Source organism: Lutra lutra, chromosome 10 (assembly GCF_902655055.1).
Source record: "Lutra lutra chromosome 10, mLutLut1.2, whole genome shotgun sequence".
Lineage (NCBI taxonomy): Eukaryota > Metazoa > Chordata > Mammalia > Carnivora > Mustelidae > Lutra > Lutra lutra.
Window position 1 is genome coordinate 3,111,676 of NC_062287.1, and position 72,089 is coordinate 3,183,764.

The window sequence follows — 72,089 nt, forward strand, 5'->3', positions numbered from 1 at the left end:
ATCTCTGTGAAAAATGTTGGTGTTACTTTGATAGTGTTTGCATTGAATGTGTAGATTGCTTTGGATGGTATAGACATTTTAATCAATATTTGTTCTTCCAATCCATGAGCATGGAATATATTTCCATTTTCTTGTGTCTTCTTGAATTTCTTTCATAAGTGTTAAGCAGTTTTCAGAGCACAGATCTTTTACCTCTTTGGTTAGATTTATTCCTAGGTATCTTATTGTTTTTGGTGCAGTTGTAAATGAGAACAATTCTTTGATTTCTCTTTCTGCTGCTTCATTATTGGTGTATAGAAATGCAAAAGATTTCTGTACATTGATTTTATATCCTGATACTTTACTGAATTCATGTATCTGTTCTAGTGATTTTCTTTTTTTTGGTGGAGTCTTTCAGGTTTCCTAACTAGAGTATCATGTCTTTTTCAAAGAGTGAAAGTTTGAATTCTTCTTGCTAATTTTGATGTCTTTTATTTCTTTTTATTGTCTGATTGCTGAGGCTAGGACTTCTAGTACTATGTTGAACAATAGTGGTGAGAGAAGACATCCCTGTGGTGTTCCTGACCTTAGGGAACTCTCAATTTTTCACCACTGAGAATGATTATTAGTTGTGGGTCTTTCATTTATGGCCTTTATGATGTTGAGGTATGTTCCTTCTATCCCTACTTTCATGAGAGTTTTTATTCAAAAAAGATGCTGTATTATGTCAAATACTTTTTCTACATCTACTGAAATGATCATATCGTTTTTACCCCCCCCCTTTTTTTTTATTAATGTGGTATATCATGCTGATTTATTTGTGAATACTGAACCACCCTTGAAGCCCAGGAATAAACCCCACTTGATTATGGTGAATAATCCTTTTAACGTCCTGTTGGTTTCCATTTGCTAGTATCTTGTTGAGATTTTTTGCATCCGCATTCACCAGGGATGTTGGTCTGTAATTCTTTTTAGTGGAGTCTTTTGTTTTGGAATCAAGGTAATGCTGGCTTTATAGAATGAATTTGGAAGTTTTCCTTCCATGTCTATTTTTAGGAACTGCTTCAGAAGAATAGGTATTAATTCTTTAAATGTTTGGTAGAATTCCCCTGGGAAGCCATCTGGACTCTTGTATATTGGGAGATTTTTTATTATTGTTTAACTTCTTTACTGGTTATAGATCTGTTCAAATTTTCTATTTCTTCCTGTTTCAGTTTTGGTAGTTTATGTTTCTGTGTATTTATCCATTTCTTCCAGATTGCCTAATTTGTTGGGATATAATTGCTCATAATATCCTTGTATAATTATTTGTATTTCTATGATGTTGGTTTTGATCTCTCCTCTTTCATTTGTGATTTTTTTTTTTTTTTAATTTGGATCCGTTCTCTTTTCTTTTTGTTAAGTGTGGCTGGGGGGTTATCAGTTTTGTTAATTCGTTCAAAGAGCCAGCTCCTAGTTTCATTCATATACCGTCTTGCAAATGTACTCCAGAAAGGGGAGCGTTCTCTCCCAGTGGGACCCAGGGTAACCCCACACCATGGCATCTGGCACACACCCCACTCACCACTCTCTCCCTCTTTCCCTGACTGTGCTCCAAAAAAAGGCCTCCCTCTCCCATGGCTTTTCTCTCCTCACTTGAAGTCTCCAAACCTCTTATCACCCACATTCTCTCTCTCCAGTTGTGCAGATTGTTTTCTTAATCCTCAGATTGATTTCGTAGTTGTTCAGAATGATTTAATGTTGATCTGGCTGTGTTCAAGGGACAAAGTTAAGCCCATATTAACACTTCCCCTAAAGTTTCTTTCTTTTATTTTTCATGCTAATGATTATACTTAGATCATTATTGCCTATAAGAAATATATAATATACAGACTTAATTCTTTCCCAAACTTGATGAGATAGTGTGGTATGTTGAACTATTGTTTCTATCACTTTCCTTCCTTCTGGAAGCCAAAATAGAAGTCTATAACCAAACTCAGGCTTCTGGATCATGTCACTTTCTTTGATGGGGAGTATATACAAGTGTCAGTGTGTCAGCTATGAACAGAGGCTTTCATAGAGTTTGCATATTTCAACTTTCCCCTGGAGCTTCTCTCTCCCAAATGAGAACAGTATGCTCCAGACAGTGGTGCCTCCTTGTGCCTACCTTCCAGAAAGAGATGGCATGTGCCATGGAACAAAGTCCCACCAACCTCAGATAAGCCCAGAAAAGTCTAGAGTACTTGTTTGAGCTGAGAGAGCAGTGTTGTTTGTTACTACAGCAAAAATCTATCTTATACAAATATGTATTTGAACAAGAAAAAAGAAAAACTCAGAGTTGAAATAAACTAGTAAATCACCATTTGTGCAATGAAACCTTGGGTATTAGGAACAGTAGATATCTCAACTACAGAAGCATAATTCCTTGGAGAAGTCATTCCTAAATATACAGAAAAAAAAAAAAAGATGGATTTTCCTTCAGGAGGCTTCTTTCTTAAAACCCAACAACTTCCAACAACAAAACCCCAAAACTTCATTTATTTTCCCACAAATATATTTATGTCATTAATATATACAGTATAAATGCTCTGCTTCTTCCATGACTTATTTTATGTCTGTAAACTATTTATCAATCCCTTTATATCAGTTTCTTTCCTGGTTAGAGATTAATTTCAATATAACTGGTATGATAATAGCAGTGGTTTGTGAATAGTCAAGAGTAGGAATATGCTAAGTTTGGTACTACTATGGTTTTTACAGCAAGACACATTGTCTTTTCTAAATCAAGCTTAAAATGCCTTCCTAACATAACAATAGCCTTGTTATGAAATAGAAGACCTGGAGCTAAGAGTCATTATTGTTTACAAAATCATATTGTTTACAAAAATATCCAAGCAAAAACATTTTAAAAAATGGAGAAAATATTGGGGCATCTGAGGTGGCTCAGTCAGTTGAGCATCCAGCTCCAGGTTTCAGCTCATGTGGTGATCTTAGGGTCCTGGGATCAAGTTCTGCATTGGCAGCTCTGTGCTCACCATGGAGTCTGCTTAGGATTCTCTCTCCCTCCCACTCATGTTCTCTCTCTTTCTCTCTCTAAAATAAATGGAAAAAAATATATATATATATATTTTTTTTTTAACTTTGAGAAAATACAGTATTAATAAGCTCCAAGTTACCAGGCCAAATAAGACCCTAAAGTATCCTAGGATCCTAAGATAAATGTTGTCAAACAATCTCTCAGTTGTTCATTTATTTGTTTAGTAATTTTATCAATCAGCTGAGACTGCCATAACAAAACACCATAGGCTGGGTGGCTTAAACAGCAGAAATTTATTTTCTCACAATTCTAGAGGCTATAAATCCAAAGTCAGGTGACAACATGGTCCTGTTGTAGTGAGAACCCTCTTCTGGGTTGTAGAATGAATATGTCTCCCTTTGTCCTCACATGGCAGAGAAAAAGAGAGAGAGAGAGGAAGGTCTCTGGCATCTCTTTCCATGGGGACATTTATCCGATTGTGAAGGCCCCACCCTCATGACTTCATCTACCCTATCTCCCTAAGGCCCCATCACCAAGTACCATCACACTGGTACATGTTAGGGCCTCAGCATGGATCTGAGGGAGAAACAATTCAGCGCCAGCAGCAAATTGCTGTCAGTATGTATTATCAGTACGTTATGTATTGCCGTCAGCACATAGCAAACATGAATGATCATCTACGCCCCAAATACTATGGTCACACTGGATGTAGACTGATGAACAAAAGAGAGAGAAAAGAGATAAAATACCGATCATATGAAAGGAAAGTTATGAAACTCTGAAGACAGGAAAGTTCCACCCTGTGTCTAATAGGAGTTTCTGTGAGATAAAGTAGAAATAATAAAGGAAAAAAATAAATCTTGAAAAGACGGTGCTGTGGGACTTCTGCTTCCAACAATAATAGATGAACGACATTCGACTAGTGAATCTCATTAAGGAAAACATAGCAAAAGAAAATACTTTTAAAAGTCATCTTGGAGGCAGAGTACTAATAAAATAGTAAATAATGAGGTCAAAGGAGAAGTTCTGAACTTCTCAGAATGAACTCTGCATTTTGACATGCTTTTCATTGGGGATGCTTGACGCAGACTGAGCAGACTTTTGACAGGCTCTCAGGTCTTAGAAACGACTTTTGGACTCTAGAAACTGGCAAGGGCAGGAATGTGACACTCTTAACATATGAAGGATTGCCTGCTGGAAGTAGAGATAAATCAGATGGAAATTGGCACTTGCCCACTTTTAGGCAAACAAATACATTTTTAACTGCCCCAGAAATTCTCACTGTCTCATTTAGGTTGAAAAGCATTGCTCTGTATGTGAAGAAAGAAAGGAAGGAAGGAAGGAAGGAGGAAAGGAAGGAAGGAAGGAAGGAAAGAAGTTAGAAAAGAAGGAAGTAAATGCAAAAATGAATGCATGTGTAGTTTTCTTCTTTAAGTTGAGCATCATCCTTCTACAGGCTTGGTGAAATTTATTTGTTACAAACACACACAAATTTACTTTAAGAAAATTTATCCACCTCACCCAATTATACTTTGAGCACTTCTGTGTATATTCAACTTTAACAGAAAACTTCCTTGGAAAATCAATTAAGTATTTTCTTCTGTGGTCATTCATGTCACAATTCTTCATTAGATGGTGCTTATGGCTTTATTTGTTGGCCACCATCATGTGGTAGGGACTTCCTGTATGTTGTTTTATTGGATCTTGCTATGAAATGAATAGCATTCCCATCTTGTAAATTAAAGTACCAAGGTCGAGAAACTGCATATGTCCTCAAAATTATAAGTGATAAACAAGACTGGAAATCATGTCTAATTTCAAGTTCACTATCCCTGGTCGTCACATTGTAAGAGAGGCAGAGACTAATACTTCTCCTGGCTGATGTGCAACGTGTTAAAATCTACCTGAATAAGATGGTAGATGAAACAAATGAGGTGGAGCGTGCCAGAAATATCTCACATTCTCCATGAAGTGCTCGAGATTATAGATTATCAGGATGGGTAAGCATCTTAATGTCAGCTAATTAGACCACTTTTAATTCCCTTTGAGATCACCTTCAGAGTCTGGGAACTCAGCTTCTCATGAGCTACCCCTTCCTTTTACAACTCTCTTTATTAGAAAAACTTTTCTTATTTCGAAGCCAAATACATTTTTTTTCTTGTGCCTAATGCCCAGTGGTTCCAATTCTTCCTGTTTATGGGCATATGAAAAAAAAAATTGAGAGAACATCAAATATTCAAAGAAACCCACTTAAAAAAATCTCTTGAGTTTGCTCTCTTCTGGTTTCCTCCAGTCGCTTTTAATATTACCTGGTTTTTGAGTCACTTTGTTATTCTGGTGTTTGCCCCTGACTGCTTCTGTTTGTTTAGATCTCCTTTAAGATATTATCATACTTAGGTGTTGCCTGAAAAGCAAAGTAGATCAGGAACTCTTCATTTATCTTTTCACAAACCTCAAGTTCCTTTCATTCCACCAGAGATTTCCAAGAACTAGAAGGAAAGAAATTACCATTTTTGATTGCCTGTTGAAGATAGATAAACCTTGTTTACCATCAAGTTCTTGTTAAGAGCTTTAGGCAGAGGTGATATTTCAGCATTTATGACGGAGCATGGAAATAACAAATCCTCAGTTGTGCAAAGGAATTGTGATCGGAATTAAATGAGATGATCCAAGATAGCCCATGGTAGAGTCCCATACAGAATTCCTGATGGCTGACGTGTGCGTACAGGCCAGCCATGTGAACTAGAGAAACATGTTCCTGTCTTTAAGCCTCAGGCTCCTTTCTCATAAAAGTGGGAGAGCGGATTTGGTGAAATAACATTATGAAGGTAACAGTGCTTCATTCTCCCTTTCCTCAATTCCCAACAAGACAAGGAAATGCCAGCTTATTCAAACAGCAAACATCATCACCGTCACCACCATTACAACCAGCATCATTGGCAGCAGCATCGTCATCGTCGTCGTTACCGCAGACATTTGTTGTCATATAGTGGCCATATGGTATTAATATATGTGGCCCATGTGGTACTTTTATGTATTAATTCCCTTTTACATATGAGGAAAGTGAGGCATAGAGTGGTTAATAACTCGCCATGTCCTTGCCGACACAATGGATGGTGACGTACAGCTGTAGAGTATAGTTTCTAAGATCATTATGAATCAAAGAGAACTCTAAATCTTAGACTTACCATTCATACATTTGGCCATACATGTTTGCATTTAATCCAAGAGTTATGGAGCCTTTTACTGTGGGCCAAGCACTTCAATAAATAAAGATGACCAAGACATCATCTGTTTGTCCACAGAGCTTGCATTCCAAAGGTGTCAGTGATACTAATTTAGTTGAGCCAGTAGCACAAAGGAAAACTGTGGTGTGCTCTGATGAGGACTGTAGACTAATGGAAAGTTCAAAGAAGGAGTTAATAGTCAGGAAAGGTCAGGAAGTAAAATCTAAGAAACAAAAACATGAGGAGCACCTGGGTGGCTCAGTCAGCTAAGCCTTAGACTCTCAATTTTGTCTCGGGTGGTGGTCTCAGGGTCATGATCTCAGGGTTGTGAGATCCAGCCCCCCATCTAGCTCGTGCTAATCAGGGTGTCTGTTTGGAATTCTCTCCCTCTCCCTTTGCCCGTCCCCTGCTCCCACACACATGCACATTCTCTCTCAAATAAATAAATAAAATCTTTAAAAAAATACATGAAGTGCAAATATGCAGAATCTAGCAAAAGGACTCTCTGATTTTAGGTAGGTTTTAAATTAGTCCTGTGTTGGGGGGCATTTGGGTGGCTCAGTTAGTTAAGTGACTGCCTTCTGCTCAGGTCATGATCCCGGAGTCCCGGGATCGAGTCCCACATCAGGCTTTCTGATCACCAGGGGGTCTGTTTCTCACACTGACCTCTCTCCTCTCATGCTCTCTCTCTCATTCTCTCTCTCTCTCTCTCAAATAAATAAAATCTTTCAAAAAAGTAAAAATAAATAAATTAGTCTTGTGTGAGGGAAAAACAACCAACAAAACCCATGGAGTGAGAAGAAGGGCCCTCACATGTAGTGAGTCTGGAAAGGTAGGTGGGGGTCAAGCATAGATGAAATGCTTGTGAGTTCTGAACTTTACTCGGGAAGTGCTGGAAGGCTGCAGGGTTTTTGTCCTGGGATGACTGTGAGGTTTTACCTCTTTCAGGCAGTGCTGTGGACACTGATGAAGAGGGGAGTGAAGTAGGGGAAAGCTGGCACCAGGGAGAAGGATTAGTAGCCTATGGAATTTCTGCAGAAGAAACCAGCAAGAGGGGGTGAGACACTGCAAAGGGAAGAAAGAGAAGAGGGTGAGGCGTGAGCTCCATTAGCATGAGTGAGCCCATCAGACCTGGCAGCCAGGTGGGTGTGGCGTGGGCAGCGGGGAAAAATCCCACGGTGAGTCCCATTTTGTGAAACCGCATCTACCTCAACCACATACCTAATCTCATTCTCCATAAATATGAGCAACCCTGGCTTTATTTTTACCTACTTTTTCCCCCCCTTAATGATTAAACCCCATTTTCCTGACCAAAGTTTCAGCAGTTCCACAATTTTCAGAAAAAACAAACTGGAGGAAGGGAGTACTTAAGGTTTAGAACTAAATCGCATTCCCACACATTCAGAATGCAGGTGAATTTAAAACCCCTGGTAACCGCAGAGCTGCTGTTCAATTTCGGACTCAAAGCCCTGTCTGGCCAGCTTGGGAGGCCCTGGACTGCAGCTCGCTCTTAGCTGGAGCAAAGGCTCTGCTGACCGAGGGCTTCCTCCAGGGCACACCTTTCATCCTCATGCTCTTATGTAGGTAACGGGGCTGCCATGCTCTGAGATCCAGAGCTCATGTCCCTGAGGAACCCCTTGGCTTTGGTTTCGGCTTCCTTCTCCACGTGTTTGTTTTTGTGACCTGCGCAGTGTTTCAGCGCTCTCTGAAGATGACCACACGTCTGTCAGCCCCTTAGCCTGGGGGACTAAAGCACTTGACACCCGTTCTCATCCAGGGCAGGGACTAGTTACCTATTTTTCATGAGTCCCTAAAACTATTTGTGTTCTGAATATCTTCCGATTGCCATTTTCATGGATCATTCACTCCCATGGGAACATCTTGATCTGTTTTCACTGACTCGGGCTGATCATATATTTGAGAAGTAATTTGGGGTTGGAATACTCTAGTGACATAGTCCGTCTGTAGCCAAGCCTAAGCTACATTCTTAGTCCTTCCCTAAGAGCTGAGCACTTGGTCCTTGTCTTGTTCTGTTTTATCTTATTGTGATCACACGTTCACACCCTGTCAGTTCACTCTGCGATGTGATGACTCTCATCTATAAGTCCTTTTCCCTGGGATAGGATATTAGGTACATAAACTATCCTGAATTTTTCTCAAAGGCATAAAGTGTTATTCTGAATATGTTACAGATAAAAAATTACTATAATAAGAAACAATAATAGCATGCTTTGTTTCTCAGCACTTTGAGGAGACTAACTTTATAAACAGCTACAGTAAAGAATGAATGTTTGTTTGCAAAATAGCTCATTTTAAATTTCTTCAATTTTGAATTCCACTATCATATACATTCTGGAAAAAAAAAGTTCTCTCTGCCGTCTCTTCCAAAATGCATCTATTGATTAGTCCAAAAAATTCACTAGTGTTGGCAAGACTGTGGAGACATTGGAACGCTCAGACATTGCTGGTGGGGATTAAAATGGTGCAGCTGTGTGGAAAACAATTTGGCAGTTTCTCCAAAAGTTAAAGATAGAATTACCATATGATCCAGCAATTCTACTTCTATAAAACACATGTTTATACAAAAACTTGTATATAAGTATTCATAGCAGCGTTATTTATAATAGCCGAAGAGTAGAAGCAATGCAAACATCCATCAACTGGGGAATGAATGCATAAAGTGTGCCATATCTGTGGAATGGAAGGAATATTATTTAGCTAAAAAGGAATGGAATATTGATTCATGCTACAACATGGATAAACCTTGGAAACATCATGCTATGTGAGAAAAGCCAAACAAACAAACAAAAAAGGTCACATATTGTACAATTCCATTTATATGAAATGTGCAAAATAGGCAAATCCACAGAAACAAAAAGCAGATTATTATTTATCTAGAGGGGAAAGAAGGAGGGATCGGAGTGAAGGCTAATGGACATGAAGTATTATTTGGGGCCCATGAAAGTATTCCAGAATTAGTGGTGATGACTGCAAAACTTTGCAAGTGTACTAAAAACCACTGAATTTTATACTTTAAAAAGGTGAATTATATTCCAAAAAAAAAAAGTTGTAAACAAGGATAGGGGCAGGGTACAATGAGATAAATGAAATATTTGGAAATATCATAAAGAAATTCACTAGGTTAGAGAGTCTGAAAGATTAGCTACAAATTGAACCCTAAAGCCTTAAATCACAAGGTGCTAGACTTGTGTGATATCCTTTCTTCTTTATGATCATATTATTTCCTACCATTAGTTGTGGCTTCCTAGAGAGGTCTGAGTATTTCAGGACTCCCACATCTGATACATAATTTAAAACTGACCAGACCACTGTGGTTCCATTTATTCCTGCTATATTTTTCTTCCTGGATTTGAATTACTCTTTCAACCCATTGAAGGAAAATGATCTAAATTCTTTAATTTTAGAGTGAAAAAAGAAAGTACAAAATATGATCAATCCTCTTCAAAAGGGAGAGAACCTGAGATCTGCATATGTGAAGTGAGCTTCTGTCCACCAGTATGAGGTTAGTTAGTGGCATAACTGGGAGAGTGTTGTAAGAAGTTTCTAATTCAGTCACAATGAATTATTGTTTGGTCTGTCAGAGTAGAGGGAATATGTCCCATCTTCTAGAATGTTAACAGTTCCTAATCATACTATGAAGTGCCCTTTCCCTAGGTGCTAATGAAAGATAACAGGCCAAGCACCCCAGGGTGGGGTCAGGTAACGTTCTTTGGCCTCTGTCTACCCCTCACCTCCTTGGGTGTTGTTCTCCCCTCAGCCATCCCAACCCCTTCCTTACCCCTTGTATCCCTTTGCCTTTCAATATTTTTCTTCATAGAAATTATCATTATCTGAAGATTTTTTTATTTTGTTTTTTCTATACTGTCCTTCTCTCTCTTAATAGAACATAAGTTCCATTAAGGGAGGGACTTCGCCCCCTCACCTCTCCAGCAGTTGGCACAGTGCCCACCATGTTCCAGACCCAAATAGGCGTGTATTAAATAGCCATGAATTAAACAGAACTGGTCACTTTTATAAATAGATAAAGGTTTTGAGATTTTTTGAAATTTATTTCCTGGCAAAGGATGATGATTTTGTGGGGCGGCTGGGTGGCTGAGTGGGTTAAGTCTCTGCCTTCAGCTCAGGTCGCAATTCCAGGGTCCTGGGATTGAGGTCTGCGGTCAGGCCCCTTGTTCAGTGGGGTGTCTGCTTCTCCCTCTGCCTCTGCTGCTCCCCCCTGCTTGTGCTCTCTCTCAAATAAATAGATAAAATCTTTAAAAAAATCATTCCCACCAAATTGGTTACTGGGGGCCACTGTGCAGTGTCTGTCTGCGTAAATGCATGCACATAAATCAGAAATCCGCCTGTGTGCTTCCCCCTGGCTGACCAGATGATGTTTTCAGAGTCCTGTGACATGCTTTTAGTTTGGTATCATGTATTTCGAGTCTTTCTGTAAATGTGATAGACAGTGAAGCTATTAGATACACAAATAGTGCTTGATAATTTCAAACAGGAGTAAACAAAAATTCACCTTATTAAAGCATTCTATTATTCACAGGGTTTCCACAGTACGGAGATGTCAAATGCTGATTAGCGCCACTGTTTTCCTAGTGTTTGGTTGTCACAGCCATGGTAATTTCACTGCTCATGTGCGAGCAGCAGGCTGTACAATCTTTCTGTCAACTGTTTGTGCAATTAGTGATAAATTGGATTATTTTTTGGTTGGAATTAATTTGTTCCTGAGTCTGTTCCAACTGGACATGTTTTATAGAAACATGTGGCATCAATTATGTATTAAAAAGAGATTACTTTGCCCTGCAAACTTAGCCCTGAAATTTCCCTTCAAAAATTGAGGTGCCGATCAAAACCTCAGTATTGAACATAAATTGTGACTGGAATTGACCGAGCAGTACCAGGAATTTCTCTTCAACAAGCATCCTGACAGTCCACTGATGTTGACAGTTCTTAAAAATAAGGTTTTCCAGATCATCTTTTCTAAATGCAAAATTTCCTAAAATAGGCTGCATCTTGGTATACATTAGTAGCTTATAGAACATTTAACCTAAACGAAAGCTTCATGCTGTACAAATCATCAGATGACTGTGGGGAGGGCTGTCACTGAGCTTAGAATTAGAAACAGCAATACTACAATATTAGTTTGCTAGAGCTTCCAAAATAAAGTACTCAAACTGAGTGGCTTAAAAACCAGAAATACTATCTCATGGTTCTGAGGGCTAGAAGTCCAAAATCAAGGTTATTGCAGGACTGGCTAGTTTTGAGGGCTTTGATGGAAGAATGTGTTCTGGCCTCTCTGTCTGGCTTGTCGATAGCCATCTTTTCTTTATGCCTGTCTACATTGTTTCTATGTGCTCTTTCTCCAAAGTTCTCCTTTTTTAAGGAAATCAGTCCTCATGGATTAGGTGCCTACCCAGTCCAGTATGACCTGCTCTTAACTAATTCTATCTGTAATAATTCTATTTCCAAATAAAGTCATATACTCAGGTACTGTGGGTTAAGGATTCAATTTATGAATGAGGGGGATATAATTTAACTCATAACAACTACAAATAATTATTTCTTATATTTAATATTATATTTAATCCTTTATGAGGTAGCTAATATTATTCCCGTTCTGCAGATGAGGCTAAAAGAGTAAAATTGCCAGACTTTGTTACCTGCTGAGGTCAGAATTACTTCCAACTCCAAACTCATGCTGGCTTTCCCTTATACCACTGGATGCTTTGACTGAACTTCACCTGCATCACCTTTGTGACCAGGGACCATTCTTGAACAGCTAAAATACAATCTAAAAACAAAGTGATGACTCCATGATGTACTGAATTACTGACTTTCAGAATTGTCAGTTACCTGTTCCTGTGTCACTAATACAGAATCTTGTGGCTTAAAACCACACCCATCTTACTATATCTGGTGACAGGAAAGGTTCTCCTGGTCAGTGGATGGTGAGATCCACTGGGTTCACTTACTGTATTTAGCTGACAGTTGGTTGGGGCTGGAGGGTCCACGAAGCCTTCCTGTGCATATCTAGGGTCTGAGTGGGAACAACTGCAAGGATGAGCTCAGACCTTTGTCTTTTGGTTTCCACAGTTCTTTAGCAGGGTGGTTGGACTTCTTCCACGATGGCTCAAGCTCCCAGAGTGGGTCTTCCAAGAGACTGAAGCCAAAGTATAGGACTTCTGCCCGGTCTCAGAAGTCATATGGTTTGGTTTGGGCCACATTTAATTTGTCAAAAGTGGCCAGCTCGGGATTAAGGGAGAGAGGTGTAAATAGTTTACTTGGGAGCCATGTTTGAAGCCCTGCTACTAAAAAGCTAGAAGCATCTTAAAAACCACCTCGTTCTGTTTTCAGTCTTATTAGATACCAGTACATGTAAGTTTTGAACATCTTGTATAATATCACAAATATCACTACATTACAGTAAAATAATAATTATGTGTTAATGAATTCAGTGATATTTCACTTGATCTTAGATTCTGGTGTATATAATGACAGAAATAAGAAATAAGGGTGTGTCCTGCATTCACTTATATTTATTTTAATAAATTAGACTGATCTTAACTACTTAATTGAGCCTTAAGGAACCCAGCTGTTAGAGTGGCAGCCTTGTTCTGAGCGCATAGAAGGAAAAGCAATGAATTATTTCTTCTTAAATCTTATATTTCAAATATATGAAGCCCTGACAGATGACATGACTTATCCAAGATCATCTCTGGTCTAGAGAATAGACCTCCTCCTAATGCCTGGATTGATTCCTAATCAAACCATGCTCCTCTCTCTTCTACTTTATTAGTAAATTTTGCAGCAACACAACACAATATAGTGGTTAAGTATAGACTCGGGAGCCTAAGTATTTAGGTTCATAATTGTGGTTGTGATTATGGGAAAGTTACCTTGTCTTTTTTTTTTTTTTCATAATTGAGAGTAGTCGTGTTTATTTTTACTTTGATCACAAACCAAAACAGGAAGAGGTGTAAAAAATAACACTTCAGTTATCACAGGGGTTGGCTACTCTGCCCATGAAGAGAATAGTGTTGAGAGCAACTTCCCTTATAAGAACGAGGAAGGGCCTGTTGGCCTTGAAGGTCACCCTGTTGGGGTTCAGCGAACGGCCAGCAATCCCAATGACAGTACTTGCTGCTGCTTCACTGCCTTCCTCGTTGACCTCAAGAAAGGCCTTATGGAATGCATCTGAGATGTAGAGGTCACTCCGGCCTCCTGCGATAATACCTGGGAGCCTGGACTTCTCAGGGTTGAACAGGTCCTCGAGGCCCATGTCCTGCAGCAGCTCCTTCACACTGAAGCTGTCCTCAACGTGGAAGCGGGGCACGTGGGCCACCAGCAGGATCTCTGTCATCTCGTCTAGCCACTCCTGCAGCATCTCCGGGGTGAACTCCTTCTCCACCCTGACCAGGGTCTTCTGCACTTTGGGCAGGATGAGCACCATGGTGATGTCATTGCCCTGGGCCTCAGTTTCTTCAATATTATATATAGTAACGTTTTAATGGGGATGTGAAAAATTAAAGTACATGGAAAGAACTTAAAGCAATGCCTAAGATATAGTAAGTGCTATATAAATATTTACTGTCATTGTTATACTCACAAAAATATATAAATAACTATTAAGATACTTTAATAGAAAACATCTCTCTTTCTCCTTTATTTGATTTTAGAAAAAGCTCACCATTTGAAATTACTTAATGATGTTAATTATACGGCTTCAGTGTGATAAGTAATATATATGTAATATATATAATATTAATATATAAATATATACTATATATGTAATGATACATAATTATAACATATGTTACATTATATATATTACATAATATATAATAATACATAATATAATACATAATACATATATGTACATGCATTATATGTGTATGTACACATATATGTACATATTATGTACATGTATAATACGTACATAATACATAATAATAAGTATGTATAATTATTATTATATATTATGTATTAATATGTATTATATATGTATATGTGTATTAATATATAATTAATATATTAATAATACATAATATGTAATAATATTGTGTGTTACTATATATTCTATATTCTATATTATTAATATATGTTATTATGTATTATTATTTGTTCAAAATACCTTAGATAAAATATTATGTTATATATATATAATATATAAAATAATATATTAAATATTATGTAATATATATGTGTATATATATTATGTAATATATATATATATATATAATTCATTCAAAATACCTTAGATAAAATCTCTAACCTATACGTGGACTTTTTAAAAAGATTTATTTATTTATTTGAGAGGGAAAAAGACAGGGAGCGCAAGTTGGGGGAGGGTCAGAAGGAGAGAATCTTCAAGCAGACTTCCTTTTTTGCATGGAGACTGATGCACGGCTTGATCCCAGGACCCTGAGATCATGACCTGAGTCAAAATCAAGAGCGGGACGCTTAACTGACTCAGCCACCCAGGTGCCCCATATGTGGACTTTTAATTCTAAAACAAGTTTTTTAAAAATTCTATGCAAACTTTTCCTAAATTCTTACTTTACAGATAAAGAAAGTGAGGCCCAAAAAGGGTAGGTAATTTATCCAAGTCTACACTGTGTACAAGTGAGAAATAGAATCCATTTCTCTTAATAAATCAGTGACATGTTATCCCTAAATATATTTCAAAATCAAGATTAAGCCATAACTTCCTCAATTTGCATTAAGTGGAAACTTGCACACCAAAATCTATTCCTTGAATTTTATGGTTATACTGAAATGCATAATATCTCGAGTAGCTGGCAAAACTTGTGTTCCAGTAGGACAGTCAGCAAGTGAAAAGGTACTGTAAGTATGGAATATATTGAGAAATGCCTGCCAAAGCAAGTGATGGTTCAGTATATGATGATTGTGCCTGTGTCCTCTGCCAAACTAGCGTCTAACATATGTGCTGACCGAGAGTGCTGACTGGTACAGTGTTGCTAGAAAGATGTAGTATAAGAGTTTTTTCTCTTTCACAAACCCATGCTGTGGAAACGAGAATTATTGAACTTTAAAAGCCAATTGTTGAGTGAAATCATTGCTGAGAAACCAGGGCTGTTGGAAGAGCAGCAGTTCATTAAGACAAACATGTTGCAGACTGAGAAGGCATGTGTGCAGTGGGGGAGGATTCACACAGCCAGAGAGGGAAATCTGTGCTCTAGAAGCACTTTATGCCTCTCAAGGAAATGGGAATCCCAGTGTTCAACAAGGAAGACATAATCATTAACCATCTCCCACTGTGTATGTCGCCCAAGTGGGCCAGCTCCTCCCTCGAGCTGTTTGTAGGAAGGCTCTATCTGCAAGGATTCTGCATCTTTACATCTGCGTCCGCTCTAGCAAATACACAGGTCTATATCTGAAGAAATAATTTGTGTTTAACGCCTTTCATGATCTTTGCATTGGCCCTGCCTGGTTTCTATCTTAACAGCCTCTCCGGTCTTACCTTGACCCCATCTCTTTCTCTTTAACTATATCTGCTTCAGCCACACTGGGCTCTTCTTTCTTCAGATAGCCCATGTTCTTCTCATTCTCCAGTGTTCACACATCCTAGGCTTTTTTTCTGGAATGCTCTTTGTATCCAGTGTTCATTAAATTAATTCTCATGTATTCTTTAGGGCTGAGTCTGCTTCTTCAGAAGGCTTTCCCTACATTCCAATATTAGGTAAATACCCCATGTCACATGTTCTTATATCCCACTATACTCCTGCAGTGACTTGGTGAGTTTTTATCTTTTACCCTATTAGCTACACAAGAGCATGAACTATACCTTTTATGTTCAGTGCCATGACCCAAGCATCCAGCCCACTGTATGCAGACATTATAGTCATTAGGCCGCCAAAAAAAATTTTTTTGTAGTTCAAAAAAAAATGTACTGAAATCTATCATAATTTATGTAAAAATGAATGAAATCAAATAGTTGCCTTAAAAATGAATTTTTTTTAAGATCAGAAACCATGTGATTTGCTCAGTATGTGTTCGTTCATTCATTCCTTATTCATTCAGTACGTATTCAGTACTTAGCATGTCTGGCACAGTAGATGTGCAAGAAGTAAAAGCTAAATCACAATGCTCAACACTTGAGAAATCTTACAGTGTTAAATAAGTATGAATTGTTATCCAGCGGTAGATTCCTGTTAGTTAAAATACACACAAAAATACAAAAGTAAACAAAAATCTTCTCTAATCCCATGACCCGGGGTTAACTATAGATTACTGACAATATTTAGCTTTATGTCCTCAAGTCATTTTTCTCTGAATAAGCTTTTTTCCCCCTCCCTCCCACCTTCCTTCCTTCCTTCCTTCCTCTCTTTCTTTCTTTCTTAACTAAGATTATAGCATATATAGTTTTGTAGTATTCTTTTTTTTAATTTTTATTTATTTTTAAAATTTTTCAGTCTTCCAGAATTCATTGTTAATGCACCACACCCAGTGCTCCATGCAGTCCGTGCCCTCCATAACACTCACCACCAGGCTCCCCAATCTCCCACCCCCCTCCCTGCCAAAACCCTCAGTTTTCTTTATCAATTCACACTCTATTATGAACACTCCTATTTCGTTAAAAAGACTTAATTATTGAGAAAATTTTAGGTTGAATAATGGTATTTTGTTTATATTTCTTAAAAGAGTACCTTTTAGAGATACAAACAGCTATAATGATGGATATGATGATATGATATCTTGGATTTGCTTAAAATATCAATGAAGCAAGATTGGCCATAAATAGATAATTTTTTATCCTGGGTAATGGGTACATTATACTGATGATATAATGATGGTTCATTATATTACTTTCTGTAGTTTTCTGTAGGTGTGCAATTTTTCATTAAACAACTTTAAGAAATCTTCATTTGAAAAAAGGATGAACAGGATAGAAGGTCCAGGTTCCAGTCCCTATAAACTAGATGCCTATAAACTATGACCAGAGACAAGCTGTTCAACTTCTCCCTGTCTCAGTCTCTATATCTCTAACATGAGAGAGGAAGAAGAATAACACCTTCCTCATGGGGATCGAATGAGCAGAAAAATCACTAACACATTTCAAACATCTATCACAGAAGACAGAATAGTTCAATCCACTCTACGAAACCCCACTTCTTCCCCTGCTATCCTATGAAATAGGAACCAATTCCTATTCTGTTATTCCATGATAAACTGAAGCTAGGAAATTATTAAAATGTTGATTTTGGTTAAATATGAGGAGGATAGTTCTAATAATTATTGCTGTCCACTGGGGGATGAAGCCACCCCTAAACAAAGGAGATCCCTTCCTACCTGGCCAGTGAGCGAATGGATCATTTCAAAAGGAGATTCCTACCTTGTGAAGCAGATGAGACTGGTTATTTCTATTCTGAGGATTTTTTTAATCTAATGATTCCTGATGGAAGGTATTTTTTTTTTCCCTTTTCCCCTGGATTTTGGTCATTTGATGTATTGAGCGATTTGAACAAAGTAAATTAAAATAAACTAGAAACATGCTGTAATGTGATTTTCTTTGAGCCACAGTTTGCCATAAGACAGGAGTCGGTCACCTGCTTTCATCATCCTGAATTACTACAGGGACCTCGTTCAAAGCCATGTGTTTTCTTATCTATTGACATCAGGGTCCCAATGAGGTCTATTATTAACAAGCATATTAATTCATAATTATACAATACAGTGATTGCAGCTAGCTTATCAAGTCCTTAATGTTGAAAAATATGCTGTATAAGATTATGAACAATTTTATCATGTCAATATGATTTCTCAGTGTGATGCTCAACATATAATTTGGGTTTGAAATAAGAAATCTCTGTCCTCATAAGAATATCAGGTTACCACACATAAAACAATTGCTATAAAGTGGTAATTTTTACTGTGATATTTGTTATTTTATGGTATTTAGATTTAAATTCTTCACCATACAGCATGTAGAGTCAAGAGTAAACAGTAAGGGATAGAGTTTCTCAGTGTTTGATCCAGAGAAAACCACACCACCAACATCAGAATTATAGAGTACTAAATAAAATTTCAAACATCATGGTTTCCCCCCAGGACTATTAGACAAGAATGTCTTGGTAGAGACTGGGGACCTATATTTCTACAAACATCCCTCACAAATCTTACAAAAACCAAAGCTTTGAAATTCAATGTAACAAAATTTAGCTGAGGACAATATATAAGAACATAAGCCGTTTGGACCACAATTCATAGGGCCATGTTTCTAAGGCAATGCAAGTAACTAAAATGGTCGTATTCATGATTCTGAACTGAATATACTATTTTGAAGGCATGTGTTTCTGTGGCAGAAGCAAAGTAGACATTAGTCTGGGCAAGGGACAGTGCACCTGGAGGGGGGCTTTCACCTGAGGACTGAGTCAATGTTAATAAGCATGAGGATCATGGAGAGGCAGGCAAGGTGCACTGCAGAGCTCATGGCTTCTGGGAGCCACCAGACTTCAACTGGAATTTCAGTATTGTTGAATATTTAGCATAAAGTTACTAAAAATGTTGGGGCGTCTGGGTGGCTCAGTGGGTTAAGCCTCTGCCTTTGGCTCAGGTCATGATCCTGAGGTCCTGGGATTGAGCCCCGCATTGGGCTCTCTGCTTATCCCGTCTCTCTGCCTGCTTGTGATCTCAGTCTCTCTCTCTCTCTCTCTGTCAAATATATAAATAAAATCTTTTTTTAAAAAATGCTGCATTAACACAATTACAGAATCCTAGATCTGTGAGAGACTGCGAGTCATCAAGTTCAACCCTTTATTGTTTTTGAATCTGCTTCACATCCTCATTATATTAAAGTGTATCTGCTCACAAATTGAAGACTTAACCCAACTCCGTTCAATGTCCATAGTCACGTGTGTTTTATGCAGTAAAAATACAGAGAGGGAGATGGGAGGGAAGGGGAGAGCGGGAGGGAGAGGGATGGGAACTAGGAAAGGAAGAGAGGAAGGCAGGCCTAAGTTTCTTTCAGTGTTGCTATCTATAAAATCCTTTCTTTGCTTTGTAAATGCATATAGAAAATGATGAATTTTCTAGAAAACTGGGAGTCACATCTGGCAAGCTATTTCTGATTTACGGAGCTAGGAATAGCTGCAAACACACTTCCTCTTACAGACTTGTGTAATCCGTCATGCGTCGCTTTCCCTTGCACATCAGCGTTAGTTTTACATTACTAAGCTTTTTTCCCCCATTTTCCAGCATTAAAGGAGGTCACAAAGAAATTCAGTTCCGTTTTCAATTCAGTAAAATTAAGAATATATTTATTGGACAGTACTTCTCTGCTCTCCGTCTTCTAGGTAGCCACAAAGCTAAAGCCTTAGCTGCCACAAGCTTCTAGTTCTCCTTGGAGTCTCCCCCCAGCAAAATAAGAAAAGTAGAATAACAGAATAGACTGCTATAGAATTTAGGATGAAAGAAAACTGCTTAAGAGCTGAGAGTCGGGGGGGCCGCTCAGTATTTGTAGGAAGATCCAGGGGAGGCTTCATGCCAGAGACAGACACATGAGCTGGCTAAAGAATTGATAGATGCTGAATAACCCTCTACCATCTCTTCTAGGGCAAAAAAAGAAGAAAAAGCTTGAAAGTTGAAATGAACATAACTGTGCTGGAAACATGATGGGGTATTTTGTCATTTAGAGAAGCCTTTGAACAGCAGGCTTTCGTATGTCTCAGCTCCCCAGCAGGAACGTCAACCCTTTGAGCAGAAGGACTAGGAAGGCAAATTTGACAGTGGAAAGATTACAGTATTTCCAGTCACCAAACCTTCGTTCTCAGTCCTGCATTTGCAGTAGCCAACAATTTTATGTGAAAAACTTTACTTGCATTCTTTGAGATTTGATCTCTTTATAATGTTGGGAATAAGGGACCCTTTCTGGGAAAGCAGTCATAAAGATTTCTTCAAGATCAATACAGTTTACAACAAATAACAAGCATTTAAAAATATGAACTTTCTTAGAGCCAAGTGTACTCTCTGCACATAACAGGAGCTGAATATGTGTGACGTGGTTGATGGGTGGATGATACTGTGGGTATATTTTTGCAAACATGTTAGGTATTTGAAAATCATGAAAATGGACAACATTATGCAAAGGGAATATGTAGAGAGAAAATTAGATGAAGGATAGATGGTATCATCACATTTATACAGTGGAAGGAGAAGAGAATCCCACCAAGAAAACAGACAATAAGTGGTTGGAAGTATAGAGCCATATGCCCCAAAGGGCATAGGAATATTGAAAGCAAATAAATACAAAATACCTGAGTATGAAGAGTCATCCACAGAGTCTAATTTTAGAGAAACCTGAAATTGCAAATAGTGAATAATTTCCATTGGCTGGGGCCATTGTCAGGCTTTATGAGAGTAGCTTCATGGGCCTGGCCGCCGGGAGTTGTCAAACCAAGCAGGCTGAGCAGAGAGAGACAGTGAGTTCCACGCTCTTTAGGATTCTGGCCGGCAGTAGATGGAAGGAGGTAATTAAGGGAAGCTGTGTGAGAGGTGCAAGCGGAGGCAGGAGGCTGACACCCAGTGTGGCACCAGAACAGGTCATCATGGATGGAGCAGAGAATGTTTAGAGGGAATGACGGGGACAGTCAATGGGGATCTTTACAACCTGCTCTAAGTTCCGTGGTAGGAAGTGCGTATGATCTTCACCACCAGTCCCAGGAAATAGAATTTTCTTGGGTGAATCACAGGGAGAGGGCGTGGGAAGAAGAACAGGGGGGAAGAGAGGGACTTAGCATGTTTTCTTTGCTGGAATATGTGTCAGCAAAAGGAATATGATATGCACAGAGATTATAAGTGTAAACTCTGTTAAAATCGTGTAATGCCTGCGTAGTGTCCACAGCAAAAAGCAAGAAGCAAGGAGAAAGAGCGGTATTCATGTTTAAATGGAAACTAATTTTTTTAAATGTTCCAATATAATTTTTTTTTCTTTGTACTCAACTCAGGCAATGAGACAAACAACGCTGTCATCCAGGGAAGGACTATTATAGCGTTGCTTTGGGGAAAAGGAAAGTTTGGGCCCAGTGCCTACCCAGTGATGTATTTTCTAAGAGAAATTAGAAGAGGCAGGAAATGAGAGAGTTTTATCGTTTGAATTCCGAAACACACCAGCACTCACACACACACCCCTAGAATAAAACAAGGAGGGAAGAAACCAGGGTAAAAGGAACATCACATTTGTACCATCCATCATAGCGACTGCAAAGCGAAACTTCTGACCATTCATTTTCATTAAAGGCCCAACTTCCTTTTTAGCAGCAACTTTGACTCAGGACCTCAGGCAGGATTCCACTTGGCTTATTACAGCTGGCTTCCCCATTCACTAACTTTTATTCAAATTTCTTCACTTCCTGACATACCATGTTTTGCATTATGTTGATGTTCACTTGGAAATAGTTGTTTTCCTAGATTCTAATGATGTCTGTGCCAGCAGCTGTAAGCTTACTGAGAATACAGCAAATGTGTATGCACAGTATAAAATTCTTCCAATTAGGATTGCTGCATAATTGGCAAGATTACTGTCAAGTAGCATGACCACTGCGCTGCTCTGGAATCTGAATTCCACGTGAATGGAGATATTTAGAAGCTTATTGGAGAATTTGTTTGGGAGCTGAAAGAGAAAATAGTTGATGTGTTGGAGGGAAGCAAACCCGACGGGATTTTCACATTATTTTCTTCAACAAACTTGAGCAATGTCGCAAACTGGTTAAATGTGTTAGGTGAGAATTCTAGCTATGCTTCTTGGCAAGCTGTGTGATCTTAGACAAGGTTCTTTGGCCACAGAAGCCTTGGTTTTTCTATATGTAAAATGGGGGTAAAGTATCTGCCTCCTAGGGTTGTGAAATGGTAAATGTCCATCACTCAGCCTCGTGACTGCGAGATAGTAATTTCTCAGGAAATTGTATCCCGTTATTATCCAGTCAAGGATAAGTAGGATGTTCCAGTTTTCCTAGTTCAGTGCTATACGTTATAGACTCAATAAATGCTATTAAATTTTTAAATTCTTCTCTTTTAAAATTTATTTCATTAGATTTGAATACTGGCTTGGAATAAAATATACATTTTTGAACTTATATGCATGTATTTTATGCCTGGTTTCAGAATACGCCCATTCCATTAGCAGTGGTTCTCTCTCCCTCCATACTGACTCCTTTGTCAGAAATTTGTAGATGTGATGGAGGTCAGGTTTAGAAGCAGGAGTATCCACAACATTTCCTCACATAATGGAATAAGAAACAATTTTTCTCATTAATTACGATGAAGGACCATCTGTTGCAAAGCAGTCATGGTCCGATTTTACTTAAGTAGTCTAATCAAGCTCTCGGTGTCTGCATTGGAGCTCCTTCCCTCACCAGGAGTTTAGATGTTAGGATGACTCGCTGAGGCTCACACAGACGATAGGTCAGACGTGATGGCAATTCCAGTCATCCTCTAACAGGACGTGATGTTTGTTTCATCCAACTACCCAGACATGGGGACCATGTTACCCCTGGGAATTTCTAGTGAGCACTCTCCCAGTGCCTAGACATTTATCCTCTTGCCTAGCCTCAAAAGTCGTGTCCAAACTCTGTAAGTGTAGATTCTCAGTAGCCCCACAACCACACACATATAACACCACTACCACAAATTGCTACCACTCCCACTGTGGGAAGAGAGGTACAGAAATTGAAGCAGCCTAAAATGAAGGTTCTCATTTGCTTATGTGGATGGTGGGACATCATTATTATTATCATTATCATTTGCTGATACAGACTCCAAGCCATTCAGAAAGACCAAACCCCACAAGTAGATGGAAAACTTGACAGGAAACCTGTCATGTCTCATGAACCTAGGGTCATTCCCTTCATCAGAATTGGTGCTGACTTCCAAAGAAGTCAGGAAGACTAAGAAGCCACTTTCTATGTGTACCCACTTGGTGCCTCATTCTAATATAAGGAAGAAGAGATATTTATCACATAACTTAGGTCCAAGATTTCCTTCTCCCATAACTTTTTTTTGGTCCTATCTTACCTAAAACTGTGAAGACATGTAAATGAGGATTTAAAAACTATATTAATTAAGGTAAAAGAGCTACTAAATGGATCCCAAGTCACATGGTGGGTGTTGCTGAATGGGAGGATTATATGAGGGATTGCTGTGCTCCTTTTCTCCATCAACCAGAGTGTTTCCCAAGACTCTACTGAGCTTCAAGAATTCAAAAGTGTTTATCCTCTCTATGAAACTCAATGTCACAAAAGGCTGGAAGAAAAAAGATTGAGTAGAAGACATGTATTAGGTTTAGATCCTAAAAGTACTACATGTATTGGTTAAGTTTACAGGATTGATATGTAGATACAATGATATCATGTGAGATACCATCTTATACCGGTTGGAATGACTAGAATAAAAAAGACAAGAAATAATACCTGTTGGAGAGGAAGATAAAGGATGAGATCTTGGCCTTTGCAACAATATGAGCGGACCTAGAGAGTGTTATGCTAAAAGAAATAATTCAAAGAAAGACACACACCATATGATTTCACTTGTATGTGGAATCGAAAAACAAAAACAAACAAAAAGCAAAAAAAAATTCAAAGTATAAATTTGCATGTTGGGTTTAAGTACTATTATTTCTTCAAGTCTTCAAGTGCCAAATGACACTCTTCATGAGCTAGCTTGAAAACCATTGTGTAGGTTAGTCAGTACTAACCTGGAATCTTCCTACAACGTTCCCACAATTGTTGTTGAGAACATTGTGAACAATGTGTGTAAAATTCAGTCCTTCAGAGAATACTCTAGAATAGCATGAATACTCTGACATGGCTCTGTGCTTATTAAGTGTGACAATTGGTCTTTTGGGATCTGTTATCCTAAAGGAAGTTTTAATGATTTATATTATTTCTTAATCGTATAATATACAATCTTACTACACCTATCACAGAAACAATAAACCCATTTTTTAAACAAAATTAATTAAGAATTTTTGCCAAAAAAATTTCCTTTTGAGCAATCAACATCGTAGAACCTTCTGGTTCACTGTCATGGTTACCTATCACAAATCCATGTTTTCCCTCAGCTTGCTAAAATTACCCAGGTTTTTTCAGTGATCCACCCTCTCTTCCATGAATAAGGATTCCATTTAAAACAATAGGCAGTGAGTGGATCATGAGCCTAAGACAATCATGGTGACCCCACTGCACTTTGCAATAATAGGGTTGGGTATGTGATTCTAACCAATGAGAAAGACAAAGCTGATAGAGTACTAAAAGGAGACCCTCACTCTTTTTTTTTTTTTAAGATAGATAGATTTATTTATATTTTAGATAAGCACACAGTGGGGAGAGGCAGAGAGAGAATCTTTAAAGATTTTATTTATTTATTTGACAGAGAGATCACAAGTAGACGGAGAGGCAGGCAGAGAGAGAGAGAGAGAGAGAGGGAAGCAGGCTTCTTGCTGAGCAGAGAGCCCGATGCGGGACTCGATCCCAGGACCCTGAGATCATGACCTGAGCCGAAGGCAGCAGCTTAACCCACTGAGCCACCCAGGCGCCCGCAGAGAGAGAATCTTAAGCAGACTCCATTCTCAGCATGGAGCCCAACGCAGGGCTTGATCTGAGATCACTACCCTAAGATCATGACCTGAGCTGAAACTAAAAGTCAGATGCTTAACCAACTGCACCACCCAGGAGCCCCATCCCTTACTCTTAATAAAGAGATAGAGTAAGATACAACCCTTTTTTGTACTTTGGCTCTTGTTCTGTTTAGATGTGAGGACTGAAAGTGCAGGAATCAGTTAAGGGTAGAGCCATCTGCTAGAGATGCGGGACCTGGGGCCTGATCAACCTTCACATATTTTCTTATACCAGTTCTTAAACCAACTCCAGATGAGCCTTTATTAATACCTTAAAAATCTAATTCTTTGGCCTTTATAATTCATTGGAAAGGCTATCTAGATTGCAAACACTCAGGAGATTACATTTAGGTTAGCTGCAGCAGAAAACAAATTGGATGATGGAAACGAACATTCGCTATATAATTAGGAACTCAGAGCACACTTGGCAAATTCAGAAAAGCTGACACTTCTTAGTGTTTATGTTGCTTTGGTTTCAAGAAAAAAGTTAAGACTTTCCAGAGCTACCTGTATATATTGTGGCATGGAGATGATAATAAATACTTTAGTTCTTTTTTTCCCCCAAGATTTTCTTTTGTTTATTTATTTATTTATTTATTTGAGAGTTTGATGGGGGGGCACTAAGGGAGAGGGAAAAGCAGACTCCCCATTGACCGGGGACCCCAACACGGGGCTCAATTCCAGGACCTGGAGATCATGACCGGAGCTGAAGGCAGACTGAGCCACCCAAGTGCCCTGAAATTCTTTATTTCTCTTCATTAACCAGGGTTCATTATGGCCCACCTCTAGTTCAATAGAGTGTATTTGAGATTAAATAAGATAGGATTTAACACTGTGAATTTGGATAATGTGTTTCAAATATTTAAGAACTAATGGTCTAGCTGGAAAACACATGAACTATTCATATAACACAGTAAGAAACGCACTGCTGGGGCGCCTGGGTGGCTCAGGGGTTAAGTCTCTGCCTTCGGCTCGGGTCATGTTCTCAGGGTCCTAGGATCGAGCCCCACATCAGTCTCTCTGTTCAGCGGGGAGCCTGCTTCCTCCACTCTCTCTCTCTCTCTGCCTGCCTCTCTGCCTACTTGTGATCTCTCTCTGTCAAATAAATAAATAAAATTAAAAAAAAAAAAAAACGCAGTGCTTGGAGATAGTAATCATTGGGACATCCACGACTATAAGCCCTGTGGGAGACGGGTCGGGAGGAGAAATGCAGAATTCTGTAATGTGTCATGGCGTGGCTGGGCATGAAGCGATGAGACAATGGGACGTGGAGAACTGACTAGTATTTATACTATGTGATACAGAGGTGGAAACAGAATGCTGTGACACAAAGTATCTCATGGTGCGGGAGTGCTTCTTGTCAGTCTCTGCAAATTGAATCAATATTCTCCAAGTCACACAGACTGGAGTCCCTTTTCTCCCTGTGTGGTGTCCCACAGGTTACCAGGTTGTGCCTCTTCTTCCGCTGTGCTGTGTTTCCTCCTCCCTTTTCTTTCACCTACAGAAAATATTTCCACTGCAGAAAGCTTCCAACTAGACTTGCTGTCTCCGGTCTGTGTGGCTTTTCTGTCCTTCTGGTAATCCTCACAATAATGTTTTTTCAAGGATTTTATTTATTTGTTTGTTTGAGAGAGAGAGTGTGGGTGAGCAGGTGGGGTGGGGACAGGAGCAGATGGGGAGGCAGAGGGAAGGGGGAAAAAATCTCACACAGACTGGGCACTGAGCACGGAGCCCTAGGTGGGGGTTGATCTCGTGACCCTGAGTTCATGACCTGAGCCAAAACCAAGAGTCTGACACTTAACTAACTGAGCCACCCAGGTGCCCCATGCAATATTATTTTAAAATACTGATCTCAGTTCCTTTTGTTCCTTCTGAAAATCTCCTGTGAGTCCTGTGGGAAAGAATATAGAGATGAAGAGCCTTCTGTTGAAGTCCTCACAGTCTGGGAGGAAGTTACAGAAAAACACAAACATAAGTACAAAAAGTTATGGAGGGTGAATGATAGACGTTTGCTCTGTGTAGAAAGTAGCTTTGTGATTGACCAATATAAATTTTGTTGAGCGAAAACTATTCATTAGTCCTCTCTACCCAAACAAAGAAGAGAGTTTATCGCCTTACCTTTCCATAGGACATTTCTCCTGTTTGGAAAATCCCCTCCACCCAGTTCATTCATTAATATCCAATAGTTTCTAGCTTTACTTATAGCTTATACTCATTTTATAACCACTTAAAATGTTCTTAAAATGGACTCAGAAAGCTTCTTCTAGCTATCCCTGTACTAGAGAGCATTGCCCTTTAGAGAGCAGCGTGTTCTTTTTATAAACATTTTGAATTATCAGCCGTGGACTTGTTTACATGGAACCAAAAACCAAAATTACTTTTCTTCAGTTTAAGTTGAATCTTACAGCACCATTAAATAATTTCCCTTGTATATAACAATAATATAAATATTTTAAAATATTATGAGCTCCCTATATTTTCTCTCTTCTAGGCCAGCTATCAATAAGAGATTTATTTTTTTCCTCAAATGGCATTCTTTCTAGACTCTTCACCATTTTACTGTTACTGTAGGAATTCATTATACAATCATCAACATTTTTTACCTAATAAAAATTGTGTCCAAGACATCTGCCTTTGGCTATGGCAGATGAACTTGTATTGTCACAACTATTCCAAACATGATGAAAACCTAATAGTTTGTCACCTATCTGAAAACTTCTGTGGGCTATGAAAGCAGTGGACTTAAGGGAAAAGATCAGAGAGAGAAAGGAAGTAGCACTCCTGAGCCTTACCCAAGAAGCCATAAGCTGAGGGGGGCGAGGAGGGTGGGGGAAGGTTTTGAGGAAACTGGCAAGCTGTATAGCACATCAGGCAGCCACCTGGGGCTCATAGACCAGTCAGTTAGGAGACATCCTGGCAAATCCCCCATCTTCCAACCGGGACCCCTAACGGTCCACCCGCATTAGTAAATGCAACAACTCTCGGAAAAGCTGAAATGAATAATCTCAATCTAAGCATATATTCTAGTGATTGGACTCTTCCTTAATTGACTTCCAAAAAGAAAAAACAGAATTTAAAAAATAATAATCCTTAAATAAAAATAACATCAGCAAGACTAAATTAACAGTAAAACTGACTCCAGAATAGGTTAAACCTAGATTTTCATACTTGACATCTGGTATTCTATTAAAAAAAAAAAAATCAAGCCCACCAGAAGACGGAATGATGGAAAACCAAGAGAAAAAAAAGATAAAATAGAAACTAATACACATGAGATCAAAGATATTTCTTTACACAGAAATGGATTTTAAAATAATTTTGATCAATTTCTGAAGATGTATTACAACATGAAGGACTTAGGCAGAGAAATGGCATCTATAGAAAATAGTCACCTCAAAATTATAGCATTATAATTTTGAATAACTGAAATTAATATATCGTTAGGTGAATACAGGGCACAGAAGGAAAAAGGCGAGTAAGTAGGAAAATAAAATAGTAGAAAATATCAAGCCTGAAGGCTAGATGAGGGGAAGAGATAATTCAGAGAATAATGGAAAAAAATATGAATAAAATGAAAAGTCCTGATATGTGTGGAATTGGGAGTCCTAGGAGCAAAAGAAGGCAGATGGAGTTAAAGCAATACTTGAAAGGATTATTAAGTTCTACAAATCCAAAGAATAAGTACAAAGAAAACCACTCCAATACATTATGTTCAAAGAGAAGAGCAAAGAGAAAATTTTTTAAGTACATAGAGCAAAAGGATATGTTACCTTCAAAGGAGAAACAGTATGTAGGAAACATACTTCTCAGATAAATTATGGAATCATTTGAATTGAATAGCATCTTTATAGAACTGGGGGAAAAAAAAAACAAAAATTCTTGCCAATCTACACTTCTCTGCCTAGTTAAGATAGTCTTCAAAATTGAAGTAAAAAATAGCAATGTTTTCTGACACATGAAATTGATACATAAATGTTCTCAGCAACATTATTCACAATAGCAAAAAGAAGTGGAAACAACCCAAATGTCCATTAACTGATGAATGGATCAACAAACCATGACCTAACCAGGCAGTGGAATATTATTCAGTCAGACAAAACAATCAAATAATACAAAGAAATTTTTTAAAATGACACATGTTGCAACTTGGATGAACCTTAAGAACATTCTGCTAAGTGGAAGAGGGCAGTCAGCAGACAGCATATTGTTTGACTCCACCTACATGAAATGTCAGGAATGTAATAGAGGAGAAAAACAGGTTATCACTTGTCTAGGTTTGGGTATAGGTGGGATTCTGGAGTGACGGTCTTCTTTTTCTATTTTTTTTTTTTTTTTAGTAACATATAATGTATTATTTGTTTCAGGGGTACAGGTCTGTGATTCATTAATCTTACATAATTCACAGCACTCACCATAGCACACACACCCCCAATGACCATCACCCTGCCACCCCATCTCCATGCACCCCTCCCGCACTCCAGCAACCCTCAGTTTGTTTCCTGAGACTAAGAGTCCTTAAGGTTTGTCTCCCTCTCTGGTTTCATCTTGTTTTATTTTTTCTTTCCTTCTCTTATGATCATCTGTCTTGTTTCTCAAATTCCTCACATCAGTGAGATCATATGATAATTGTCCCTTTCTGATTGACTTATTTCACTTAGCCTAATACCTTCTAGTCCCATCCATGTTGTTGCAAATGGCAAGATTTCTTTTTTGATGGCTGCCTAATATTTCAGTGTGTGTATGTGTGTGTGTATAAAGATACGGTGTATTATATTTATATACACAGCATCTTTTTTATCCATTCATCTGTTGATGGACATCTAGGTTCTTTCCATAGTTTGGCTATTGTGGACATTGCTGCTATAAACATAGGGGTACACATGCCCCTTCAGATCACTCCATTTGTATCTTGGGGTAAATACCGAGTAGTGCAATTGCTGGGTTGTAGGGTAGCTCTAGTCTCAACTTTTTGAGGAACCTCTGTACTGTTTTCCAGAGTGGCTGCACCAGCTGGCATTTCCACCAACAGTGTAGAGGGTTCCTCTTTCTCCACATCCTCACCAGCATCTGTCATTTCCTGACTCGTTAATTTTAGCCATTCTGACTGTTGTGAGGTGGTTATCTCTCTGTGGTTTTGATTTCTATTTCCCTGATGCCAAGTGGTGTTGAGCACTTTTTCATGTGTCTGTTGGCCATCTGGATGTCCTCTTTGCAGAAATGTCTGTTCATGTCCTCTGCCCATTTCTTGACTGGATTGTTTGTTCTTTGGTTGTTGAGTTTGATAAGTTCTTTACAGATTTTGGATACTAGCCCTTTATCTGATATGCCATTTGCAAATATCTTCTCTTGTTCTGTCAGTTGTCTTTTGGTTTTGTTTTCTGTTTCCTTTGCTGTGCAAAAGGTTTTTATCTTGATGAAGTCCCAATAGTTTAATTTTGCCCTTACTTCCCTTGCCTTTGGCAATGTTTCTAGGAAGAAGTTGCTGCAGCTAAGGTCCAAGAGGTTTCTGCCTGTGTTCTCCTCAAGGATTTTGATAAATTCCTGTCCACATTTAGGTCTTTCATCCATTTTGAGTCTAATTCTTGGTCACAAGCTTCTTCTGGGGAGAATAAAAATGTCCTACAGTTAGAATGGGTGATGCACAATTCAGTGAATATACTGCTTAACTGTACATGGTAAATTTGTGAACTTCACAGTAGTTGAATTGTATCTCAGTATAGCTATTAAACCAAAAATAGAATGTAGAAGAGACAGGTCTGATTAAAAACAAATAACAAGATAGAAGATTTGAATATAAATACATCAATAATTGTATTAACTATAAATTCACTAAATAATCCAATTAACAAAATTTTCAGACTAGATAATGAATAAAAAAAATAACTTTTAATATAAGGATTTTTCAAAGCATTGAAATTAGAGTGTGGAAAAGATGTAACTTGCAAACACAAAGTTAAGAAAATCAGGATAGGGATGCCTGGGTGGCTCAGTGGGTTAAAGCTTCTGCCTTCGGCTCAGGTCATGATCTCAGGGTCCTGGGATAGAGCCCTGCATTGGGCTCTCTGCTCAGCAGGGAGCCTGCTTCCTCCTCTCTCTCTCTGCCTGCCTCTCTGCTTACTTGTGATCTCTATCTGTCAAATAAATAAATAAAATCTTTAAAAAAAAAAAAAAAGAAAGAAAATCAGGATAGATATGCTAATTTCAATATAAATATAACTTAAGACTCAAGCCATTATTTGATGTTTAAATAGTCTTTCTCATTGTGCATGATTCTGTTAATTTAGCCCCAAAACACACTTAAGCAAGAATTATAATGCTAAAAGAGATAACTAACATGGTCATCACTGGATATTTTAGCATATATTTCTCAATAACTGATAGACCAAGTAAATAAAAAAGTAAGCAAGAACATCAAATATGACACGATTAAGCAATGTAACAATTGACATGTATAAAATACTTCATAAATCAACTAACTATGGGAAACACTTTTATTCAAATGCACATGGAGAATTTAGGAAAAATTACTGAATGTTGCCATAAAAACGTTTCAGGGAATATTATAAAATGACATCGAATGTAATCTTTGACCACAAAAGAATTATTTTAGAAGAAAACTGAAAATCTTTTTAAAAATATAAGCAATAACTTTTAAATAACTCATGAATCAAATAATAAATCACAGTAAAATATAGTAAATATTTTGGGTTGACTGAATAAAAATACAGTGTACTTAAACTTGTAGAATGCAGCTAATACTCCTCATAGAGAAATATTTCTTTGCCTCAAAAATATACATTAAAAAAAAAAACCTGAAAATCCTTATTTAATTTCCACCTTAAGAAGTTAAGAAAAGAGGGGCACCTGGGTAGCTCAGTTGATTGAATGTCAGACTCTTGATTTCGGTTCAGGTCATGTTCTTGGGTTGTGAGTTCGAGTTCCATACTCAGAAGGGAGTCTTGGGATTCTCTCTCCCTCTCCCTTTGCCCTTCCCCTCCTCTCAAATAAATCTTTTAAAAAAAGAAGTTAAGAAAAGAGTGGCAAAGTCAACACAGTGTCACTAATGACAGAAATAAAATGCAAAAGAATCAAGAAAGCCACAGTATTGTCCTTTCAAAGTTTAGTAAAATCAATGACCTTCTGACAAAGTAATTCAGAAAAAAATGAGAAAAAATAAATTGCCTATATATATATATCGAGAGAGAGATAATATGTATTTTCCATATATATGTGTGTATATATATATATATGTATATACATATATATGTATATACAGAAATGCATAGATCTTACAGATTTTTAAATGTTTATAAAAGGATACTATAAACAAATGCATGCTAAAATTTGAAAAATGAAATGAACAACCTTTTTGGATACTATTACTTATAAAGATTAACACAAGAAGCCCTGGGAAACATCTGAAGTCTTAATTCCATTACAGAAGTAAATCTGCAGTTTCAACCTTCTCATAAAGTAAACTTCAGATCCAGATGATGTTAATCATTAATTCTTCCAAACATTGGTAGGAGAAGATACTGAAAGGAAGAATATTACCTAAACTCTTCCAGGGAATAAAAAAGACAAAGTAATCCTTGTGCCACTTTATGAGGATGATAGAGTTTGATCAAAATCTGACAATGACTCACAGTGTAAGAAAGGAAAAGTAGCAGGCAGTCTCTCAGACAGAGATGTTATCATCCCAAACAGAAGAATAGCAACCCCAATTCAGCAAAGTACAAAATGGATAATATGTCACATCTTAAGATAGGTATATTTCAGAAACATAATCCATTAGGAAAGTAGCTCCATACAAATCACCACACTCACTAAATAAAGTAGAAAACTATATTCAGTAGATGCAGAAAAGCATTTAATAACTTTCATCACCCATTTATTAGATCTAGAAAACACTCTGCAAGATAGAAATGGAAAATTTTTCATTCTTTTAAAAGGGACCTGCAGTAAAAGACGTATAGTAATTATTGTATTTTTAGTGATGAAATATTGAAAGCTTTCAGTCACAGATCAGAAAAAAGATAAAATACATTAATACAGCTTATACTAATTATTATCCTGGAGGTCCCTGGTAAGTGAAATAAGGTGAGAGAAAATGCAAAGAGGTATAAATATAAGAAAAAGTAAAAGCATCAATACTCACTATTTTATTTTAAATGTAGAAAATCCAAATAATCTAAAAACTAGAATGAATAGGTAAATTTAGCAAGTTTATTGCACACCAGGGTAGTATTTAAATACCCAATTTAATGTACGTATAACTATATTTTTAAAATACATTTTTTTAAGATTTTTTAACAACTATAACAGTAAAAACAGCAATTTTTCAAGTTTTCATTTAGTTAATATACAGTGTACTATTAGTTTCAGGTGCATAGTGTAGTGATTCAGTAACTCCATGTGTCACCCAGTGCTCATCATGACATGTGCACTCCTTCACCCCCATCATCTCTTTCCCCTTCCCTCCACTCACCTCCCCTCTGGTCAGCATCAGTGCGTTCCCTATATTTAAGAGTGAAAACAGCAAATACAGAATTTCTATAGTTAACAGTCAAAACAGCAAAACATAAAAAAAGATGACTCCAGGAACAGTAAAATCAACATTTTATTATTTTGTTGAATCAGTGAACTACCTCCAGTCTACCACGTTTATTGATTGGAATAAACAATATTATGAAGATACTCTCCCAAATGTACCTCAGTTCAAAACAGTCACAATCAAATGCCTAGTCAACTTGTGTGCGTGGTATATGTGAAAACTGACAAAATGATTAAATTTTACTTAGAAAACATAAAGCCTAGGAGGAGGAGTCAAGATGGCGGAGAAGTAGCAGGCTGAGACTACTTCGGGTAGCGGGAGATCAGCTAAATAGCTTATCTAAAGATTGCAAACACCTACAAATCCAACGGGAAATTGAAGAGAAGAAGAACAGCAATTCCAGAAACAGAAAATCAACCACTTTCTGCAAGGTAGGACTGGCGGAGAAGTGAATCCAAAGCGACGGGAAGATAGACCGAGGGGGAGGGGCCGGCTCCCGGCGAGCGGCGGAGCAACGGAGCAAAATCAGGACTTTTAAAAGTCTGTTCCGCTGAGGGACATCGCTCCAGAGGCTTAACTGGAAGCCCAGGCAGGGTCAGCGCGGCCTCAGGTCCCGCAGGGTCGCAGAAGGATCAGGGGTGTCTGAGTGTCGCAGAGCTTACCGGTATTAGAACGGGGAAGCCGGCTGCAGAGACAGAGCCGAGGAGTGACTCTCAGCTCGGGGTTGCCTTGAACCGGTCTCAGGCTCGGTCAGCTCGGAGCGTGGCCGGAGGCCAGGGTGGCGGGAGTCTTTGGGCGCTGTTCTCTGAGGGCGCACTGAGGAGTGGGGCCCCGGGCTCTCGGCTCCTCCGGGCCGGACACCGGGAGGCCGCCATCTTTATTCCCGTCCTCCGGACTCTACGGAAAGCGCTCAGGGAACAAAAGCTCCCGAAAGCGAACCCCAGCGGATTACTCAGCACGGCCCCGGGTAAGGGCGGTGCAACTCCGCCTGGGGCAAAGACGCTTGAGAATCACTACAACGGGCCCCTCCCCCAGAAGATCAACGGGAAACCCAGCCAGGACCAAGTTCACCTACCAAGGAGAGCGGCGGAATTCCAGAGGAGAAGAAAGCAAAGCACGGAACTCATGGCTTTCTCCCCATGATTTTTTAGCCTTGCAGTTAATTTAATTTTTTTTTTTCTTTTTCAATTTTTTTTTTCTTTTTCTCTTCTTCTGCTGAATTTTTTTTAACTTTTACCGTTTTCTTTTTTTAACGTTTTTTAAATAATTTATCTAATATATATATTTTTTTCCTCTTTTTATATTTTTTCTTTATCGGCTTTCTTTTTTTTAATAGTTTCTTTTTTTTTTCTTTCTTTCTTTCTGAACCCCTTTTTTCCCCTTTCTCCCCCCTCACAATTCGGGATCTCTTCTGATTTCGCTAAAGCATATTTTCCTGGGGTTGTTGCCACCCTTTTAGTATTTTACTTGCTCCTTCATAAACTCTTATCTGGACAAAATGACAAGGCGGAAAAATTCACAACAAAAAAAAGAACAAGAGGCAGTACCAAAGGCTAGGGACCTAATCAATACAGACATTGGTAATATGTCAGATCTAGAGTTCAGAATGACGATTCTCAAGGTTCTAGCCGGGCTTGAAAAAGGCATGGAAGATATTAAAGCAACCCTCTCAGGAGATATAAAAGCCCTTTCTGGAGAAATAAAAGAACTAAAATCTAACCAAGTTGAAATCAAAAAAGCTATTAATGAGGTGCAATCAAAAATGGAGGCTCTCACTGCTAGGATAAATGAGGCAGAAGAAAGAATTAGCGATATAGAAGACCAAATGACAGAGAATAAAGAAGCTGAGCAAAAGAGGGACAAACAGCTACTGGACCACGAGGGGAGAATTCGAGAGATAAGTGACACCATAAGACGAAACAACATTAGAATAATTGGGATTCCAGAAGAAGAGGAAACAGAGAGGGGAGCAGAAGGTATGTTGGAGAGAATTATTGGAGAGAATTTCCCCAATATGGCAAAGGGAACAAGCATCAAAATCCAGGAGGTTCAGAGAACCCCCCTCAAAATCAATACGAATAGGTCCACACCCCGTCACCTAATAGTAAAATTGACAAGTCTTAGTGACAAAGAAAAGATCCTGAAAGCAGCCCGGGAAAAGAAGTCTGTAACGTACAATGGTAAAAATATTAGATTGGCAGCAGACTTATCTACAGAGACCTGGCAGGCCAGAAAGAGCTGGCATGATATATTCAGAGTACTAAATGAGAAAAACATGCAGCCAAGAATACTATATCCAGCTAGGCTATCATTGAAAATAGACGGAGAGATTAAAAGCTTCCAGGACAAACAAAAACTGAAAGAATTTGCAAATACCAAACCAGCTCTACAGGAAATATTGAAAGGGGTCCTCTAAGCAAAGAGAGACCCTCAAAGTAGTAGATCAGAAAGAAACAGAGACAATATACAATAACAGTCACCTTACAGGCAATACAATGGCACTAAATTCATATCTCTCAATACTTACCCTGAATGTTAATGGGCTAAATGCCCCAATCAAAAGACACAGGGTATCAGAATGGATAAAAAAACAAAAACCATCTATATGTTGCCTACAAGAAACTCATCTTAAACCCGAAGACACCTCCAGGTTTAAAGTGAGGGGGTGGAAAAGAATTTACCATGCTAATGGACATCAGAAGAAAGCAGGAGTGGCAATCCTTATAGCAGATCAATTAGATTTTAAGCCAAAGACTATAATAAGAGATGAGGAAGGACACTATATCATACTCAAAGGAACTGTCCAACAAGAAGATCTAACAATTTTAAATATCTATGCCCCTAACGTGGGAGCAGCCAACTATATAAACCAATTAATAACAAAATCAAAGAAACACATCGACAAGAATACAATAATAGTAGGGGATTTTAACACTCCCCTCACTGAAATGGACAGATCATCCAAGCAAAAGATCAACAAGGAAATCAAGGCCTTAAATGACACACTGGACCAGATGGACATCACAGATATATTCAGAACATTTCATCCCAAAGCAACAGAATACACATTCTTCTCTAGTGCACATGGAACATTCTCCAGAATAGATCACATTCTTGGTCCTAAATCAAGTCTCAACCGGTATCAAAAGATTGGGATCATTCCCTGCATATTTTCAGATCACAATGCTCTAAAGCTAGAACTCAATCACAAGAGGAAATTTGGAAAGAACCCAAATACATGGAGACTAAACAGCATCCTTCTAAAGAATGAATGGGTCAACCAGGAAATTAAAGAAGAATTGAAAAAATTTATGGAAACAAATGATAATGAAAACACAACGGTTCAAAATCTGTGGGACACAACAAAGGCAGTCCTGAGAGGAAAATATATAGCGGTACAAGCCTTTCTCAAGAAACAAGAAAGATCTCAGGTACACAACCTAACCCTACACCTAAAGGAGTTGGAGAAAGAACAAGAAAGAAACCCTAAACCCAGCAGGAGAAGAGAAATCATAAAGATCAGAGCAGAAATCAATGAAATAGAAACCAAAAAAACAATAGAACAAATCAACGAAACGAGGAGCTGGTTCTTTGAAAGAATTAATAAGATTGATAAACCCCTGGCCAGACTTATCAAAAGAAAAGAGAAAGGACCCAAATAAATAAAATCATGAATGAAAGAGGAGAGATCACAACGAACACCAAAGAAATACAGACAATAATAAGAACATACTATGAGCAACTCTACGCCAACAAATTTGACAATCTGGAAGAAATGGATGCATTCCTAGAGACATATAAACTACCACAACTGAACCAGGAAGAAATAGAAAGCCTGAACAGACCCATAAGCAGTAAGGAGATTGAAACAGTCATCAAAAATCTCCAAACAAACAAAAGCCCAGGGCCAGACGGCTTCCCGGGGGAATTCTACCAAACATTTAAAGAAGAACTAATTCCTATTCTCCTGAAACTGTTCCAAAAAATAGCAATAGAAGGAAAACTTCCAAACTCATTTTATGAGGCCAGCATCACCTTGATCCCAAAACCAGACAAGGATCCCAACAAAAAAGAGAACTACAGACCAATATCCTTGATGAACACAGATGCAAAAATTCTCGCCAAAATACTAGCCAATAGGATTCAACAGTACATTCAAAGGATTATTCACCACGACCAAGTGGGATTTATTCCAGGGCTGCAAGGCTGGTTCAACATCCGCAAATCAATCAATGTGATACAACACATTAATAAAAGAAAGAACAAGAATCATATGATACTCTCCATAGATGCTGAAAAAGCATTTGACAAAGTACAGCATCCCTTCCTGATCAAAACTCTTCAAAGTGTAGGGATAGACGGCACATACCTCAATATTATCAAAGCCATCTATGAAAAACCCACCGCAAATATCATTCTCAATGGAGAAAAACTGAAAGCTTTTCCGCTAAGGTCAGGAACACGGCAGGGATGTCCGTTATCACCACTGCTATTCAACATAGTACTAGAAGTCCTAGCCTCAGCAATCAGACAACAAAAGGAAATTAAAGGCATCCAAATCGGCAAAGAAGAAGTCAAACTATCACTCTTCGCAGATGATATGATACTCTATGTGGAAAACCCAAAAGACTCCACTCCAAAACTGCTAGAACTTGTTCAGGAATTCAGTAAAGTGTCAGGATATAAAATCAATGCACAGAAATCAGTTGCATTTCTCTACACCAACAACAAGACAGAAGAAAGAGAAATTAAGGAGTCCATCCCATTTACAATTGCACCCAAAACTATAAGATACCTAGGAATAAACCTAACCAAAGAGACTAAGAATCTATACTCAGAAAACTATAAAGTACTCATGAAAGAAATTGAGGAAGACACAAAGAAATGGAAAAATGTTCCATGCTCCTGGATTGGAAGAATAAATATTGTGAAAATGTCTATGCTACCTAAAGCAATCTACACATTTAATGCAATTCCTATCAAAGTAACATCCATTTTTTTCAAAGAAATGGAACAAATAATCCTAAAATTTATATGGAACCAGAAAAGACCTCGAATAGCCAAAGGAATATTGAAAAAGAAAGCCAAAGTTGGTGGCATCACAATTCCGGACTTCAAGCTCTATTACAAAGCTGTCATCATCAAGACAGCATGGTACTGGCACAAAAACAGACACATAGATCAATGGAACAGAATAGAGAGCCCAGAAATGGACCCTCAACTCTATGGTCAACTCATCTTCGACAAAGCAGGAAAGAATGTCCAATGGAACAAAGACAGCCTCTTCAATAAATGGTGTTGGGAAAATTGGACAGCCACATGCAGAAAAATGAAATTGGATCATTTCCTTACACCACACACGAAAATAGACTCAAAATGGATGAAGGATCTCAATGTGAGAAAGGAATCCATCAAAATCCTCGAGGAGAACACAGGCAGCAACCTCTTCGACGTCAGCCGCAGCAACATCTTCCTAGGAACATCACCAAAGGCAAGGGAAGCAAGGGCAAAAATGAACTTTTGGGATTTTATCAAGATCAAAAGCTTTTGCACAGCAAAGGAAACAGTGAACAAAACCAAAAGACAACTGACAGAATGGGAGAAGATATTTGCAAATGACATATCAGATAAAGGGCTAGTGTCCAAAATCTATAAAGAACTTAGCAAACTCAACACCCAAAGAACAAATAATCCAATCAAGAAATGGGCAGAGGACATGAACAGACATTTCTGCAAAGAAGACATCCAGATGGCCAACAGACACATGAAAAAGTGCTCCATATCACTCGGCATCAGGGAAATACAAATCAAAACCACTATGAGATATCACCTCACACCAGTCAGAATGGCTAAAATTAACAAGTCAGGAAATGACAGATGCTGGCGAGGATGCGGAGAAAGGGGAACCCTCCTACACTGTTGGTGGGAATGCAAGCTGGTGCAACCACTCTGGAAAACAGCATGGAGGTTCCTCAAAATGTTGAAAATAGAACTACCCTATGACCCTGCAATTGCACTGCTGGGTATTTACCCTAAAGATACAAACATAGTGATCCGAAGGGGCACATGCACCCGAATGTTTATAGCAGCAATGTCTACAATAGCCAAACTATGGAAAGAACCTAGATGTCCATCTACAGACGAATGGATAAAGAAGATGTGGTATATATACACAATGGAATACTATGCAGCCATCAAAAGAAATGAAATCTTGCCATTTGCGACGACGTGGATGGAACTAGAGGGTATCATGCTTAGCGAAATAAGTCAATCGGAGAAAGACAACTATCATATGATCTCCCTGATATGAGGGAGAGGAGATGCAACATGGGGGGTCGAGGGGGTAGGCGAAGAGTAAATGAAACAAGATGGGATTGGGAGGGAGACAAACCATAAGTGACTCTTAATCTCACAAAACAAACTGAGGGTTGATGGGGGGAGGGGGTTGGGAGAGGGCGTGGGGTTGTGGATATTGGGGAGGGTATGTGCTGTGGTTGTGGGGTGTGTAAACCTGGCGATTCGCATGCCTGTACCCCTGGGGATAAAAATATATGTTTATAAAGCTGTAAAAAAAAAAAAAAAAAAAAAAAAGAAAGAAAGAAAGAAAGAAAGGATGAATACCCAAGTTTTGTAGCAACATGGACGGGACTGGAAGAGATTATGCTGAGTGAAATAAGTCAAGCAGAGAGAGTCAATTATCATATGGTTTCACTTATTTGTGGAGCATAACAAATAGCATGGAGGACAAGGGGAGATGGAGAGGGGAGTTGAGGGAAATTAGAAGGGGAGGTGAACCATGAGAGACTATGGACTTTGAAAAACGATCTGGGAATTTTGAAGGGGTGGGGGGTGGGAGGTTGGGGCACCAGGTGGTGGGTATTGTGGAGGGCACAGATTGCATGGAGCACTGGGTGTGGTGCAAAAATAATGAATACTGTTATGCTGAAAAAATAAAAAAAATTAAAAAAAAAAAAAAAAAAAAAGAAAACATAAAGCCTAGGAATAACAAAAAAAGTTCTTGAAGAGAAGAAAATGGATATTTGAAGGGTAAATGAGTTAATCTTCTGGAAGATACAAGAGGAAAACAGAGTTCTTCAAGGTAAGCACGTATTCCATGAGCAGGATCTAGGAAACACTAGCCATAAAGAAAAAGTGTGGTAAATTGAGCTGCATTAAGAACTTAGATGACAAAGGGAAGATGAAGGCCACAGATTGGGAAAAGATATTTTCTGTTTATGGAACTAAGAACAATTATCAAGAACATAAAATTTAAAAATTCAAAAAATTCATCTAAAGCAGTTAAAAAAAAAAACACCTTTAGAAACATGGACAAAAGACTTAATACACAAAAAAATTTTCAAATGGTTAACAACCAGGAACTCACTCATTTCAGGTTTCCTGGGACATTCCTGGGCTAGGCTTCCTGGAATTGCTTCCAAGTACTGACACTTTCATTCTCAAAATGTCCTGATTCAGATCATAAATTATAGGATCACTTTGGTAGATTTTTAAAAAATGCTTACAACAGTACTTCTCAGCCCCGTACCCACATCGCATTGAAATGTATGACTTTGGGGCACCTGGGTGGTGCAGTGGGTTAAGCCTCTGCCTTCGGCTCAGGTCATGATCTCAGGGTCCTGGGATCAAGCCCCGCATTGGGCTCCTCTGTTCAGCAGGGAGCCTGCTTCTCCCTGTCTTTCTGCCTGCCTCTCTGTCTACTTGTGATCTCTCTCTCTCTGTCAAATAAATAAATAAAATCTTAAAAAAAAAAAAAAAAAAGAAATGTATGACTTTGCCCTGCCATCCAGAGACAGTACGTAGGGACACCTGGGAGGCTTAGTTGGTTAAACGTCTGCTTTCATCTCAGGTCATGATCTCCAGAGCCTGGGATCCAATCCAGCCGTATATCAGCCTCCCTGGTCAATGGCGAGTCTGCTTCTGCCCTTCCCCCAGCTCATGCGCGCTCTCTCTCTCTCTCTTTCTCTCTGTCGAATAAATAAAATATTTTTAAAAAAAATTTAAAAATTCACAAAGACAGAGAGATAGTACCTTTCCTCCACGCATCCGCTCACATGTAGTGGGACTTGTGACTGGGGCTGATGGAAGCAAGAGGGGCCACGTCAGAGGGCTTCGAGTGAAAAGCCCATGCTGGGTCCTTTGAGGATGAGACACCACAAGAGAGAGTCCCTGCTGACAGCTGGCACCACTAGACAGGTCAGAGACCCTCTGGCCCCAGATGAGCTACCAGATGATTACAACATGCCCCAGCCCCAGGACTAAGCTGCTGATGTGGCTGCTGCTTACATGGTTCAACCTGTGAAATTAATTCAACTTTCCCTAGTATTGGTCATTTTTTAAATTTTTTTTTTAAGATTTTATTTATTTGTCAGAGAGAGAGGAGAGCGAGCGAGCACAGGCAGACAGAATGGCAGGCAGAGGCAGAGGGAGAAGCAGGCTCCCCGCCAAGCAAGGAGTCCCAGGACGCTGGGATCACGACCTGAGCCGAAGGCAGCTGCTTAACCAACTGAGCCACCCAGGCGTCCCATGGTCATTTTTTTATGTATACGTCATACTTCAGTAAGAGTTTATTTTTGTAGGTGGCTTAGTTGGTTGAACATCTGACTCTTGGTTTCAGCTCATTTCATGATCTCCGGGGGCATGGGACTGAGCCCCACAGCAGACTCTGTGCTTGTCCTTTCCCCCCGCCTTCTGCTGGTCCCACTAATGCTCTTTCTCTCTCTCAAATAAATAAAGTCTTAAATAAAAACAGTATTTTTGTAAATGTCATCTGGAAATCTTAGACTTCCTTTAAGATCTAATCATTATACTGTGACTATTATTTCCATTATTTGGAATGCTGTCCTCATATTAATTCAGACTAAAATTTGATTTTAAAGCAGCCAACCCATCATCTCAGACTTTGCAGTTACTTTAAGACACTTGAGTTTTATGTGAACTACAACACAGTGACAATGTTTTCCTCTGCTTCTGTATGGGAAAGCTTTTCTTTTTAGGCCCAAGTGTAATATGTCTGTGGTGGTAATCATTTGCTTAGTTGTATTATTTTAACCTCCCGTGATATATTTTAATTTTGTTTATACTCAAAAATCAATCATCACTGTTTTCTTTGCATTACTCATTCTATGAATTTATTAGTTGTATCTCTCACATTGAGTAATCTGGAAAGTTCTTGCTATTATTGTGCTGACTGAAGTGTTAGGTGGTCAATACATGTTTGTAAATTTATTGATAAATTAAATATTTATAATTTTATGCCTTTTTTATGCATACTATTATAGGAATGAATGGCTGATCCATAAGTGCTCTCTAAAGCAGGAGATAATTGTCTTTCTGTTTGAATATTGCAAGTAACAGCAATACAGTATGCAGAAGAAGAGCTTTAGAGTTGGAGCTGGACTGAGGTGGTTCAAATCTTGCTATGTTACCCCTTCACCATAGGTCATTGGATGAGTAACCCCATGCCTAGGTTTGTCTGTAAAAATGAGATAAATAATGGTACCTACTTCAAACTTTTGTTGTGAAGATTAAATAGTCTAATATGTGTACATCCCTCAGAGTGCAGTTGTGCTCCATGATGGCTCTGCCTTATAAGCAGCAAATACTCAGTAAATTCTGGGTAGTTGCCTTTGGGTGGACTCATTGGCATAAACACAAAGCTGCTGAAACCAAGAGACTCAATGATAAAGTGTCTTAACATAAAATTGAATTCTCTTTCCTACATTTTTTTGCCTCATGAGTGGTTCCATTTGGTCAGACTATTCAGAGACCTGGGTTCTCTTCACCATGTTGCTCTGCCATCTAGAGTGCCTTATTTTTGTTGGCAAGGTCAACAAGGTCACAGACACGGCCATGTCCTCCAACTGACTAGAAGACAGGAATGCACAGAGGACTGCATGCCTGGAAGCTTATCATTGGAAGGTTCTTTACAACTCAGTTCATGTTCCACTGGTCAGAAAATGTCGTTACATTACCACATCAAGCTCAGGAGCATTCTGGTAAATGTTAATTATTCTCTCATCCTGGAAGAAGGAGAGAGGGAATTCTGGTGCACTAAAGCAGGCTTGGTCCTACACGGTATCTGCAGTAGGAGGATGTTGCCCTGTGTGATTCTAATAGGGAGCATTGATAGGATAAGAACACGTCTCTGTAAACGAGTATTTCCTAGATCAATAATATTAAGAATGCTGCATATAAATAGAAGGGATACAGGAGAGATGCAGTGGAAGACCAAATGCAATTTGAATCAACCTGTATACAATAGGATGCAAAACATTAAAAAAAAAAGTTTTCCCGTATAGAAAGAACTTACTTACTGGGTATTTGAGTAACAATTGAAACACAATTGCCTCAAATTGATGCAATATGAAACCTTTCTCTGAAATTTATTAATAAGCTCTAAAATTAGGACATCGTAGAATATTCTTTGGGAAATACTACACTTGTTACTACATTGCTTCTAATTCCCAATCTGTTTGTTTGTTTGTTTAAGTTTTTAGCTTATTTAGGTATACTTTGCTATATTTTTTAATATAGATTTTTAAAAATTTATTGAAATATATTTGACATAACACTGTGTAAACTTTTTTTTTTTTGAAGATTTTATTTATTTATTTCTCAGAGAGAGAGAGAGGGAGAGCATAGGCAGGCAGAGCGGCAGGCAGAGGCAGAGAGAGAAGCGGGCTCCCCACTGAGCAAGGAGCCCGATGCGGGACTCGATCCCAGGACCCTGGGATCATGACCTGAGCCGAAGGCAGCGGCTTAACCCGCTGAGCCACCCAGGCGTCCCAACACTGTGTAAACTTAAGGTGTACATGTTAATTTGATACATTTGCAAATTAGAAAATATGACTGCGATCATATGCTTCATATTAAAAACACACATTTAATGTATACATTTTGAGGAGTTTGGACATACATACATCCATACCATCACCAGAATCAAGGTAATAAGTGTATCTATCACCTCTATCACCCTCAAACAATTTCTTGTGTCCTCTTGCCTTTTTTTTTTTTTCCTTTTGGTAGTGGCGAGAACACTTCATATGAGATTTACCCTCTTGAGTTTTTTTTTTTTTTAAAGATTTTATTTATTTATTTGTCAGAGAGAGAGAGGGAGAGAGAGCAAGCACAGGCAGACAGAATGGTAGGCAGAGGCAGAGGGAGAAGCAGGCTCCCTGATGAGCAAGGAGCCCATGTGGGACTCGATCCCAGGACGCTGGGGTCATGACCTGAGCTGAAGGCAGCTGCTTAACCAACTGAGCCACCCAGGCGTCCCTACCCTCTTGAGTTTTTAACTGTGCAACTTTGTACTATTAACTCTAGTACTGTGTTGTACAGCAGGTCTCTAGAATTTATTAATGTCCTTTAACTGTAACTTTATACCCATTGGACAACTACTCCCCGACCCTGCGTTCCACAGTTCTATCCCTGACAACAGAGAATTCCCTAATGTCAGATCCCCAGGTTCTAGAATCTGCTTCTGAACGATAGTGCTTGATTACATCTCACCCCAAATTAGAACAGGAGCATATTTATTTCTGATAGGTTACCAGAGGAAGTTGTTTTCAGCAGTGTTTCAGCCTCTTTTAAGCAACTGGCAAAACCTCCTCCCTTTACTGTGTACAAGTTCTGTGGTGATCATGATATCATTTTGGTGAACCCAGATTAGTGTGGCCGTCGAGTAACCTGTGATGTTCGCTGGTTTCTTCTGCCAGTGAGCCTTCATCTTAATCTCTTCTCTGCTGACTGTGCTTCCATGAGTAAAAGTCTAAAAGCATGCGATTTACCACAAACACCTTTACTTTTTCCTCCGGTCTGAGTGCTCTTGATGAAAATTTGCTTTTTAGAGGGCATAAGGTTTCTGTAGATCTTTAAAACTTAACATAAAATATATAACTTACTACTAAGAAGTTTCATAAAACCATACCATATGTCTACACCTGTATTCAGAGACTGTCCTCATATCAGCTCATATTTAATAAAAATGTATCTAGAATAACATAAGCAATTGAGGGATATTTTATAATAGTTTTTAAATTTGTTTTTGTCTTGAGAATATGAAATCTGAAAATTGAGACTTTTGGTAAAATTATCTCCTTTGATAATAGACAAGAATAAATATCTGGAACGTCAACTATTAAGGCACATCACTGTTTTGATATTACATATCCAAGTATGATACAACATAGACCATTAATTTCCTCTGCCCTGAAAAGATACAGTGTTGTATTTTTTTTCTTTTAGGAAACATCTTAATATCCACAGTTGAGGTAATTAATTGATGTTAAACGGTATCTAATCTAAGTTGGTGATTAAAAAACTAAACTTTTTTTTTTTTAATTCAAAACAAAGATAGAGGACCACGAACAGAAACTAGTGCAGGGCTGTGAACGGGGAACTGGGGTAAGGTATTTCCCATTTCTGATTTTCTGAAATTATATCTGGAACTCAGATACATACAGTGACCTCAAAAAATTCAGGAGCATTGTGACAGTGGTGCTTGGGGAGAAGTCTGACGTAATGGTTCTTTCCCTGCAGTGCTAAAATTAATTTAAGTGTAGCTATTGGAAATCGTGGCATTTGTAGTAAAGAAATAAAACTGCCAAGGAAGCTCCCATAGAGGAGGTGAGGAGCAGGGCCAGCTCCGAGGCACGGCACTGTGGCCTAGTAACAAGCTACCAAAAGAGAACCCGGCCGCGGAGAGCAGCATTTGCCTTGTCTCCAACAGCAACTGTTTCTTTTATAAGTGGCACACTTTCCTGAGTAGAACCACCTTTGAATATAAGTTTATGTAACTGGTGACATAACATGAAATCTTGTACCCCAAAGACAAACTTTTATGATCCGGCCCATGTGCATTCCCTTTTTAAATTTTCCAGTGGGACTATTTTAAAGCCTGCACCCTCTCTTTCCTAAATATAAGAATTATTCATGCTCTCCTGAAATTCATTAAGAATGGAAAATCTGAGCTCTTAAAAACTGAACCGTAGTGGTAATTAATCAGTTTTTCAAAGCAATTGATTGATCTTGAACAAATGGATAGAATGAGCAGATTTAGAGCTTTAACCCCACTAGGGATCTCTGGACGTCCAGATTTGGGATTTTCCGGAGAAGCAGTAGAAGCAGATCAGGTTGCCGCCTTTTTTTTTTTTTTTTTTTTAATAGGTTCTGGGTTCTAAAAATTGAGGGACTTAATTAGCACAAATTTTTCTACAAAACTTTCACCTTCCATTATGCTTTTGAAACTTCAGGATACACCACCGTGGGATAGGAAGTCTTCAAAGAAAAAATGTCAGAGTTCACTTCTAACTACTATTTTTTTTTTTCCTCCAAACTGCTCTCCACTGTGTGACATCCCTTTCCTGGAAACTCAGGGAAAATTTATGAGGTGGAACGCATACAAGGAGGGAATTAATTACTGTAGGAACCTAGTTCTACTAGGACATAAATACCCTAAAATTAGATTTCAGATATATCTCTGTGTGTTTTTGAAATTGTGTATTAATCTTTTTAAATGTTACTTACTTTTTAAGTGATGTTTACAAAACTACTAGCCAAACAAATAAATGATTTCCTAAGAGGCAAATCTGCCAACAGATTAGGTAAACTAATTATCACACTTAAATATAATGACGAATACTGCACCAAACGGCTTTCTCTGAATCTAAGAAGACTGTTGGAGGAACGTTGAGTTAACAAAAGGAAAAAATCAGATGTTAATGCTTTTCTTAACTGATAAAAATCCAAATACATTAAAATAACAGATTTCTTGTTTATATTGTTTTTAACAAAAGCAGATAAAACTCATTCATTTAAACAATTAATCTCTAAGATCAGACAGTGATTATTTCACAGGCCTCTGGCGCATCAGCTCTGGAAGGCTCAGTTCACAAAATGGAATGCTCTTTAAGACACAAAAATCCCAGATATGTAAAATATGTCAATGCATATGCATCCATTAAAAGTGCTTGACCTACAAAACTGCCTATAACTCAGGAGAAAGCTGAGTCACTGATGCCTTGCATAATCTATTTTGGGACACGACACTGTACATTATGCTGCAGCAACAAAATGCATAATTTCTATATCAATCACTTCCGTATTCAAAAGAATATACACTTACCTTCTCTGCAGCTGTTTACTTGGAATAATCACTGTGGGCATTGAAGCAGCACTTCCAGGGACACACATGAATATATTTCCCACAAAATGGAAGCATCATTTGATCCTTATTTAAAAACAACTAAGCAACTATGAGACAGTGTAAGAAAGCAAACAGTCTGTCCTGTCTTTGAGCTATGGGATCTTGGGCAAGAATATAACCTTTCTTAAGCCAAAATTCCCTTATCTATAAAAATGGAATGACAATATCTCTGTCACTGAACACTGAACATTTATGAGGATTAGGTAAGATGATAGATGGGAACCCACCTCTTTATTTTAAAAGGATTACATAAGGTAATAACCAATAATTGTTACAGTTATATTTAAAATAACACCTTTCTCCCTTCAAACCGCAGAGTTCTACCTGCTGTGACACGAATTATAAACTCTAGTGTTCTTTGATGATGAGAGTGATGGCACTGAGCCAGTTGTGTCAAATATTACTCAAATTTGGGATGGGAATTATCCTGGCCATTCATACTGATTCTTGAGACTTCCTATGCCACCACCCGTGTGGGGAGATACAACTAAACGTGAGGTCAACATCTTATTTTAGAACGTGGAGGTTACAACATGAGTACAAGGCACGTCCTGCCAGCTCTCTTACCTTCCCTAGGAATGAGAGAGGCCTTGAGGCTTCAGACAGAGATATTTGTGCAGACATAGATGATCCTAAAATCTTTGAGTTCCTCAGGTCTCCTAGAACCCACTTTGCCAGCAGAGGCAACCCCTCCCTCCCCTGAAGTAATTAATCTTCCCGTGTGAAACCGGACTGTGAATTCACCTGCGGCATTATCCTCATGCAACATTTGCATCTCTTCAGGATGACCCTCAATGAGTGTCAGATCCAATGTAGCAGGGACAGGACAGTAGGAGCTGTGTGCTGTGAGAAGGAAGATAGGTCCGTGCAGGCGCTTCAAGACCTTAGCCCAATTTGTGTGAAAGAAGGACCCAACACTCTTATCATGAACGGCGGCCACTGTGTATGTTGTGTCCCAAATTGTTAGTTACTCGTAATAATATCAGTCAGCAAAAATAATTCAGAATGATACAAACGTCATTGTTTTCTTCCTTGCTTGAAGTCATGCACTACTCACTCCAGTGTTGATAAGGTTTCAAAGCACTTAATGAGAGTTTTAGAGACCTTATTTGAGGTTTATTACTCGTAGTGAAAGGCAAAAAGCCATATACCATTAGAGAAACCTTTTTCTTTCCTGCTGAAACAAAAATGACTAGAAGAATAGACTGAAACCGTAATGCCTTCCTTCCTCAGCTGAGAATGGCCGAAATCTCATAGAAATACGACTAAAGGTGTGAAAAACAAGCATTAGAAAAAAAGATGCAATGTGAAATTTTGTTATAAAAGTAGAGGAACACAGAGGAATTTGTAACACCTCTTTGCTCGCTGTATTTTCTAGACTTGGATTCCGCATGCCTGTGCGCCCGCCGAGTGCATTGGGCCAGTGACACAGTGCTCGGGGCCTGGCCAGTTTCCGAGGGGCTTGTACTGAGAGCGCCATGGAGGGGCAGGAGCAGGGCCAAGCGCACGGTTCCCTGGTTGCCAGGTTCACTCTGGTGATGAAATGAGGGCTAGCGAACGAAGCTGGATGTCAGTTAGGCAGAGGGGAGGGGTAGTTAGAGGTTGTGTTCCAAGCCTTCTGGATGAATCTGTGTGGTAGAGCGAGCCAGTGTTCTCAAGCGCCGATTCACCACTTCATCATTCTGTTAGGACTGGTTATCTCAGCCATTGGTTGTGACCAGTTTTAATGAAGAGCGTTTTAGCTTCTAGAGGGTCCTACTAAAGAGGAGGCTGACTCCTTCTATGAGAGGGCATCAATCTTAGAGAAGTTAACCTCTCAGAAAAACAAGAAGAAAGTTTTATGGGGAAAATATTTACTCAACAGTAAATGCCACCTTAATTTAAGGAAAAATGTTATATGATGAAATTTTTATTTTCTACATTGATGGCTTAGCTCCTTTTAGCTGAATTAAAAAGGGTTGGGGGCACCTCCGTGGCTCAGTCAGTTGAGCATTGGTCTCTTGATTTTGGCTCAGTTCATGATCCCAGGGTCCTGGGGTGGAACCCCACATTGTTAACTCTCTGCTCAGCAGGAGCCTGCTTCTCCCTCTGCCCCGTCCCCTCTTGCTCTCTCTTTCTCTCTCTCTCTCATAAATCTTTTTTTTAAAATGGCCAAAGTTGGCACCTGGGTGCCTCAGTTGGTTAAGGATCTGCCTTCAGCTCAGGTCATGATCTCAGGGTCCTGGGATTGAGTCCCTCATCGGGCTCCGTGTTCAGTATGGAGTCTGCTGCTTCCTCTCCCCCTGCCTCTCCACCACCACCCCTGCCCCCCAGCTGCTTATGGTCTCTCTCAAAAAATAAATAACTTTTTTTTGAAAAGGCCAAAGTGAGAAACTTGGCACCTATAGACGTGTTTCATTTCAACCTCAGCAGCAGTCCCTTGACAATGAATGATTCAGTTATTGTGTTATCTATAAAGACAGTCTGACTTTTTAAAAAATACAATTTAACACACAGGAGAATTACAACAAAATATTTGTAATGACATACAAATACTGATGGTAAGATTTGCTGGTTATCTATGATAAATAGTTATAAGTGGTGGTTAAATATTTGCCTTCTTCAAAAAGTATTTAAGATATTTTAGCTTTTTTCATGATAATCAGTGATTGCAAATAGTTTGGTATTTGGTTGTTTCAGAAAATTGCACAAACAGTTACATAAATATTACTTTAAATACATATTGCTTTTCAAATATATTTGACTATACATCTACTTTTTAAAAGGAACTATAGAAAAATCTTAAAACATTTCTATTTACATAATTTTTGCTGAAAAATATATCAATGTATAAAAATCCTCAAGTGTGCATTTCAAAATTTTTTTTAATTACCTTACATCATACACAGAAATTAACTTAAAATGGAGCAGAGATCTCATTATAAGGGCTAAAATTATTAAATTTTCTGGAAAAATACAGGAGAAAGTCTTTTTTAAATTATTTTTATTATCATGTAATGTTTTATTTGCCCCAGGGGTACAGGTCTGTGAATCATCAGGTTACATACTTCATAGCACTCACCATAGCATATACCCTCCCCAGAGTCCATAACCCAAACACCCTATCCCTACCCACCCCCCCTCCAGCAACCCTCAGTTTGTTTTATGAGATTAAGAGTGTCTTATGGTTTGTCTCCCTCCAGACATCTTGTTTCATCTTGTTTCAGTTTTCCTTCCCTACCCTCTACAACCCCCTGCACCGCCTCTCAAATTCCTCATCTGAGAGATCATATGATAGTTGTCTTTCTCCGATTGACTTATTTCTCTCAGCAAAATACCCTCTAGTTCCATCCATATTATTGCAAATGGCAAGATCTCATTTCTTTTGATGGCTGCATAGTATCCCATTCTATATATATACCACATCTTCTTTATCCATTCATCTATTGATGGACATCTAGGTTCTTTCCATAGTTTGGCTGTTGTAGACATTGTTGCTATAAACATTCGGGTGCACGTGCCCCTTTGGATCACCATGTTTGTATCTTTAGAATAAATATCCAGTAGTGTGATTGCTGGGTCATAGGGTAGCTCTATTTTCAACTTTTTGAGGAACCTCTGTACTGTTTCCAGAGTGGCTGCACCAGCTGGCATTCCCACCAACAGTGTAGAGGGTTCCCCTTTCTCCACATCTCGCCAACATCTGTCATTTCCTAACTTGTTAATTTTAGCCATTCTGAATGGTGTGAGGTGGTATCTCATTGTGGTCTTGATTTGTATTTCCCTGATGCCGAGTGATATGGAGCACTTTTTCAAGTGTCTGTGGGCTGTCTGGATGTCTTCTTGTCAGAAATGTCTGTTCATATCTTCTGCCCATTTCTTGATTGGATTATTTGTTCTTTGGGTGTTGAATGTGGTAAGTTCTTTATAGACTTTGGATACTAGCCCTTTATCTGATATGTCATTTGTGAATATCTTCTCCCATTCTGTCAGTTGTCTTTTGGTTTTGTTGACTTTTCTTTGCTGTGCAGAAACTTTTGATCTTGATGAAGTCCCAGTAGTTCATTTTTGCCCTTGCTTCCCTTGCCTTTGGCAAAGTTTCTAGGAAGAAGCTCGTGAATGTGAGGTCAGAGAGGTTTCTGCCTGTGTTCTCCTCAAGGATTTTGATGGATTCCTGTCCCACATTGAGTTCTTTCATCCATTTTTAGTCCATTTTCATGTGTGGTGTGAGGAAATGGTCCAGTTTCATTTTTCTGCATGTGGCTGTCCAATTTTCCCAACACCATTTGTTGAAGAGACTGTTTTTTTTTTTTTTTTTTTCCATTGGACATTCTTTTCTGCTTTGTCGAAGATTAGTTGACCATAGAGTTGAGGGTCCATTTCTGGGCTCTCTATTCTGTTCCATTGATCTATGTGTCTGTCTTTGTGCCAGTACCATACCATCTTGGTGATGATGGCTTTGTAATAGAGCTTGAAGTCTGGAATTGTGATGCCACCAACTTTTTTTCTTTTTCAACATTCCTCTGGCTATTCAGGCCTTTTTCTGGTTCCACATAAATTTTAGGATTGTTTGTTCCATTACTTCGAAAAAAAAAAAAAAAAGGATGTTATTTTCATAGGAATTGTGATAAATGTGTAGATTGCTTTAGGTAGCATAGATATTTTCACATTACTTGTTCTTCCAATCCATATGCATGGAATGTTTTTCCATTTCTTTGTGTCTTCTTCAGTTTTGTTCATGAGTACTTTATAGTTTTTAAGTACAGCTTCTTTGCCTCTTTGGTTAGGTTTATTCCTAGGTATCTTATTTTGGGGGCAATTGCAAATGGGATCGACTCCTTTATTTCTCTTTCTTCTGTCTTGCTGTTGGTGTATAGAAATGCAATGGATTTTTATGCATTGATTTTATATCCTGACACTTTACTGAATTTCTGTATGATTTCTAGCAGTTTTGGAGTGGAGTCTTTTGTGTTTTTCCAATTAAAGTATCATATCATCTGCAAAGAGTGAGAGTTTGACTTCTTTTTTGTTGATTCAAATGCCTTTTATTTCTTTTTGTTGTCTGATTGCCGAGGCTAGGACTTCTAGTACTATGTTGAATAGCAGTGATGATACTGGACATCCCTGCTATGTTCCTGATCTTAAGGGAAACGCTCTCAGTTTTTCCCCATTGAGAATGATATTTGTTGTGGGCTTTTCATAGATGGCTTTGATGTTATTGAGGTATGAACACTCTATCCCTACACTTTGAAGAGTTTTGATCAAGAAAGGATGGTGTACTTTGTCAAATGCTTTTTCAACCTCTGTTGAGAGTATCATATGGTTCTTGTTATTTCTTTTATTAATGTGTTGTATCATAATTGTTGATTGGCGGATGTTGAACCAACTTGCAGCCCAGGAATAAATCCCTCTTGGTCGTGGTGAATAATCCTTTTAATATACTGTTAGATCTTATTGGCTAGTATTTTAGTGAGAATTTTTGCATCTGTGTTCATCAGGGTTATTAGGTCTGTAATTCTCCTTTTTGATGGGGTTTCTGTCTGATTTTGGGATTAAGTAATGCTGACCTCATAAAATGAGTTTGGAAGTTTTCTTACCATTTCTATTTTTGGAACAGTTTCAGGAGAATAGGTATTAATTCTTCTTTAAATGTTTGATAGAATTTCCCTGGGAAGCCGTCTGGCCCTGGGCTCTTGTTTTTTGGGAGATTTTTGATGACTCTTTCAATCTCCTTACTGGTTCTGGGTCTGTTCAGGTTTTCTATGTCTTTGTGGCTTAGTTGTGGTAGTTTATACTTCTCTAGGAATGCATCCATTTCTTCCAAATTCTCAAACTTGCTAGTGTATAGTTGCTCATAATATGTTCTTATAATTGTTTGTATTTCTTTGGTGTTAATTGTAATCTCTCCTCTTTCATTCATGATTTTATTAATTTGGGTCGTTTCTCTTTTCCTTTTGATAAGTCTGGCCAGCGGTTTATCCATCTTACTAATTTTCAAAGAACCAGCTCCTAGTTTTGTTGATTTGTTCTACTGTTCTTTTGGTTTCTATTTCATTGATTTCTGCTCTGATCTTTATAATTTCTCTTCTCCTGCTGGGTTTAGGCTTTCTTTGCTGTTCTTTCTCTAGCTCCTTAAGGTGTAGGGTTAGGTTGTGTACTTGAGACCTATCTTGTTTCTTGAGAAAGGCTTGTATTGCTCTATACTTTCCTCTCAGGGCTGCCTTTGCTGTGTCCCAAAGATTTTGAACAGTTGTGTTTTCATTTTCATTTCTTTCCATGAATTTTTTCAATTTTTCTTTAATTTCCTGGTTGACCCATTCCTTCTTTAGTAGGATTCTTTTTAGCCTCCATGTATTTAAGTTCTTTCCAACTTTCCTCTTGTGATTGAATTCTGGTTTCAGAGCATTGCGGTCTGAAAATAAACAGGGAATGATCCCAGTCTTTTGATAGTAATTGAGACCTGATCTGTCACCCAGGATATGATCTATCCTGGAGAATGTTCCATGTGCACTAGAGAAGAATGTGTATTCTGTTAACTTTGGGATGGAATGTTCTGAATAGATCTGTGATGTCCATCTGGTCCAGTGTGTCATTTAAAGCCTTTATTTCCTTGTTGATTTTTTGCTTAGATGATTTGTCCATTTCAGTGAGGGTGGTGTTAAAGTCCCCTACTATTATTGTATTATTGTTGATGTGTTTCTTTGATTTTGTTATTAATTGGTTTATATAATTGGCTGCTCCCATGTTAAGGGTATAGGTATTTCTAATTGTTAGATCTTCTTGCTGGACAGACCCTTTGAGTATGATATAGTATCCTTCCTCATCTCTTATTATACTCTTTGGCTTAAAATATAATTTATCTGATAAAAGGATTGGCACCCTAGCTTTCTTTTGATGTCCATTAGCATGGTAAATTGTTTTCCACCCACTCACTTTAAATCTCGTGGTGTCTTTGGGTCTAAAATGAGTTTCTTATAGACAGCATATTGATGGATTTTGGTTTCTTAATCCATTCTGATACCCCATGTCTTTTGATTGGTGCATTTAGCCCATTTACATTCAGGGTAACTATTGAAAGATATGAATTTAGTGCCATTATATTGCCTGTAAGGTGACTGTACTGTATATTGTCTCTGTTCCTTTCTGGTCTGTTACTTTTAGGCTCTGTGTTTGCTTAGAGGACCCCTTTCAATATTTCCTGTAGGGCTGGTTGGTGTTTGCATATTGTTTTAGTTTTTGTTTGTCCTGGAAGCTTTTTATCTCTCCTTCTATTTTCAGTGACAGCCTAGCAGGATACACTATTCTTGGCTGCATGTTTTTCTCGTTTAGTGCTCTAAATATATCACGCCAGTTCTTTCTGGCCTGCCAGGTCTCTGTGGATAAGTCTGCTGCCAAATTAATATTTCTGCCATTATATGTTACAGACCTCTTGTCCCTAGCTTCTTTGAGGATTTTCTCTTTGTCACTAAGACTTGTAAGTTTTACTTTTAGATGACGGGGTGTGGACCTATTTTTTATTGATTTTGAGGGGGGTTCTCTGTGCCTCCTGGATTTTGATGCTTGTTCCCTTTGCCATATTAGGGAAATTCTCTGTTATAATTTTCTGCAATATACCTTCTGATCCTCTCTCATCTTCTTCCTCTTCTAGGATTCCAATTATTCTAATATTGTTTTGCCTTATGTTATCACTTATCTCTCAAATTCCCCCCTTCTGGTCCAGTAGTTTGTCTCTCTTTTGCTCAGCTTCTTTATTCTCTATCATTTGGTCTTCTATATCACTAATTCTCTCTTCTGCCTCATTTATCCTAGCAGTAAGAGCCCCCATTTTTCATTGCACCTCATTAATAGCTTTTTTGATTTCAGCTTGGTTAGATTTTAATTCTTTTATTTCTCCAGAAAGGGATTTTAGTTTTCCAGAACGGGATTCTCTAATATCTTCTGTGCCTTTTTCACGCCAAGCTAGTACCTTGATAATCGTCATTCTGAACTCTAGTTATGACATATTACCAAGGTCCATATTGATTAGGTCCCCAGTCATTGGTATTGCCTCTTGTTCTTTTATTTGTGGTGAGTTTTTCTGCCTTGTCATTTAATCCAGATAAGAGTAGATGAATGAGAGAACAAAATACAAAAAAGTGGCAAAGATCCCAGAAGGATATATGCTAACCAGATCATAAGAGACCCAAAACTAGGGGGGAGAAGAAGGGCGAAAAAATTAAAAATACATATTATGTGTATGTATGTGTATATATATTAGACTGGTGAATAAAACAGAGCCACCCACTTGATCTTGGGTGTATTCTGGTCTCTTAGAAGAAACTACCTCCCAAAAATTTAAAGAAAAAAAAACTTATATATATGTATATACAATAATAAGGGTAAATGTGATGAAGGGATGGGATATGACTGTAAAGATGAAAATTTTAAAAGATTCTAAAAAAGGAATTGATAAGATAAGTTGGATGGAAAAGGAAAAAAAAGGAGAGAATGTGATCAGGCTGGAGACTAGAACAAAGCCATGTGCTAGATTTAGGGTATATTTTCATCTACTGGAAGAAATTGTATCCCAAAATTTTAAAGGAAAAAACCTATATCTATACAAAAAATAAGGTTAAATACAACGAAGGGATAAAATATGACTATAACAATGAATATTTTTAAAAGATTTTTTAAGAAGGTATTGATAAGATAAAATAGTAAAAAGCATTAAAAGAGGAAAGAGGAAAAGTTAAAAAAAATAGAGTAAGAAAAAAGTAAAATTAAAAAAAAAAATTAACTTTGCAAGACTAAAGGATCATGGCGAAAAAGCCATGAATTCTATGTGTTGCTTTCCCCTTGCTCTGGAGTTCCACAGTTCTGATTGATCGATGAACTCGGTCTTGGCTGGATGTTCTTACTGATCTTCTGGGGGAGGGGCCTGTTGCAGTGATTCTCAGATGTCTTTGCCCAAGGCAGAATTGCACCACCCTTGCCAGGGGCCAGGTTAAGTAATCTGCTTGGGTTTGCTCTTGGTAGCTTTTGTTCCCTGATCGCTTTCCATACCGCTTTGGAAGTCTGGGAATGAAGATGGTGGCCTCCCAGTCTCCCTCTGGAGGAGCAGAGAGCTCAGGCCCCACTCCTCAGTGTGCCCTGAGAGAAAAGCAGTGAATCCCTCCTGTCTCCCTGGTCTCCGGCCACACTCTGTGCTCACCTGGCCTGTGACCAAGCATTTCTGTCTCTGGCGCTCGGCCCCATCTGGAGTCTCCAAACCCAGCAGAAAATCTTGGAGGATTTCCTGGAAGGAGGAAGGTGAGTGTCCCAGATTTGCTCCTTGTGGGGTCCCTGCTCGAAGAGTAGTAGCCCAACTGTGCCTCGAATCAAGCTTAAGGTAACCCCAAACTGAGAGCCCCACCCCGGCTCCATCTATGCAGTCAGCTTCCCCGCTATGATACCTGGGAGCTCTGCCACACGTAGGCACCCCTGGTCTTTCTGTGACCCTGTAGGTCCTGAGTCCACACTGACCCCGCAAGGACTCCACCCCCCACTTAGCCTTTGTAGCTATGTCCCTCAGTGGAGCAGACTTTTAAAAGTTCCGATTTTGTGCTCTTCTGGTCCACCACTTGCCAGGATCCAGACCCTCCCTCCGCGGTCTGTCTTCCCCCACTTGAGATTCACATCTCACATCCTAACTTTCAGAAAGTGTCCAATTTTCTGTTCCTAAAATTACTGCTCTTCTTCTCTTCTATCTCCTTTTGAGTTTATAGGTGTTCAGAATGGTTTGATAACTATCTAGCTGAACTCCTGGACCTAATGATATTTCAGTTTCCTACTCCTCTGCCATCTTGCCTTCTCCTCCCAGGAGAAAGTCTTGATGACATCAGGTTCAGCAATGATTTATTAGAGATAACTTCAAAAGCAAGCACAGTTATTAAAGAAGATGATTAATTGTACTTCTTTCTGATTAAAACTTTTTGTTCTCAAAAGACACCATTAAAAACATGAAAAATAAATTATGGACTAGGAGAAAATATTTGGAAATGATATGTCTTTTAAAATAACTGTATTCAGAATACATCTCAAGAAGACAACAAAGCAATTAAAAGGTGTTTTTTGTTGTTGTTGTTCTTTTTGGGGACTTTTGTTTCAATTTTTTTAATCTGCAAAAGTTTTGAATAGTTTACCAAGAAAGGTATATACAGGTAGCTCATGAGCACATGAGAAGATACTCATACCATCATTAAGTCATATGATAAATACAAATTGAAACTGTAATGCCTTAACTACTAAATGGGTACAGTCAAAAGTCTAATATATCAAACATTATCCAGGATATAGAGAAACAAACATTCTTCCTCTACTGGTGGGAATGGGGATTGGTATGTCTACTTTGGAAAACAGTTTGGCAACTTCTTAAAAAGTTAAACAGCGTGATCTAGCAACTTCCATGTTAGGTTTCTGTTCAGTGAAAATGAAAATATATGTCCAAATATATTTGCCCACTCAAAATGGGCAAAGCTTGGAACCAGTCATTTTTTTTTAAAGATTTTATTTGTTTATGGGGCGCCTGGGTGGCTCAGAGGGTTAAGCCTCTGCCTTTGGCTCAGGTCATGATCTCAGGGTCCTGGGATCGAGCCCCGCATCGGGCTCTCTGCTCAGCAGGGAGCCTGCTTCTCCCTCGCTCTGCCTACTTGTGATTTCTGTCAAATAAATAAATAAAATCTTAAAAAAAAAAAGATTTTATTTGTTTATTTGAGAGAGAGTGAGAGAAAGCGCATGAGCAAGGGGACGGGCAAAGGGAGGGAAAGAAGCAATCTCCCCACTTATCAGGAGTCCAGCGGGACCCTGGGGTCAGGACCTGAGCCCAAGGAAGACTCTTAACCAACTGAGCCACCCTGGACCCTGGAACCAGTCTTAATTTTAACTCATTTTAGAAGCTGTTAGGAGTGTCTAGTGACAAAAATTTTCAGTTTAGATTTTTACTTGTTATCACTTTTAACTGTTGTCTAACATCCCTAAACAACTAGATGAGAAGCTTCCCCAAGGAAAATACAACCATGGTTCAGCTAAATGGAGAAATGTTTTAATTTATGGTTCCCTAAGTAAGAATTAGGAGAGTTTGGGGCACCTGGGTGGCTCAGTGGTTAAGCCTCTTCCTTCAGCTCAGGTCGTGATCTCAGGGTCCTGGGATCAAGCCCTGCATTGGGCTCTCTGCTCAGTGGGGAGCCTGCTTCCCCTTCTCTCTCTGCCTACTTGTGATCTCTCTCTCTGTCAGATACATAAATAAAATCTTTTAAAAAAAGAATTAGGAAAGTTTTATGCTTTCTGCCTTTTAGATCCTAGAACTGCTTTCTTTTTACAAATTGGAGGATTTATTTCCTTTTATCAGCCCAACTATTTCTTGAACCTAACTTTTTAAACCTTCTTATAGAATTATGTGATCTTTATTATTGTATTTTACATATATATGTAATATTTGCTGCATATTAGCCATGCAACAATATTTTTAATTACTGTATTTTTAACTAGACTTTAAGAAACTTGTAAGCAAGGATCTTGTCTGTACTATTCACCTTGCACACCTATCAGATAGCTGGAACAATGTTCAAAGATAATGGTTTAGGAGTATATGAATGAAGGTAGATACTGACTTCAAATTTAGAAAGAGTAGTTTAAGCAACATATACTGCATTAAAAAGCATTCTCACATCAGTCTGTTATCTTTTTTTAACTTGTCTTTTCCTGAAATAATACAGTAGGAAAATACAAATCTATTTTCAGGGATAGCTGATTATACATGGTGGTGGTGATGATGAGGATGATGATGATGATGATGGAGAGGTAGATAGATAGATATGGAGAAAGGTAGGTGTATAATAGATACAGATAGTAGTTTCTTATTATTTGTTTTCCCTACTAGAATGTTTTGTCTTCTGAATGAACTGTAAATGAAGAGAAGCCCATGGGGTTTCAGTGATTTGAAAATGACTCATGAATAACTACCAGTTTTCTTTTTTCACTTAATCAAAGGAAATGTGAGGAGGTAAAATATCTATAAGAATAAGAGAAAGATTGCCAGTGAATAAAATATGACAGAAGTTACTTCAGAAAATATATTATAATATTCTTAAACATTGATAAAAATAGCTCTTTGATTAAGCCTGGATTATTAAAAAAGTACCTTGAATCAGTTCCATAGTTACTGTTTAATTTCCTGAAATACTGCTGGTAAGAATAAGTGTCTAGGTGAGTATATGAAATATACATGGATGTGAAATACCTTAGGATTGAAAATTTGTACTGTCTTTAATATACGTTATATTCAGGACAGAATGTCATTCAAAGTATGCTAACTGTTTCCAGTGAGGTCTCTGGAATCTTTGATACAAATATTCAGGGTTTGATCCCAATGGATTCTTTTATAACGTTAGAATACTATATTATAGAAACTCTATATATGACTATATACTATATTCATGTGTATATATTTTTAAAACTAAGCACAATTATAATAAAATACATATATATATATATACACACACATATACACACACACACACACACACACACAACTGCAGTATTTTTCTTAAGAAATCTCTTCTTCATTCTTCTCTCTCCTACCTTTTGGACTGCAGGTTATTATATAACAACAGGAACAATCATAATTATAATTAATTACTTAACATTTATTGATTGAGTGATTGCTGCATGCCAGAAACTGTTTTTATTCCCTTTAAATAAGTTCTAACTGTAAGTCTTTGACAGTTACCGTTATTCATGTTATAAATGAGAAAGAAGCCAGAGTTGGTTAAGTAATCCCACCCATGAGTACACAGTAAGAAGGGAAGCCAAGATTTTTAACTCATACAGTCTGGTGTCTAGGTTTTGTGCTCCAGCAAATAAGCCAGCAAATGAGAGAGATTTTTAATAAGGAGAAAAATATTTAAGGAAAGCTAATGATAGTAAGTTGACCTCCAACAGCTAGATTACCAATTTTTTTCAGATCCACTTTTTTTCAGAGTGTATACAGAGTTTTATGAATTACTAATAGTATAAAAAAAATCCTTATCACCTGGGGATGGGGTTAGTAAGATGAGAGGTATGTATATATCTGAAGCAATTTTCTTTTTTCTCATTTTTGAATGCATCTTATTATAAGTAGTAAAGATAATAATATAATCTTTATTTCATTATGTGTAATCTTAATACAGTCTTTAATAGCTTATTTTCATTTCTGCTTAGATACATCATGAGTTACCAAAATTTTATGTTTTGAAAAATATAAGACAGAATGTCAGTTTCTGTTAAGTCTAATATCGAATCATCAAAATTAGCTCTTAAATATCCAATTCATTATATCTGATTTAAAGTCCTTTTTGAAATCCATGATTTTTTTTTAAAGATTTTATTTATTTATTTGACAGAGAGAGATCACAAGTAGACAGAGAGGCAGGCAGAAAGAGGGAGGGAAGCAGGCTCCCTGCTGAGCAGAGAGCCCGATGCGGGACTCGATCCCAGGACCCTGAGATCATGACCTGAGCCGAAGGCAGCGGCTTAACCCACTGAGCCACCCAGGCGCCCCCATGATTTATTTTGAATGCAAGACTTTGATACCATCCTTCAAGGGAAATTCTAAGAAGATAAATAAAAATGGGAAAATTATTTTTTTTCCTAATTATGTTTTATTTGGTACTTATTTTTTTAATATTATGCAATTTTTTTTATTTTCCCCAAGAAAGAAAAAGAAATTTTAGCAAATACATGTTCATACTTAAAATTGTACTTTACAAAACCAATTAGAAGATCTTGACAAAATTATAAGAAAATTTTATAGCAAATTCTTTGATGTTAGATTATTTCAATATTGAATTAACCAATCTTACTTTGTGTTTAAAAAGTCACACACAAAGGGACAGATTTCCTATGCAGAAAAGTTCTAATAAATACTTTATGTAGATACTCTGCCCTCAAAAACGTGGAACACCATAACTCTCCATTTCTTTAGAGTAGACATGCATAGAGAATTCTTGCAAAGAATATAAGGATGAAAAGGGGAGGTAAGGGGAGGTAACTGCAGGAGAAACCTGGCAAACACTAACTCGCCCAGGTGATCAAGGTTAACATCAAAAGATGGAAATCATGTTGCTAGTACATATCCTTGAGATAGATAGGTAGATAGATATCCCTTGATAGTATATATGATAGTATATACCCTAATTAAAAAAAAATCAGACAAATCTCAATTGAGAGCATGCTACAGAAAACTTGACCAATACTTCTGAAAGTTGTCAAGATCATCAGAAACAAAATCTGATAAACTGTCACAGCTAAGAGGAGCTTTAAGAGAAATGGATGCTGTGTAGCATCCTGGAACAGGAGAGGTTGGGGTGGGGGGAACTAATGGCATCTGAATGAGTTATAGACCTAAATTAATAGTAATGTATCAATATTGGTTCATTAATTGAAACAAGTGTAAGATACTACTGTAAGCCACTAATAATAGGACAAATTGCATGTAGGACATGTGGAAACATTCTGTCCCATCTTGGCAATTTTTCTGTATATATAAACTGCTCTAGAAAATAAAAATGATGTGTCTCTCTCATTCTTTTATTTATAAATCTGGATCTCCAAACAATACTTAATGCAGTTTGGACATCTTACTTTTGCATTTAACCTTGTATTGTAAGTATTCTATTATGCCATCACATGATCTCTAAAACATAATCTCAGTAACTGCATAGAATTGAATTGGGTTCATGAATTTAGTTAATTTATTTTTTAAAACACTATCAAGCCAAAAGAAAATTTTCTAACTTTGATTAATTTTGAGGGAGGATAATTATTATTCTAGAACATAGATGCCTACTTAGTACTACCGTTATTTCTTCAGTACAACTATGACAGTGGATTACTTATCCAAAAGTAATAGAAGTACTTAGATGTTAGATAACCATTGCCACATTGCTTTCCAGAAGGTTTATTTCTTCATTTTCTCTTGTAGTTTTGAGCTTTGTGTCCTTGTTTTGTTTTGTTTGTGTTTTTTTTTTTTTTTTTTGCTAATGGAATAGCTAATGACATTGCATCGATTTTTTTTTCTTTGTTTCATTATTAGTAATGTTGCTATTTCTTTCCTGCATATTGTTTTTACTTCCCCCATGGAAATTAGTTATACAAGTACTTTGTATTTTCTCTTTTTTTTTAAACTGAAAACAGGCATTTTGTGGAGGGGTGTTGTTTTTTGTTTTTTGGGGTTTTTTTAAGATTTTAAAGTAATCGCTGTACCCAGAGTGGGGCTTGAACTCACAACCTTAAGATCAGGAGTTTCATGCTCTACCAACGGAGCCAGCCAGGTGCCCCACTTTTGGGTTTTAATAGTCAGTTATGTACTAAAGACCTTAACTCCTTGAAATTAATGTTTATTTCTCACATTCCATCACAATTTTTCTGTTAAATTTATTTAGTGTTATATTTGAAAATAGTCAAATCTGACAATGTTTTTCACTGCTACAATATCAGCCAATTTTGTGTTGACTGTATTGTTTTCTGTTGCAAAATTGTCATAAATATGCACCTGTAGTTTCCTGTGTCTCACCTATTTTCAGTTTATCATTTGTTCTTTTTCTTTTTTGCTTAGTGATTTGGTTATATGAAAGCTCTAAATTACATTTAAGTTCCACTAAGTACCTGAAGAGTAATGACTAATGTTTTATGCAGCTTTATTTCCTTTGCTCAGAGATTCCAGATCAAGCTAAGCATGTGACAGTTTTTACAAACTGACTGAATTAATGTTGAGTGGAGGAAAAGGTTAAGGAGAAAATGGTAAACTTACATGAATTACTTTCTCTGGGCTATGATCATTCATAAGAGTTGAACTAGTTTTTTGGGAGAAGTTTTTCTCTTGAAACTCAAGAATTTAGATTATATTTGTAGGGAAGAGAAGCAAAGGACTATGGAATTTGAGATAAGAGATAGGGGATACAAATTCACCTAGAAATAGGAAAGACCCTAATCTTGACGAAGAATTTGCCTCAAGAATTTGTATCCAGTTCTCCATTGGCTCTTTTTCTTATCTACCCTTTAGTTTTAGCCATTTCATCCAGTTGTTTCTCCAAGACAGAATGGACATATAATTGTTCCAGTCCCATAAGCTAAAGTTCTTTATATGATTTGCAGCCACTGACCTGAAATTCTAAAAATAGATTTCAAACTGAGAAGATCCTTCCAGCTTTGAATTTTGTTTCCTGGGACCTTCTAACAAAGCATTCCTCTCCCTGATTCTCTTCTACTCCTGCAGAACAGGTAGTTTGGTCCTAGGGCACAGAATGTCTGGATGTTCAGTCACAGCCTCCAGTCTTTTCATCTTCCTAATGGGACTCCCTGTCCTAACTGAGGATCCCATCTGCACTCTGTTTAGTGGGAATTCTGTTTGGTTTGGGTAAATGACAGACTGCTGTAAAATCTAATGTAGCATTACATTTGATATCCTCCTCTTATTTTTGTGAACTTTAATCAGGAAGAAAAATGAGGGAAAATCTGATAAACTCAATTCAGAAGTCCATATTAAATGTTGAAAATATTTAAAACATATTTACATAAGTAATTCTATACATATAATTGGAACTGATATACAAATTAATGCAGAAAATTGGAATATTTATATATATATGGTATTTGAATCATAAAACAAAATTATAATATCATGATGTTGATAAATTAAAACATGAAAGGAATAACTTTTTTTTTAAAGATTTTATTTATTTATTTGACAGAGAGAAATCACAAGTAGGCAGAGAGGCAGGCAGAGAGAGAGGAGGAAGCAGGCTCCCTGCTGAGCAGAAAGCCCGATGTGGGGCTCGAACCCAGGACCTGGGATCATGACCTGAGCCGAAGGCAGCAGCTTAACCCACTGAGCCACCCAGGCGCCCCAAAACATGAAAGGAATAACTTTAAAGCTTCATAGTTGAACAAGCCAAAGAAACATTGTTATAAACATAATAGGAGCTCATTATAGGAGTCTCATTCTTATTAAAAGAAAGGAAAACTCAGAATAAAATCTAGCACTCTTTTAGAAAATGAAAAAAAAAGGTCTACCCAATTTTATTCTCTTCAATATGTTCCTTTGTGTCTGGAGTCTGTTATTAATTTAAATGTATGAAATTATGAATACCTCTGATCAAAATCCTGTTTTTTCTTATTTATTAATTATAATATTCTTGAATACAGTATTATAAACTGACATGAACTTTCATGCCCCCTGATATTGTCTATGACATTAAATACTTTATGTTGTCTAATCAAGCAAATGAAGTCACTTTCAGACAGAAGAAAACCAGAGTATCTCTGAGCATGTATTTGACCTATATATTTCTACACTTTTCTTAAGATTATCAGTTGGCTTCCCAGGTAATCCTGTATAACCTGATATTTCTCATCACTATTTTATTACCAGTAGGCATTTGTATAGAATGACTCTGTCGGAAGAACTCTCTTTCTTTCATCTTTGAAAGCTCTGCATATTAAACATGTCTCATAAACATCAGTTTTGTTGTCAGAGAATGCCATTCACACCATTTACCCTGTGATAAATGTCCAATTTCCTTTTAAAAGTCAACTTAAGAATCATCTCTTCTGGAAAATTCCCTTGGAATGTCCTCCCAACATATTTAATTCCTCTCCTGCTTTCCCGTCCTTGTGTTGCAGACACATCCAGTGTTGTATTCCTCATTCTGTGTTGTATTTTAAAACTTCACACTTCTGTATCCTCCCTAAGACTACAAGGAACTTCAGACTATGTCATTTTCCTCTATGTATCTCTGAGGGTTGACCTACGTTCCATAAGAATGCTGGGCCTCACATCCTTCTGGTGAGTAGGGCATCTCAGGATAATAAATTATAAATCAGAAGTTTCTTTCTTCAGCAAAGAAAAAAAGCTGCAGTCTCCTCAAGAAAGACAATCCTGTCCCAAACCTTCAGCTGGTCATCCAGAATCAGAAAATTTCTTTTTGATGAGTTGAATAAATTGAGAAATTCTTAGTCCAGTAGGTCATAATTTTCAAGACTATGCTAATCCTTTCAGTAGGTTAACAAAATATTATCTCAAGAATTTATTCACAAGGTAATTTAATTCATTTAGAGAGGTTTGTTATTGCACACATTCTATCCCCTTTCTTTACACATAGTCATTATATTAGATTAAGAAATGTTGCTATTTGGATTAGACCAATCCTCAGATTGAATTTTGAAATTACTTTGTTCTTTTTTTTTTAAAGATTTTATTTATTTATTTGACAGACAGAGATCACAAGGAAGCAGAGAGACAGGCAGAGAGAGAGGGGAAGCAGGCTCCCCGCCGAGCAGAGAGCCCGATGTGGGGCTCGATCCCAGGACTCCAGGATCATGACCTGAGCCAAAGGCGCAGAGGCTTTAACCCACTGAGCCACCCAGGCGCCCCGAAATCACTTTGTTCTTAATGGTAGCTTCTTATCAAGTATAAGCCCGGTATAAGTATCTGTTTATTTCATAGGCTGTTTTCTTTTCTTTTCTTTTCTTTTCTTTTTCTGATTGATAAAGTAATGGTCATCTTAGAAAGTTGCGAAAGATTTAAAAATTTACAGATGGCAGTAAAAAGGAAACACCCATAACTTTGTCACATAGACCAGCCTTTTTTAGCACTTTGGCACCTTTGTTTCCTATCTCCTTTTTTTAGTGTGCTTTATTTTTGTGACCTATGAAATTCTCTTTTCAGAAAAAAACGCATTATATCATGGGCACTTTTCATCATTAAGGATCTTCCTGAACATAATTTCAGACTTCATCATATTGACTTGAACTGACATAATTATTTCTCTAACCATTAAACACTTGGGTGATTTTTTCCAATATTTTTAATCTCAAATAAAATGGAAAAGCACTTCCACATGTAAGTTATATTCACTTTCTAATTATTTATCTACAATACATGAGAAGGAGATCACACAAGGAAAAAACAACAAAATGATTAAGAAAATCATACTGGCTTTATTCCTTTGTGATAGATAATAAAATCACTAGTATTGAATATTAAACTTGAAAGATGTGCTAATTTTATGAGTATGAAAACAACCTTCTAAGTTTGATTTGCATTTATTTTATTACTAGTGAAATGAAACTTTTAAATATGTATTTGTATATACTCTTGTGTTAAATACACACACACACACACACACACAACTGGGGCAATATAGTTTTAGTATCTCTGTGGGTTCTCTATATATTTTAATTTCCCATCCCAGAGTTTGCAAACATTTACCCCAGAGAAACTGTTTCTTAAGTGGATTGTTTTATGTAATTAATTGATCTCATCTGTATTATGCTGATGATATGGAACATGTTGATCTTCCATAATTTATGCAGTGGTATTTCGGGAATGTATTTCCAAAATGAAATAGCACTGTTAGAAAATGGAGTATAGTATTCTAAGAACCAATTTTAATAAACTCCTAATATTTTGTTTGACTGATTGAAACATCACAGTGGTTCTCTCTACAATTTAATGATACCATCACTATTACAATCTGACTCTAACACTGTCTTACATATATGTCATAATAAGGCGCCACAATCACTACAGTGTATCTTTTTAATAACAACATAAGATAAATTTATTAATGACATTTTTTGATAAATTGTATTAGGCTAATATCTATAAAGTAGGGTACAAATAATAGGAGCAAAGTATTAGAATGACATGAATATATTTCAACTTACTATCTGGGTGACAATTTTTGCACGTAGCCTATGTCTGTAAGGATTATAGACTATGCTTCTTCTAATCCTGTATGTAAATGTAGTATGTCACATATGCAAATATATGTGAACATAATGTGCCACATATGTAAATATATTATATCACACAAAGTGAGTTTGTGCATGTTTCTTCCTCTTCAGTTTTTTGGAAGAGTCTGAAAAGAATTGATTAATTCTTCTTTAAGTGTTTGATAGAATTTGGTACACCTGGGTGGCTCAGTCAGCTGAATGTCTGAATCTTGATTTCAGCTTAGGTCATGATCTTAATTAAGGTTGTAGGATCAAGCCCCATACTGGGCTCCATGCTGAGCATGGAGCCTGTTTGAGATTCTCTCTCTCCCTCTCCATCTTCTGCTCCCCCATCGCTTGTGTTCTCTCTGTAAAAAAGAAAATTAAGAATAAAAAATAAATGTTTGGTAGATTTCACATGGGAAGCCATCTGGTCCTTGATTTTTTGTTTTTGTTCTTGTTTTGGGGTCTTTTTTTTTTTTAATTTGACAGAGAGATCACAAGTAGGCAAAGAGGCAGGCAGAGAGAGAGCGGGGGAAGCAGGCTCCCCGCTGTGGAGAGATCCTGATGTGGGGCTCAATCCTAGGTCCTGGTATCATGACCTGAGGGAAGGATCCCAGGACCCTGGGATCATGACCTGAGCCGAAGGCAGAGGCTTTAACCCACTGAGCCACCCAGGCGCCCCTTGGGAGTTTTTTGATTACTGATTCAATCTCCTTGTTCATTATTGGTATGTTCAGGTTTTCTGTTACTTCATGATTCAGTCTTGGTAAGTCATATGTGTTTGGGAATTTATCGCTTTCTAAGTCACTTAATTTGTAGGCATAAAATTACTTAAAATAGTCTCTTATGATGCTTTGGATTTCTATCAGTTGTAATGTTTCTTCATTTGTTTACAATTCTCTTCATTTAAGTCCACTCTCCTTTTTTAAATTTTTTTTTTTTGTCTAGCTAAAGCTTTGTCAATTTTGTTTCTTTTCAAACAAACAAAAAAAAGCTCACTTTTGTTGATTTTTTTCTATTGTCTTTTTGGTCTTCCTTTATTTCCATGCCAGTCTTTACTATTTCCTTGCTTCTGGAAAGTTTTGGCATAGTTCATTCATTTATACTTTCCTTGAGCTATAAAGATATGTTGTTTATTTGATATGTTTATTTTTTCTAAATGAAGGCATTTGTTGTTATAAACTCTCTTAGAACTGTTTTTGCTGCATCCTGTAAGTTTTTGTATATTGTGTTTTAATTTTATTTATCCAAGATTTTTTAAATTTCTCTTTTGTTTTCTTCTATGATCTATTGGTTGTTCAGAAGTGTGTTGTTTAATTTCCATATATGTGTGATTTTTTCAGCTTTCTTCTTGTTAACTGATTTCAGACAATTGTGGTTGGAAAAGATACTGATATTTCAGTCTCCTTAAATTTGTTAAAAGACTTATTTTGTGATCTAAATATATCCTGGAGAATAGTCCATGTGCACTGGAGAAGAAAGTATATTCTGCTGCTGTTGGATGGAATTTTCTGTATAACTGGCACAGTTAAGTCCATTTGTTCTAAAGTGTAGCTCAAGTCCATTATTTCCTTATTGATTTCCTGTCTGAATAATCCATCCATTGTTGACAGTGGGGTATTGATGTCCCCTAATATTATTGCATTACTGTCTATTTTTGACTTCAGATCTACTCATTTTTTGAGGCCATCAGTATCCTAATAGTGAAACCAGATAAAATCACTATAAGAAAGAAAAATTATAGGCCAATATCTCTGATGAACATGGATGCAAAAATCCTTAACAAAATACTAGCAAATTGAATTCAGGAGCACATTAAAAGGATGATATGCAATGATCATGTGGGATTCATGCCAAAATGCAGGGATTAGTCAATATATGCAAATCAGTCAATGTGATACATCTCATTAACAAAATGGAGGATAACAATCATTATCTCGATAGGTGTAGAAAAACCGTTCGACAAAATACAGTATCCTTTCATGATAAACAAACAACAAAAACAAAAACAAATTGGGTATAGAAAGAATGTACCTTAATATTAAAAAGGCCATTTATGGCCAGCCCATAGCTAACATCATACTCAACAGTGAAAAGTTAAAACCTTTTTCCCTGAGACAGGAACAAGATAAGGATGCCCTTTCTCACCATTTCCGTTGAACATTGAACTGGAAGTTCTATCCATGGTAAATAGGAAAGAAAAATACACAAAGAAATAAAATGTATCCAAATTGGAAAGGAAGAAGTAAAATTATCTCTGTTTGCAGATGGCATTATCTTCTATATAGAAAACTCTATCAAGGCTCCCACAAAAATCTGTTAAAACTAGTGAACGACTTCAGTAAAGTTTCAAGATATAAAATCAACATACACAAATCACTTCTGTTACTATGCACTCACAGAGAACTATCTGAAAGAGAAATTAATAAAGCAGTCCCATTTATAATTGCATCAAAAACAATAAAATATTTAGGAATATTCTTAACCAAAGCAAAAGACCTATTCACTAAAAACTGTAAGACATTGAGTCAAGAAATTTAGTCTCAAATAAATGAAAACATATCTCATGTTCTTGGATTGAAAGAATTAATACTGTAAAAATGTTCATACTACCCAAAGCAATTTACAGATTCAGTGTAATCCCTATCAAAATTTCAAAAGCGTTTTTCACAGATACAGAAAAAAAAAAAAACTATCCTAAACTTTGTATGGAGCCACAAAAGACCCTGAATAGCCAAAGCAGTCATGAGAAAGAACAAAGCTCAAGACATCACACATTCTGATCTTCAGCTGTTTTACAAAGTCATAGCGATTAAAATAGTACGTTATTATTAAAAGTGGACATAGACCAGTAGCACAGAATAGAGAGACCAGATATAAATCCAACCATTACGGTCAACCTATTTTTAACAAGGATGCCAAGAACACAAAATGGGGAAAGGGTAGTCTCTTTAGTAAGTGGTGCTGGGAAAACTGGAGATCCACATTTGGAAGAATGAAATTGAACCTCTACCTTATACCACTTACAAAAATGAATTTGAAATGGATCAAAGACTTAAATGTGTAAGACCTGACACTGTAAAATCCTGGAAGAGAACCTGGGAAAATATGTCCTGACATTGGTCTTGGCAATGATTTCTTGGATAAGGCACAAAAGTACAGGCAGCAAAAGCTAAAATAAACAAATGGGTCTACATCAAACTAAAAAGCCTCTGTACTGCAAAGGAAACAATAAATTGAAAAGACGGCCTACGGAACAGGAGAAATTATTTGTAAACCATATGTATCTTAGCAGATATGTATATATGAATACATATATACACACACACACATACATATATTTATATATATGATATTATATATCGTACACACAGACATGTATACCGTATAAGTCAATAGCCAAAAAAAGCAAGTAATACAATTAAAAGTGGGCAAAGGATAGACATTTTTTCTAAAGAAGGCAATAGCTCTATGTAAAGGTGCTCAACATCAATAATCACTAGGGAAATGCAGACCAAAATCACAATAAGTTTCCTCCTCTCACCTGTTAGGATGGCTACTATCAAAAAGACAGAGCGAACCTTTATAAACTGTTGGTGGGAATATAAATTGGTACAGACATTATGAAAAACAGTATGACATGTCCTCAAAAAATTAAAAACAAATACCATGTGATCCAGCAATCCTATTTCTGTCTATTTATATACAAAGGAAATGAAATCACTGTGTTGAGATATCTGCACACCCATGTTCAGTGCAGCATTAGTCACCATAACCAAGGACTCAATTATCCTTCAATGGATGAGTGGGAAAAGACAATGTGGTATATTATTCAGTCATTTAAAAAAAGGAAATTCAGCCATTTGTGACAACATGAATGAATTTGGGAGGTGTTACACTATAAACCAGATGGAGGAAGACAAATACTGTATAGTATCACTTATATGTGGAATGTTAAAAAACCCAAAAAACAAAAAACACATTTTGTAGAAACCAAATAGGATGGTGGTTTCCAAGGGCAGGGGAAGGGGGAACAGGAAGATACAGGTCAAATGGTACACACTTTCACTTGTAAGAAGAATGAATACAGGGGCGCCTGGGTGGCTCAGTGGGTTAAAGCCTCTGCCTTCGGCTCAGGTCATGATCCCAGGGTCCTGGGATCGAGCCCTGCATCAGGCTCTCTTTCAACAGGGAGCCTGCTTCCCTTCCTCTCTCTCTGCCTGCCTCTCTGCCTACCTGTGATCTCTGTCAATTAAATAAATATTTAAAAAAAAAAAAGAAGAATGAATACAGGTGATTTGAGATACAGCATGGAGAATATAGTTAGTAACATAATGCTGTGTATTTGACAGTTGCTTAGAGGAGATCTTAAGCATTCTAATTAAAAAAAGTTAACTATGTGAGGTGATAGATGCATTAATTATTTTGAACTTGTTAATCATTCTGTTTTACACATAAAATTATGTTAGTCAATTATTCCTCAAATAATGTACAGCATATATAATAAAAGCTTTTATACATAGGAACATTTAAATTAATTGACTTAGGACTGGTTAAGTCTTATGACTCCTCTTGGTGAGATCATCTCTAATGTTAATTCAGTGAATCTCATCTTAGGCCCTTAGATATCTAACTATTATCAGCAGCCTCACATCAGATGCCTTATTAGGCAGAGAAACTTAAATTACAGA